At 45.2% G+C, this 72,089-nt stretch overlaps 1 protein-coding gene across 1 annotated transcript; it reads right to left on the minus strand.

The window, feature by feature from the left end:
• Window positions 1–31,588: 31,588 nt before the first annotated feature.
• On the minus strand, window positions 31,589–42,901 carry LOC144160952 (uncharacterized). The gene is made up of 2 exons (XM_077692025.1): window positions 42,203–42,901; window positions 31,589–40,893 (listed from the first exon to the last, which is right to left on the minus strand). Exons 1-2 carry the CDS (start codon window positions 42,548–42,550, stop codon window positions 40,594–40,596), a joined length of 648 nt encoding a protein of 215 aa, XP_077548151.1. The 5' UTR covers window positions 42,551–42,901; the 3' UTR covers window positions 31,589–40,593.
• Window positions 42,902–72,089: the final 29,188 nt, after the last annotated feature.

Below are 72,089 nucleotides of genomic sequence, written 5' to 3' on the forward strand. Positions count from 1 at the left end.
CTACCCATGCGAGCCTTCCCGGTATATTTAAAGACTATGGAACATATCGCAAATACGTACTGAGTGTTCACATGTTTCTTTATGGCAGAAATGCTTCTACAATGGGCGCTGAAAACGAAGAGGTTTTTGTTTTGCGTTGGTTAACGAGCTTCGAACTGCTCGGGTACAAGGTCTCAACACATGGCGCATGACTATAGAGCAGTGGAGAAGAGTTTCATATGTGTGTCAGTTCTGAACGCTTATTTGAATATTTGGTGATCTTGAACTGCCTGCAAATTTGTCCTTGCTGGCAATTGCTCCTTTTCTTTCTTCGCTTGAAAACCCGAGCTTCGTAACTATTTTGATAAATTATTTTCTTCAAAAAAGGCGAGCCGCATAAAATCCACACACAATTTTCCCCGGATCGTGAAGGTATTCTTTGCATGTTAAAATGCTCAACGGATGCCAGCATCTGCAGTGGTATTGAAAACATGCAAAGAAAAAAGAAAGTTTAAAAACACGTTCTGGAAGCTTCAGCTGTCGTTGCACGCAGAGACGCTAAGGCATGGTTTCATTAAAGTAGTATGTTTGCTTCAGTTGAGGCGCTTTGTAACCTCCGTCGGTGAAATAAAGTGGTCTTGCGCGATGACATTGCTCCTCGTCTCGTGTCACCTAGTTTTATTATTGGAACAGCTTTTGTTTATATGTTGCACAGCCCACGTACCTTGTGTATGCAAACTGCTCCTTGGAGAGTCTGCAAAGGCTGAACGTATGGAAAAACAGCAGAAATAAGCGCCGCCTTGATTGCAATGAAGTCTTTGTGTATATCCTCCCATCGGAGTTCATTTCTCTCAAACTGGCCCGCTAAATTATTCAAGGCTTCCGGAAAAGAGGAAACGACGTCCAACTACAAGGGTTTAAAGTCTCCTAACCATGTGTTATTTTATGTTTCGCTTTTTCACATCTTGTTGCGGTTATTGCTAAAAGGACAACTTTGCTCAGAGGCACCTAATCTTTCGCGAGTCTTCTGAATCTGCACGAAGGGGAACTCGTTTTTCGCCCCTAACTGCTGAAGGGGGCGGCCTGTGTGACACTACGTACAACGGGGGGAACGTCTTTCTAAGTCTGAAAACGAATCTTGCCAGACTGCTTGGGCAAACGCCCAACGCAGGAATGTTCAGACGGTGCAGGTCAAAGCGATCCAGACATCGCGACTCGAAATAACGCTGATGCATTGATTACTAATGTAAACATTCATTGAATTTGGTTTGTCGAAAGCTCTTTTGTGCACCGAATTGATATTTAAGCCCCTTAATTTAAACTGTGACTCTTTAGCCGAAACGTAAGACCTTACTTCGTCATCAGTGAACGAAATGCGCTGCTTGCGGCCGTAGCAGCAACTACTGAGCTTACATCACTCTGGTTTTCAACGTCTTCTCAGTGCCGAAGCTTCCAAATATCGTTTTTTAGCTTCCAAATATGGTTAGTTTCGATGTGGCCTGAATTCACACCGACGTTTTACGAAGTACACACGCTAATAATACAATACAGGTTTAGAAGTTGGGGAATATTTTGCCTATATAAACGTCAAGTTCAAGAATTACTTTATTTCTTAGCCGGGCGGCTGAATCCAGGGACAAACAGGAAGAAAGACTGCCCAAAATGTTCGCGTTTAAGCAGTCCAAGTAAGACTCTCGTCTTTGCAACCCACTTCCCAGGTCACGCGATTTATGCTGGAAATGTAATTTAAAATTCCGTGAGAACCGGCGGCGGCTTAACCCTTGCGAGCTTCTCAGAATAGACGCTTTTTGACCTCTGTACTTCGATACATTGTGAATTACCTAAAAAGAACAGTTTCTTGTATGTCTCGCCTCAACATCACCGTTAAGCCAGCCCATGCCATTGCGCTATATCCGCACGTTGGCAGCGGCTGAACAAGACACACTAATCCGTCCTACATGGCATGTGAAGGAGACAGCACGTCATTAGAACAAAGGGCACCGCAACAGAGCGGATGTCTTATTCAGGGGAATGGTAGCGTTATGTCACAAGTGTGCTTGTACCTCTAATCCAGTCCAAAAGACAAATGACAGCAAAGAGACGCAGACACAGCGTAGCAGCAAAGAAGCCTTTAGAAAAGTAACTCGCACTCGAAGACGATGAAATGAAGGGGTAAAATGAAGCAAACACGATGTAACAACAATAAATGAGTTATTGTGCGTCGCCCAGTTTTTTCCTCAAAACCACGTAAGCACACATAAATGACCCGGATAATTTAACAAGAAACCCGCCAACACTACCTGTTTTATGTGCACGCCCTACCACACTGGTCAACTCCTTTCTTGCAGCTCTGAAGGCACTCGCAGTCACAAAACTGGAGACGCCCATGGCGAGGGCTCATTTACAGCAAAGGTGTCCATAGCTAGGTTCCAGCAGATCGTCTCCGGCAACATTGTGATGTAGACAAGAATCGCAAGCAAGCGTAGCGCCACGTTGCGGTGCGCACTCAAATCCTCGGGATTGTAACACTGAGCCACATTTTCAACGTGTGTAAAAACTCAGAAAATGAAAACATGTCCTAGGGTATGTTCATTTTAATATAGGACGTCGTATATTTCCCCTGGATAAATTTTCTTCCAGCAATGCGTTTGTGCTTAGAGGTGAAGCCGACTTTTACGAGATCGTTGCAAGCTTAGTCTTTGTGAGGTGGCTTTCCTACATTGAGTATTGCACAGCGGAACACGTCCATCTACGCAGGGAGTATGATTATAGAAAGTGGCTGTAATAATTGTTTTATTTGAACTATTCCTAAACAAGTCACATAACAATCAGACGACTCCTTCAAGCTACGACGTCTCTACAATTACGTCGAGTTTGATTTACTTTTCCAAGTTACATAGTTCACAATGAAGCTGTAAATTTTGGGGAATTCTTGTCTGCTGCCAACACAGGGGCTTCTACGGGAGGGAAACGGAGAGCCACAATTTTGTCCACCAGAATAAAACTCTAGTTCTTCAAAGTTTTGCTCAGGTAATTAACCAAGAAGTGCGCTCAATCGCAAATCACAAAAAAGCGTGTATTGTTTCGTGCGCTCTTTAACTACGACCCGGTCAAGGCATAGTGTCGCTCACTTTGAGGCCCAGCACCACAGCTTTGCTGGTCGTCCATCTTCACTGAGCGGAAATGCACTGCCCTTTTTGGCACAGTTAATCGTTCGACCCTAAATGACAAGTAGCCAACACGCGACCCCACTCCGTGCCAATCGGAAGTGCTCCCTGGCTTGACCCGAAGCAAAAACTGGGGCAGAAAGTCTTCTTCCTGCTTTTCTTGTTTCTTTCTTTCATTGCCCCAGTAAACGCGGCCTCTTCGGCTTTTTCGCTTGAGTACATATTTGCTGAAGTTTCTTCATGGGGCCCCTCGTCTACCCCTCCGGGACCGGATTACCCACCGCGAGCACCAGTGCAGCATCGGACCACCGCTAGGAACATATAAATATTTCGGCATTTCTAACTCTTTGCAGGGCACGAAGTTTACATATTGTTTACTGCCGCCTTTCCTCAACTGTTACCGCAAGCATATGTTCTCGCCCATTTCAATGCAGTACCTCGACATCATGGTATTTTATTAGAATATACTTTACGATAACAAACCCCAACCCCTATCCGTAATGATATAACCTGCCTCATCAGTACTGGTGACGCATCATATAACTGAAAGTGCTGACACTTCGAACATACATAGGTATCATTTGTTCAGAATACGCGCAAGGTAGTCAATTAGCACCTGGTGTTAGCGGTCTATGGGTTTTCTGTGTGTGTTCCGCTTTTAGTTCGTCCTGCAGCGGATACGCCATCTCCTTCCAAGGGGGAATCAATGGCCGGGATATGTTAGGGCGTGGCCATCGTCATTCTCATCAGCCTCCCATGCGTTTTCATTGCAGGACAAAGGCTTTACCCCTACTTTTCAAACCATCATTGTCGCTGGTTTGCAGTGTAAATTGCTTTCTCAAACCTTTTCGCCTTTACTAGGTTGGATTCGCTTCAGCATTTTCCAATTTCATTTGCCGTCCCTTAACAACCATTTGGGTGAAAGAATTGTGCACCGGATGGCTACCATATGCAATACACAGCCTCCCCGCTCCTCTTTGTACGCCAAGACTGAGCTAGAACCATTCGACGTGAGTTTTGTTTTCCTTCCTAGGTTTTTGGGAGGGGGGTTAACCGTTACCCCTAACGTTCTCTATTCTATAGCTCGTTGCACCAACGTAAGCTCTTTTCGAAGTTACTACCCAGTCAGACAACCCGGTTCTGCCCACGAAATGATAGCCGGAAGTACGCATTGTTTGTGTACCATTTTATTTTTGAACCATATGTACCTTACTGCTTCCTATTTCAGAATACCTCACGACTGCCGTGAACCCTATGAAATATTGAGTAAGTCTCGTGCCCCGCGCGGGGCACGAGATCTAGCCTCCTCGCGATGGCTCCTGCCCCGCAGAAGTGACGTCAAACTAAACTAGTCACGTGACTTCCTGTGACGTCACTAATTTTTTTTTTCGCACAATCGAGGACGTTGATTGACGGCGTGTGTATGTGTGCGCCATGTGGGATTCTGGCCGTGGCTCCAACCGCAAGCCTGCGCAACGTTACCTCCTTATCGCCTTGCACAGCGGCTGCCTCGGGGCGCTTTTTTATTGTTCGGAGGATTGTTTGCAATTATTTATTGACTATTTTTCGTGAACTTGTTGCTGCTAATTTTGCTAAGCCTAACGCATCCTATTTTGGCAAGCTGCTTCGCCCCGCTTTTTTCCGTGGAAATTGTTGCCGTTAAATATGTTGCTAGCTTCATATTGTCATGCAGTTCGCGTGCCATCGGCGTTATACTCCTGCATTCGTTGTCTACTTGTTCTGATGGCTACTTGCATTCCAAGCCTTGTATTTTGATTCTGGCGTAAAACGTGCTGATCTATTTTTCAGCGCTTCGCTCCATGGCTTACGAGGTAGCTGACTTTGATGACGCGATAACGCGAGCAACGCAGTGTCAGCGGCGTCAGTGTGGGCACGAATCAAGTATCGTCAGGTAGCGCAGGGCACCGTCGAACGCAATGCTTCCTCGCATGTAGCCTGTTCTGCAATTTTTCTCTCGGGGCATTGCAAGAAATCTGCAGGGAGCGCAGCTCCACTTTCGTGGGTGGTCTGGTGAATGGGAGAGCCCAGAAGCTGCGCGTCCATGGGCAGCATAGGTACTCAAGCTATCCCTGAAACCAGCCACTCACTGGCTGGCTTCCTGTGCAAGGAGGCTCAAGGTCCACATGTGCAAGTTCGGGAGAAGTCAAGCCGATAAGATCGCCGTTTGTGCCAAGCTTGACACTTGTGTTAAATAGTCCTTTTAAGTTTGGTGTGCTCAAGGTAAACAAGTGACACTTGTTGTTCATCTATGTTTTTCGAATTTGTTGCTTCGAATATTGTTGCTTAATGATAGGCAAGACCTCAAATGAGCTGCGAATTCTAAGCAATCTGTAGGCAGCACAGAAAGCAACGTTTTGTCTACCGTGGAATTTTCTACATAGGGTACGTGGAACTGCCAGCTAGCAAGTTTAATGAAAGCTTGTTATCTACTCAATTGTAGTAAAGAAGTTTAAAGAGATAGAAATGATAGCCCTACCTCCTCACCAGCTGATCGCCTGGCAGCGTCTGATAACTTCGTTCACAATTACCGCATGGATTTTATTTCCCTAACCTTTGCACCACTGCCTTCTGCCTTCTTGAACCCGGTTAGCCAACAAAACGTCATCCTGCATCTGTTCTGATTATGTATTTTGGTAGGCTAGTTTTTTGTTTACTCTTGTGTTTGGCTTGGAAGTCAACATAACCAACCACAATACTTTGATGCCCACTCAGCTTGATGTCCAGTAATGGTGAGAGCTTCTCAAGAAGGCTTACAGTGGAATCACTAATTCTGATTGACTGTGACATCAATGTACCCATCTGCAGCACCCTGCGGAATTCAACTTAACGTTAATTTTTGTGTTCACAGCCGGTAATTGTCTGCTCTGTGCTTGGGGGAGGGGGGGGACAGTAAACGTTTCTGATTGCAAGGAGATTATTTCATGTTCTATTGCTCTTTAACTCTATGCTGTGTAAAAAACTGTTTCGGCTAATTGCTTAAGTGAATATGCAGTGTCCCATATTTTGTTTGCAACGATGCAGACCGAGAATGCACATTCTCGGGTGGTGGTCATTAGCTTGAAAAAAAAAGGGGGGGGGGGCTCTGAAACTATTTTTTAAGCTAACAAGCCTAAAAAACAGTTTATGGAGCACATCTACGAGGAAATGGTTCTGGTACAGCTTGACATTGCCCTCTCCAGAGGGTACCTAATACCTTGTGCAGGAACTGGAACCAAGGACACCTATGTGGACGTCGATGTCTTTGTTGGTGTTTGTAAACATTGCGGTACAGCTGAAAGCTGTATGTATCGTGGAAGGCTTCAACAATAAAATGAATCCAATGAACGTACTTCTGCTTTGGTGTCAATGGGCAGCATGTGAGCATTGATTATAGCTTCGCTGTTGACATTTATGTTACACAAAAACAAGCTTGATCAGGCACTGTAGGAAGTATTTATGAAAAAACACGGGAAAGAAACTGGACAAAAAAGTGTGAACACATGGACCCTGTTAATCCCAGCACCTTTCCTTGTACTTCAGTACTGTTATTGTCGCAGTATGTTTCCCTAAAATATAAACCAACTCTCCCACCATCACACCTTCCGATAGAATGCAAACATGCTGTCTTCAATGGCAAGTGATTATACCAAACTTCCCTGGCTGTGAAAAAAGTCAGTGAGTAGCTTTACTTTCTCTGCACAGTATGTGGTGTGAAGTTCCTTTTCCACACAAAAGACCAGGGTTTCTGGCGCAATATATAGAAAAAATGCCAAATAAGCAAGTGATGCCTTCTAGCACTAAACTACAGTCCTGCAGGAAAGCCAAACCACTAAGTGATCTTTTTGCCTGAGTGCAAAGCTCTGCAGAGAAGCCAAGAAAGATTCCTTTTTTGTTGACACCAGAGCTGTGCTGGAAAGCCAAAATGTGTGGCTGCTGTCACTGCTGATTAGCTGTAAGACAGGCATGTGAATGTATTGCAGTCAGGCATTTGTTGTGTAGATGTCCTTCATACCTAGATAAATATGAACCAGTCTGGCTGTGTAACAAAAACGTCAAGTGAGGTTAGAACAAAATGTTTCATGTAAAATGCAAGAATACTGTTTGTTATAAATAGCAAGTAATGTTTTAATATGGTTTTGACAGTAGTTAAGTGGCCTGTGGGAAGTCACTGGCTAAAACTAAAGAAAAGCTATGTTTCATACAGCTGCAATCGTGTGAAAAACCAAAAAAATATTTTGCGCCCTAAATTCAGCAGGCATGTTACAGCTGGGAATGAGTTTGTAGAGCACAACAATAATAAAGGCATGGGAAAAAAAGGTGAGCCTAGTTGAGTTAACCCTAAAGTATTGGTAGACATTTAGAATGCTTACAAAAATTTATATTCACTTGCCCTGGTTTTACGTTTATTACTACCGAGCTTAATGTAACCCACACAACATCATTGAAGAATGTTACGCCTGCATGAACACAGCAGCGTTTAAGGTATAACAAAGTTTTATTTGAACAGAGGTAAATAAGAGAATATTGCATAATCAATCCATTTATACGTAAATTAGAAAAAGCAAGGTTTTTAAAGTGAAGCTCGCAAGCATGCCAAATGAAAGGGATGAATGGCGTGTTGATGTTGTTATTAATCACGAATTTCAACCACCTTGCCGGAAACAAACCCCTTTCATAGAGAGAGTGTGTGTAATCACAAGATTTTTTAGAGAAAAGTTTGGGAATGCACTGTACACGTATGCCATAAGGTATTTTGACAAGCCAGCCGAGGACTTTGAGTCGTCAGCGCTCTTTTCTGGTGTTTTGATGATCAAGGGCTGTTTGTTCAGGAACCACCCTCTCTTCTCCCTTTGGCCACCATCTTTCTCAGTCACTGCATTCATATGCTTGCTGAGGGAGCTAGCAAACATGAGGACCACCTATACGTAGGCTTCTCTCAGGCTCGCACGATTGCTGGAGAAGCTAAACAATGTTTTCAAGATCCCCAACTGTAGGCTTGTACTTTTTTTGCGAAAAAAAACAAAGACATCCAGATAGGCCTTTGAGAGCTGTCTGAGATCACATAAGTGAGTATTTTGTGCCCAAACTGGCCAGCTAGACTTCAATAGTCAATCCACACGTTGAATGCCTCGCATTGCACTTTTTTGCGAAAAAAACAGACATCTAGATAGGCCTTTGAGAGCTGTCTGAAATCACAAAAGTGAGTATTTTGTGCCCAAACTGGCCAGCTAGACCTCACTAGTCAATCCACACGTTGAATTCCTCGCATAAAAATCAATGAAAACCTACGCTCTTAATACTGCAGACTCATTGCATTGGCTTATTGCATCGCATTGTGTGGGTGGGCTTCCGGTTTCCACCTATAAAGCCTGTTAATTGTGTTACAGTGTCCAGTCCTGCTGTCATACTTCTTGTGAGACTTGCACTGCCCTGGTGTGTACCACCGGGGATTCCTTGGAATTTATGTTGGCCATGAGAAATCCTAGTAAATCGTTACAAGCCCCTAGGCTGGCTTGCAAGTTGGCATTTGTTTAGCGACCACTGTTTAGGGGCACACTATGCAGGCTGTTACAGAGGCTACGACGAAAAAATACAAGGTTTGTTTATTAAAGAGACTTCTTTGCCCGAAAAACAAATGACATCAATTTTATTGTAAACTTCAAACAAATCAGGTAGTACAGAAAATGTGTACAGCATTGGAAGTTTCATACACACTTTCCAGACATCACAGGATCTTGTTTGTGCAATTGACAGCCACCGACCTAACCCACCGCAAAAAAAGCATAACTGGGCAGTTCCAGTGGGGCCTCCATTCCGTTTGATCGTATCACTTCAGTGCTAACGTACAGTTAACACACAGACAACTGCATTTACAGTGCACGTCCATATGACGTCACCAGTGCCCATATTACATCAATGCAGTTTGAAAGTGGGATGTTTTTCACCATTTCTTTTGGTTAAACTAGCACCATTACAGCCTTGACCTTTGCATATCAATTGCTTTTGCAGTGTGCTCGCTGCTTATTCCCATGGACACAAACAATACGCTGAGGCTTTCACATTCCAGGCACATCATATGATTCTCTTTGACGTTGACTATTGAGCCTGCGTAGAACCCATGGGTTTTCATATGCCGGAGTGCATGTATGTGTATTAGACACGATTGTCGGCCTAGTGTATACCCTTCCTGTTACCGTCTGTACAGCTTCTTCTCTGACCCTGTCGGCTGGGTGTCCTGAATTGAGTCCCTTTGCATGAGGGGACTCAGTAAAATCTGGCCAACATAGCATATACCGCCGTATATACAGAGAGACGTGAAGCTTATGCCAATGCAGCAGCTATGGCATGAACCGCCTAGCCAGTGTACCTTTTGGAGGACCCAGGTCCTAATTTGTCGTAGCATCATGTGTGTGTGCCAATGTGAGGAGCTGAATGCATGACGGAAACTACCGAGCCACAATCTGGGCCACGGGATACGAGACTGCCAATGTTCTCACTCTTTCACATCCTTTGTATAGCAGATGTATTTCTGCCACATTTATCTGTAGTGAAATGGCTCACCACTACAGCTGCAATAATTTCTTCTGAAAAATCTTTCCAAGCGCTGAATACCAAGCATTTATGATGCAAGAAGCGCATGCTCACCAGACTTTTCCGCGCAGAAAACGTATTTCGGGTAAACAATTCTAAGCCACAATTCATTCCACTCGAAAATATATACAAAAAACGCGACAAACTGCCGATTTTTTGGTCTTATTTGCTAATCTCCTTAAAGGGGAAACTACTCTGCTGGGTTGTACGCGGTACATGTGTGGGGACACCAATGATTACCTTTTCTAGCTATCCGTGGTTGGCACTTGTAATGCGCAAGTGCGACCAGTCAAATATCAGTGGCCGCGTCTAGCCTACGTCCTGAGTACTGTACGTTCCGCGCTGCTGTCATTTTGAAAACACACCGCGATTTCAGGCCACCCATTTAAGCATTCTGAACTTGCCGTGGTGCAAAATGTTGATAGCAGATGCCGCCGCGCGGACATGCCGCAGCAGGCTCACATAATCATGCTCGGACGGTGTCTTTTCTTGCGTGGGGCGTGGGTTGTTCGAACGGGGCCACTGGCTGCGCGATGTCGTTTAACCTAGGTAGCATCGGCATACATCAGGTGGTCACAGGTCAGCATTATACGAGAGCGGATTTCGCTACCGTGTGGAAAGGCTTGCTTGGTACCCGCATACGGCAACGTTCTCGTTGCCGTTGCCGTGCAGTGCAACTCTGGCAACTCTGCTTCATGTACGTTGTCCGCCCAAGAAATTCAGGGCTTTCGGATACGCCATACCGGCAGCAGCGGCAGCACCAGCGGCTTTCGCAAGAACGGACACAAAAATTCTTTTATAAAACTTCTAGCAACTGAGTGGCTTTCCAATTTTTATTAAAATTAAAAAAATGTGCTTTTTGTATTGTACTGCGCAATATAATAACAATTGCTGTTAATATGACGCCACTATGACGTATTTATGACGTCACGCGGGCAGGAGCTGTTGCTAGGGGGCTCAATCTCGTGCCCCGCGCGGGGTTCCAGACGCTGCCTAAAATATTATCTGCGTTTAATTCCCTCAGCATAATTTTGTTCAACGCTATTTTTTTCAAATTATTTCGAATTACCAATTTCTCCTCTTACAAGGCAGGGGAGTAGGCACTGGCGCATTTCTCCAAAGTAACGGGGCCTGGATACAACAGTGAGGGGGCACCAGCGGTTCTGCTTTAGTTGCTGCCGCGCAACCAAAGCGCCTTGGCTAGTACCCTCTGAAACATGACCTCCAACGACGTAGATGAAAAACGGTATCACCAGCGAAGTATAGCGTGAAAAAGAAGGACCGCCTGAACCCTGTTCCATCTGAAGTCAGGGTTCCATCTTTACGTCATTTATTCAGTTTGACGAACACATCTTTTTGAACTCAAATGCCATATTTCCTACCCTAAAGAGGTTTTTCAGGTGTTTCAAAACATTTTATTTATTAAAAAACGTTTTTTAACCAAATTATTGCGAACTTCTATGCATGTATAAATATCTCTACACTGGTGTAAACATAATCCGCAATCCACAAATAATGGCACAAAGACTGGAAAAAGCGACTGTGTTAGTGCAAAACAATGAAAAACACTATGGACACAGCCTCGACCGCTGTGCCACTTAATCGTTGCTCTGCCGGTACCACCGAACAACAGGGACAAAGCGTTATGGAAAACAACATAAGAAGTGTCCCTCCATGCCAGCATGGTCCAGGATGACCTTGAATAAACTTGAAAGTATAAAGAATGGCACGCGCCGTTGGCTTGGCAATGTTAGGTCACAAGGTCGTGGGAGGGTGGTGGTCTTCTCTTGCACCAGCAACCCCCTGAGGTATACCGCAGCCTTCGGCTACATGGCCGAAGGCAGCGGTGGTGGTGGTGGTGGTGAAACATTTATTCAACTGAAAGAGGTTCGCGCTTGAAAGCGGGAGAAGCCCTCATTCCAGAGCCCCTGCGGCGGCTTCGGTCCTGCGTGCCCGGTCCACCAACTGTCGCTGGCCCTCAGAGTCCGAACTGCACAGCGCGGCCTCCCAGTGCTCGAGCGTGGGGGTGAGAATAATGGGGGCTGCTGACATGTTTGGCAGGCCCACGTGGTGTGGTACATTGTTGGAGGTTCGCTGTAGTGTGGGCATGTAAACCTTGGCACTTTGGCCCTTCGACACCCACTGTTGGTTCGCCATACCCACTGTACTGATGTCGCGGCTGGGCTATTTGAAATGACGACACGTGACATTTAAGCGGTACACATATCCTGGTAACGGATTACCATAGTCGTTACCTTCAACAGCTACATCCCTTCCATCAAGTAAGTCTCTTCGGCCGTGAAGTATGCGCCCCAACCCTTACGCCCGTAAAAAAAAGTTGATGAGACAATCCGCTCTGCAAAAGATGATGAGCAGCCAAGCGGGATTCTGGACAGCACACGAATATTGTTGCATTTAAGGAGACAGAAGAGAATAGCAATTCAAAGGAAGAGCGTCAACCTGTGTTGACTACGAGATGCCGATCGAGAGGGCGAAGTAAACTAAACCCACAAGCGTTGGAAATGCTCACAAAGAAAAAGTGGTCGAACGTAGATACCGTCGATGCTGGTCCCACAGCGGCAAATCATTGAAAACCTTGATTTTCTGCCTCCCAGGGTAGTCATCTTGAAAATGGCGGCTATTGAGATCTAATGTACTGAAAATGCATATACAAGCGATTTGACGTAACAGCTTGAGTTAAAAATTTCGTTTTGAATCCTGTGTGTCTTTGACCGCGATCGCGTTCGAATCGCACACACATACGGACGCTCGTTTTGCCCACGGAAAGAGCTCTTTGTCTCAAATGAGGCACGCGAAACGTATGTACCTTTGTTATAGGCACGCAGAACAGAAATGCACGCAACCCTAGCCTGAAGAACTGAGCTCTAAAACTTCCAACAACGTATTTGAGGTGACGATGAGGTGAATGGTTTTGTTGACAAGGGGCAGGCCGTGTTTGCGACGCATGCGCGAGCAACGGCCTACAGGCGCCGAAAAGACACGCGCGAAGACGAGACGGCAACGGCAGCGCTGGACTTTAAACTAATTTTATTGATGACGCATTGGGATTTTAACCATTGCAGTTCACTGTGCTTTCAATACGCAAATGCAGGTCAGAACTTCTCGTTGGATGGCGTATTTATGGTTATCGTGTTATCCAATAAATTTCCTGAAATTTTCTTTGTGTGGCTGGATAGTGCGACTACACCCGCAAGAAAATACAATTACACGGTGTTATATCAACTGCGCAAAAAGGTGTGCAATGCGGTATATTGGCTAATTTGCGATTTACAGACCCGCCGCAAAGCGCTAGCTAAGCAGTTGCTGTATCGGTTGAAACCTTCCTCAATCTGTTTGTATGCTTCCCTCCGGCCTCTGTGGTGAGTTAAAGTAGTTATTCTGAAAACATATTTAATCTCTTTCAGCGTCGCAGTACAAACAACCACAAATATCTTTTTAAAGTACCAATTTTGCTCGTATATGTTATGGGGATAATATTTTGTCTTTGTGAGCACTGTGGCTCTGCCACGGAGTATTCGTGTCATTGAAGCTCAGTTTGCCCAGCGTGTTTTTAAGACAATAATTTTGCTTGGGCTAAGTTCTCAAATATTGAAAGCTTCGTCTGTTGATCACTCGGGGCCCAAATTTAAATAACTACTTGAAGAAGAAGTGCATATAGGGAAAATCATTTCAAAGTTCTCAAAGTGGTGGCATGCATCTCACATATAAACATTTTTAAGCAAAACAAAGTACTACGCATATTCCAAGCAATTGCCTTCAAATTGAAGGCGTAGCAAGTTTTGAAATAACATTCGGTAAAAATGTCGTCCGCGGGAAAGGAGATAGAAGTACTATACACCAAAAAACATTTTTCGGCGAGCCGCTTCATTGGAACATTGTAGAAAGGTCCTAACAGATGGCGCGGGAGCAGTTCAACCGGGTTTAAATGGAATCCATTTGGCAAAACTGCAGGAGAGCTGCCTGAAGGGTTCGCTGAATTGAGGCAAGGGTGTTACGAGGCACATTTCGCAGAAAACGTTTGTATTTTGGCAATATTGTCTGCGAAAGAAGCGAACACACGACCTTTTCGTACGAATGTGATAACTTGAATTCCATTTATTAGTATTGCTTGAAGCGAGGTAAAGTACCCATGTAATCGGTATATTCTCGTTTAAGCCGTGAGTGTGCCGTTTCTTCCTATTAACCACTTGCTTAATGGACTATGTTCAATTGTAGTGTGCCGTTTTTCCTATTAAGAAGAACGTGATAAATGGTTGATGTGTGATTGCGGCGTGAGAAATTGTAACAGCTTCTGACCCCTTCCATAATTACTAAAATTTTCAGTATATAGAAAACGTCAATGGAGGCGGCACCACCACCAACAAATGTTTTGAAAATAACGGTCGTGAAAACTACAAAATAGCTTGCTGAATAGGAATCATGATTAATAGCAAAATGCATCCATCGAGAAAGTTCGTAGTGATCAATATTTATCTTACTGCTCCACGCACAAATCGCTAATTCGGAGGTTCGCAGTCTGGCTTGCTTCCTACGGCGTGTTTCCTTGCAATGTGTTGGGCAATACGGACGTGTGTGCGACGGGGTGTTTTTTTCACATTTCAGTGATGTTCACCCGTTTACTAGCATTTGCATGCGTCGAGCGAAATTTGTAGTCGCTGACTAGCTAGGCCCTACACGGTTAGGATCGGGGTGTGAACACATAAGAGCACGTAAAGTAGCAAATACATGCCGTGTAGTTGACAGACAATTGGGGTGTTTTAATTCGTGTTAACCTAAACTTACTGACTGTTAACGTGTACGGCGTGTTCGACAGCACGAAAAAAAATTGGCTCCAATCCACGCTTTGAAGGTGTTTACACAGCAAAGCTTTAGACGACACCCACAACAATTGCACATGCGACGTCACTTGAATTCCCACACGTGGCTCTACAAAGAGGGAAAGAAGAGATGCTGTCAGCCGCTACTTGGAATTCGCGGGGCGGCGTCCCAAACGCAGAAGCGTCGGCCACGGCCGGGCTAGAGCGGTGGACGCCGCCGCCGTAGCCCGGCCGTGCGTAGGCACAAAGAAAACGTAGTGGAGCGTCTTTGGAAGGGTGAGACAGCGGAAATTTTTTACTGTGCAAGATTCGCTTGACTAGTTTCGAATGGCAAAAAAGTTGTATGTCCCATTTTTATAACCATACTCGGGTATCTAAAACAAGAATTTGTTCAATCTACATGTTACAAGATATTCTCGCATGGTAGCCGTCTGAATAGTAACTCTTCAACGTGGTGGCAATATACAGCCGCGTTACGCAGCATACGATACTCCGTGGCTGCCTTAGTTTGTTTTCGATCTTGGAAATAACCTGTAACAGCCCGAAACTTTGTAAAGGGCTCCTCAAATATCGTTTTCCCTTGAAGCGTGAGCTGCACTCGCCGAGGTTGAACAGTTTCGCGTGGCTACTACAGAGCGAGCCGTGCGGCGCGCGAGGAGCATTGACGTCACACGGCGCACAGAGCGTTTCTCGCTGCCCGGCGTCTCTCACACACCCCACGCGCCCAGCGCCTTCGCCGACCTCCGTTCCGCCCGTGGCGACCCGGTCCACTTGATGATCTTGCGAGGGTTGGCCCGGTGTGGAACCGATGGCTCGTGCGTCGCAGCAACACCGGCGTGTGCCTGTGGAACCAGCTTAGCTCTGGGCGATTGCTGACGCTGCGCCGGAAATGCTTGATAAATAGACATGCGTTACCTAATGCGTATACCGTGTGTGTGTGTGTGTGTGTGTGTGTCATTGAAGCAGCAGTAAGCACTATAATCAGGCTAATCCTAGACAACCAGGAAAGCTAAGAATAACTAGCAGAACCTTAGTTCACGCCACGTATATGATGGCATTGCCGAGCTAAGCCACTGCCATTTTTTTTTTCAAACACTGGCCGTAGATGCGAAATGTATGTGGCAGGGTGCTATTGAAAAACTCGTGGAAGAGGGAACCCTGAAACCGGCCGGTGTTATATTATGCGCAGCACTTAAGCGTTCGTTACTGTGGTTTGACGGCGTCACCGGTCTAAAGTAAGGCGAAATTGTCAGGGGTGGTTTGGAGGAGGGCAGTATGTTGAGGCCGCGCCACAAAAGGCCAGCACACGCCGCGTTCAGCTCGTACATCGGTTCTTTGGTGTCCTCCTCATTACGTGGCTCATCCGAACCACGTGACATTTGCGCGGGACGATCAAACACACACAACAACCTGCTCGCCGGCGGCGACGCGCTGCGAGATGACGGCAGCGTAGCGCGCATCGCGGTGCCGTCGCTTATCACACGACCACTTCCTGGTACGAAGCAGCTATGCGCAGTGACAGAGAAGACTGCAGCTCGCACTGTGTACGAATTTCGCTTTATGGAGTATAGTAATCGTTAGCCATTTTCTAAATGTAAGAGCTGGCCGAAAGAACAACGCCAAGGAGGTTGGTGTGCTCGTTGTTTTGGCGGGAACGTCAGCATTGAATCAGAAAACTAACTTTCTGTTTTATTGTTTTGTAGAAACAAAACCATTAAAACATGCACGCAGCAAGTTTGGGCTATTGATATTAGCTGTATTCTGTAGGAACACGTTTGTGTGACTATGAGTAGAAAGAAGGGATACCTGCGGACCCTTTCCGATTGCTGGTATATGAATTCTTCAATGGTGTTTATTACTTTCAGTGCGAAGAATTCGCAAGTGTTTTTCAATATCGGCAGGAATCACGGCCCCATAGTGCTGCAGAAAACAGACTGTTGCATCTCCGTAGACGTTTCAGTGCGGCTTAAGCGTCTTCCACTTTGTCGTAAGCGCGCTAATTATGGTACGGAAAATTAGAGTAATTTCTTCAATAGCCATATTTAAACTTTACACGCGGTTACACCTAACTCTGCCGTAATTTGCCCTCCGTATAACAGCCATAACTACCCTACATATTCCATCCGGAAAACGTGCAGAAGGCAGTACATTTAATATCCTATCTAACGAAGCCACCGACAACCACGATTAATTCCGTCAAATCGAGAACTTTGTTAAATCTGGCTGTCATTTCACAAGCAGATCATTTCATAAATTCGATGTTTAAGGGTTGCTCGTCCCAGCACCTACCATGCCATGGTAATTGCGGCGGCCGTGGGACTCGCCGGCCGATAAAGTAACAATGCTCTAAAAGTCCGAGACGAAAATAATAGCAATACTGAAACGTTCGGGGTTCAGGGCGAAAGGAATCTATTTCCTGGCAAGAAAGCCTTCTACTTATCGCTTGCGTGCGCTTCGTTATCATTGGGTCGACAGACTTTTCTGAGCACGCAAGTGCGTTCAACGAGTCCTCCGCTCCGTCGTGAGCCCCACCAAAGCGTCTCAGCAAGTTACTGTAATGCCGGCGTTGAACGAACACAGGAGCTGCAGGAGTTTCGAAGTAATAAGAGCCCTGTGACACCTCTTGTGCACTGGAAACTAAGTGTACGATTTCGTCATCGTTCAAAACCTCCGTCGTGTTTGCGTCTGCATTGGCGCTCAGATTTGCGTGGAAGCTGCCACCTCGTTAACGGACGATGCTGCTCCACGAACTGGGCATGATTTCTTCTTGCTTGTTTTGAAGGTTTCCGGAACTCGCAATGCTTCGTTAATTCGGGAAAGGCGCTGTATCTATTTCCTTAGTTTAGTTAATAAAATCGTTAGCCGTATGGACACCTGCGGGAGAATACGAATTTTTTTGTTACACCGGAAGATTCACAAGATCGAGTTTCGTTAAATCGAGTTTTGACCGTATTTCTATTGCACGTAGCTGCAGCTAACAATGCTGCATACAACACAATAACAAATTTTTCATACACAACAGAACGGCTTGTGCACTCCTTTAGCCTAAATTCGCACCATCCAACACCGAAACCCACTGCACGGATCAAACAGAAAAGAAAACCTTAACATGTGTGTTAATGTCCACAGACCAGCACGCCGGAGGACAACCTTACTGCTGCCCAGAAGGCGCTCTTACTGACGTAACTCTCTGCCATTGCCATGCTTTTGTTTACCGGAATAGATCCCACCAGCCAAGCTCCAACATATCAAACATGTGGCTCCCCTCAGAGCCAGTCCAGAGTGCTGCCTATCTTGGCACAGCGCCAAAACTCCACCCAGAATGACTTCTTCCGGCTTGCCCTATTTTGTGTTCTTTTTTCACGCCACCAATGGCTTTCCTTCTGACCTTTTTTTTTTACTATCTACTTTCGCGGATGTCTTTCATTGCGTCGTCTTCGCTGTTGCCTCTGTGACTGCGCCGGTGACTGGAAGAACCGGATAAGCCACTCACCACCATCAGGAAAATATATGGGAGCATTTCCACCTCTTTTCCGGACGCGAAGCTCACTTATTTCGATAGAGACAGTTGTTTATTGCCCCGTTCTGCGGTCTTTTCTGCGACGCAATTCCAATGTTACCAATTACCAAGCCTTTGTATTTTGGTAAGGTTGAAGTTTGTGCTTGATTGTTTAAAGCGATCTACACAACAGCAGAGTAAAAAAACACACAAGAACAAGTGCTCAGTATGTCCCTAGGTCGCCTTTTTCCTCCAGTGTGTTTCGGTGCTGTAGTCAGGATAATGGACTTGCCAATATAAGACTATCCTACACAATACCAGACAGCAACCACGACCACGTAGGTATTTTTTTAAATGCCCCGTATGATCTGAAACAAGGACGTGTCATACAACTGAAACAGTCTGACATGAAAGACTGTTTCAGTTGTATGAGACGTCCTTCTCTCAGATCCTACGGGTGCACTTCAGGCACTTTGTCCTGTACGCTTCGCAAGCAGGGCGTTACTAACCACCTAAAGACACCACGAAATTTATTAACTCCGAGCGTTTGGAAACTATGAGTATTTCCTATGCATGTCACTCTGCGTTTTACAGACCGCATGGAGAGAACGTAGGGGACAACGAATGGGAATAAGTTATGACATGTCTACAATGATCGTCATAAACAGCTCCTTCTTGTCCTCTCCAGGGCGAAGGCCTCTCCTGATTATATACAACACCAGACACGGACAATCGGGGCCTACTATTTCTCCGAAATGCTTTGTATTTCCTTGCGTTATCGTCTCTGGTTCTTGCCTTGTTCTTGGAAGCTTCCCTTGGCTTCCCTTGACTTGACAAAATGTCTTCCAACGGAAGCCATTTTGTCAAACGGATGGTACACAGGCATTTGTATTGGGCTACAGGACCGGCCCCACCCCACTTTTAGGAATATTTTGAGTTACCCTTTCAGAGGCTCCTCGCTATTTCCCCATGCAATTTTTTTGTGGTTTCTACCCTGTGTATCTCACCAAATAAGATGAATTGTCAGGTTACTGACCCAAACGCAATCGCAGTTTTTTTTAAGTCATACAGATAATTGTGTACATAGAGTCAGCAGCGTGAAGTAGCGCTGAATATTTCCTAATACGTATATGTTTGTGTGATATGCATTGTTTATATATTTTTTAGGGCCGCCATTGTTTTGAGAGAACAGGGGAAAGAGTTTGAAAAGCTCAGACGCTGGAGCCGTCGCGTACGTCGCCATTTTTGTGTGTTCACGGTTGTAGTAATATTACTAGCCGCGAGATGGCCCTAAAATCTTCATTTTTAGAGGATACATAATTATGCTGGTGTCACAAACTCGAGCGTACGACGTCTAAAAGTATCATATAAATTTTTCATTTTATTGTACAGCGCCTAATTCTTCTTGCAGTCGTTCGATTCATTCAGTTCGGTTCTATTCGCCCCGAGACAAGGCTGGAACTTTCTCGAACGAAGAGACGGTAACACGATCACTCCCCGGCTCGCCGGCGAGAAAACAACAGAAATAAAACCTCCGCCGCTCCGGTTTCGTCGAAGCTTCCAGTACTTTCGAGCAGGTGCGCGTAGCCCTGCCAGTGTAAAAGAGCGTCGATGATTCTAGAAGGGAGAAGAGGGAAGTTATTCGCTGACGGCGGCGGGCGCGTTGTGTGTTGTGCTCTCCCTCTCCGCGCCGGCACGGTTATAAAAAGAGAAGCCGCGCCTAAGCAAACCAGCTACGTTTGGATACAGTGCCTAGAATATACTGTATATTCTAGGCACTGTAGTTTGGACGTCGTGATTGACAACGGCACCTGCCAGTTTGTACATCACACCATCGGCGACCCGCGCCCTGGAGGACTCCAACGTGCTCCCGGTCCTCGAATCACCGTGATCGTCTCGGACGGCCTGGCCTACAGCGAAGCCCCGCTCCCCAGGTAGCCGAATCGCCTCCGACAGCGGTGCATCGTCCGGCCCGGTCGGTGAATATGCTGGGACTCTGTCTCTCATAAGCATCGAACTGTTCATTTTCCTTTAGTTAACTGCCCCGATTCGTAATATTCATTTGTTAACGCTCCTGTTTGTATCTTTTTGTCTAATTGGACTGTTTCTTGTATTTGAATTCCATCTAAGTTGACTGTCATTATCGATCCGTTACCTCGTGCTTGTGTTTGTAACTTGCCTGTCCAAATATAAGTCTTTGTGCTGTTTTTCGTTCAAGGCTCTTGCTCATTCTTGCCGCTCTGGTCGGCGAAAGCCGCACATCAGACGGCGATCCCCTTTGTCACCTGTGCCCTGTGGATTCCGTGGTGTTTGTTGGCTCTCATGAGTCGACTCCCCATATCTTCTGGCAGTGCACCCTAATTTAGGGAACGGGTGACAGCTGGGTTAGCGAAAACTTTCAGTTTTGGTACTTTTTTGTAAAAAAACGCAGGATTGAAATGTACGCAGATGTGTACATAGCGTCTGAAAAGGTTAAGGTGGGTTCTACCTGAATTTGTCCTATAAATCATAACGCAGTTTTCCTATTCACCCTGATCATTAATCTTTTGAGTGGTTCATTCGACCCACGTTAGCTTTTCTTCTAGGTCGACCTTGGTCAACCTACCTTCTAGGTAGGCATTGTCAACTTGTCACCCTGGTCAACCCCTCACACTGGCAGAACGAAAAACGAATTTACCTGAAGCTTGCTCAGTAAAGGTCGTACGTGGCGGCACGTTAAATGGGCCATGCAGACAAAATAAAGGTTTGTTTTATTCGAAAGATTTTGTGTCTTATGGTGCTTCCAGCGCTTGCCCGGCAGCAAATGATGCCGTATTCCCTGACAAATCTAGCAAATTAGGTTAAAATTCTGATTCTCCCTCCAAATAGTGTGTTTTCGTGACGTCTGCAATCAGATAATAAAAGCGAGTATTAAAATGAATTCAACTGCGTCGTTCGGTTCTACAGCCTTGCTTGCCATAAAACCTCCCAGATAGCGCTAGCATACTCAGTCACGGAGCCTTGTCTGCCGTTGCTTTGTTTTTGACTGTATTTACATCTTGTTTGTTTTTGTTACGGTAGAAAGTAGTTGTTTCGTTAAACATGGGGTATGCCTGATAAACAGGGTCACGCTAGGCAGCGTCGCTTACGCCAATCGGCCAGTGTCGTGTAAGGCAACTCCAAAGCGGAGGACTGCTGCGCAGCGAAAACAAGCATGGTGTGCCCAGTAGCAACAGTAGCGCCAATCGGTACTTCTATGTTTACGTGTATTTCTGTAACTTTCATTGTTTACGGCACCATATTTATTGCTGAAAAATGAATGTGCAGTACATTTAGCCAAATAGCTCATTCGGCAAGCTTATGAGCACTGCCTTATTTTCGTTCGCTTTTGCCGACTTCAGCCAGTTGCACAGGTGGGCATATAACATCATAGGTTCTGTAGCGGGAAATTAGCTAGTGCTTCGCATTGCCATTATTTTTTTTCCTAATGATACAGCTAATTTGAGCGACGTGTGCGTTAAAAGTGGTGTCAGTATGATTCTAACGAGGCTATCTTTAGAATGAACCAAACTTGTGTTTTAGATGCGAAGCATGTTATGGTCGAGGCTATGTCCTTCCCTCCGCCGTGCGGCGTCCTCACCCCCACTGCACATGCTCGGCTTGCCGAACGCCCGGTGGTGTCTTACCCTTTAAGGGCTCCTGGAGCGGCAGTGTTTCCGGTGTCTTCCTGTACCGGCACGAGACGAGCAGGCTTCACGCGCCTTCGATGTTTCATCGTCGTCGGCGACGGCGTGCGTCGGCGAGTCTCGGCGGCCTGTGATTACAAGCAGCCCGCAACCATCCGGGGAAGGTGTATTGACCCCATCTTCAGCAACATTAGTGTTCATCCACTACAACAGCCGTTGACTTCACATTTCAATGACGATAAGGCGGTCAAAGCGGAACGTCAACCACAGCTCGACGTTACCTACGTTGAACATGATGATGGTAATGCCTAAATAAATACCAACTCATAGCGCGTTGTAGTGTCTCTCTCTCTCCCTTTGTTGCCTCTCACTGAACACCCCCACCCCCCTCCAATAAAATTACACCATCTTCCCGTAGGGGAACCCTGAGTAGTATGCGAAGCAGCCATGGGGTCAACACAATTTCACATTTTGTAGTTTCGGCAAGTGAAAAGTTTGGTAGTTACCATGGAAACCAAACGGTAAATGTAACGGTAGCTACGTACCTCAACCTAACGGAAACGACGAACTGAAAACTAACGGGCACTTGAATCGACCCCACGGTTGCTTCTCATACTATTCAGGGTACCCTTACGGAAAGATGGTGTAATTTTTTTTCCTGCATGGCCCCTTTAAGGAATAGGTGTACCTGGAGGAGAGCTATCTCTCATTGCAGGGGGGGGGGGTGAGAATCCGAAAGACTAACCGTCAGTCTGCCGTTTGAGTAATTTACTTCGGGACACCTAGAAGCCAAAGCAAAGAAAGAGACGCCAATGTGATGTAGCAGTGAAGTAGCCTTGGATAATCACTGGCTTTCCCTTTAACAGCACGTCATGAGACCCAAGTTCGAAGAGAATATATATTGCTACATGCGCACTGGTGCCACGTGACTGTTTTTTATTGGGGTGAATGCCTCTTTTTGTATTCTGGCACACAACAACACGAGGTTTATTATGCGGCATATCGCTGAAAGAAAGCTTGGGATGGGCCCGCTAGCCGTCGGCAGGGTGCGGGTACAATAGCCGGAGTCACGCCGATTTTTTGTGCTATCGATAGGCCACTCGCAACGGCGTAGAACTAATGGCGGTGAAAAGCCAGCCCACCGTGACCCAACCGACATGCTATTGTCGGCGGGTGCGGAAGTTGCCGACTACAAAATACGCGAACAAATTCAGGGGAGCCGATAGGTATGTGCAAGAGAGAAAGACAGGCGACCTCCCGGAATGGCATTTCTAACTTCAATAGATGTGACAGCAGCTCCCGCTACAGGCTCTTCTATCATCCATGATGTACCATTTATTCTCTTCGCTTGACAGGTAATTAAAACAAAGCAAAGAACAAGGATAAAAGAAATATAACAATACCGTGGCAACAAATGGCCCTGTATCTCAGCATTTCCCAAAAAATTATCGCTGCAAATGTTTCCCTTCTCTCGGCCTTGCACCTCTCATTATTACCCTCCGTTCTAGCAACTCTTGCAATAAACACCGTGGAAGTTTGCTTACGTCAATTCAGTTTTACCCCGTTCTACTGCTCACGCGCCATCCACCGGATCATGTCGTTAGTGCTGTACTTGGAATGCCTTCGCGAGGTGGTGGTGGTGGTTGTAAAAACTTAATTTATCCTGAGCTTTTAAAAAAGAGGCGCGGGCTAGGAGCACCGGCATACTACAGTCCCCTAATCGACGGCCAGGAGCCAGTGAGCCGTAGCGGCGAGTTCCGCCAGCTGGATTACACATTCTAGCACTTGTGGGTCGGAGATGAGCAGCGTAGCCTCCCATTGCTCTAGCGTGGTAAGGGGTATTGACAGAGTAGGATGGAGGAGGGGGGGGGCGGGTTGGAGGGGCACGCGCCCACCATGTGGTGAAGGAAGCGAAAGCCGCGCCGCACCATCTGCACGCGTGGCAGTATCGTGTGGGGAAGTAGAGGAGGCACAATGCAGGATGCGGTAAATTGTCCGTCTGGAGTCTGCGCCACTGAACGGGCTGTCTGCGCTTTAAGGTGAGAGTGGGGCCGGGGAAGTGCATTCGACTGAGGCGGTAGTGCTGTGTTATGTCTCGATACCTAACCAGGCGATCCCTCCCTCGCACCCGAGGTGGAGAGGCTGCATGCGAGGCATCCGGGCAGCAGAAATCTCGGGCTACCTCGTTAGCCCGCTCGTTACCCGGAAGGGACGAATGGGTTTAGGCTAGGGTGCGAGCTCTTGCGTTTCCGGGTGAACAATTTGATTCGAACGCGTAATTTTCTGTTCCCTATCGCAAAAATAACCCGAATTAATTGTTTCAACTAAAAGAAGACTGTCTACTGCCAGTTACATACAGCTAAGCCTGGATGTAACGAAACTTAATGTAACAAATTCCTGAATTTAACAAAGTTTTTCAATTCCCGTTTGCAGCCCCATTGGAACTCATGTATTTGCGAAATTTTTCTAACGAAGGCGCTGCGATGGCTACCCTTGATGTAACGAATTTGGTACCTGATCAGAAAGTGTTTTTTGACCTTTTTCTGAAAAATCGCCTGGAGAAATTCACTAACTCAGCGACCTCCCCCGCACCGCAAAGTACCGTGTGTTTCCACCACTTGTGAGTGCGGTGTCGGGTATGTTGCTAAGCCTGCCTGTCGTCGTGTAATCGCGCGTCGCCACTGCAATCTGACGCGGCGTTTCGTCGGCGATAATTTCTGCTACCAGAACACAAAAATTTGTCTTTTCAAGACAAGCTCGCAATTTCCAATGTCGTCTCCGCCGGCGAGAACAAAGAACGTCGGCGCACGGTACACTATCCCAACTAGCACCCTCTCAACGATGTTGAGCACCGGGGTAAAAAGCATCAAGTTCGCAAAAAGGCGCCTTTTCTGCGTAGGCGCCTTTTCTTTCCTTGAACGGGTTAAATTAGGGCACTGAAAAGTTCCGAAAGGCAAAAGTGAAACTTGAGCAACCTTTGGGCATGCGGGGCTAAGTGACGTTGCTTCTTTGGAGTGGCGAGTAGCAACAAAGTTCCTGGGAGACCAGCAGACGCAAATCACGGCGTTTTTCAATGTGAAATAAATAATTTAAATCTGTGTTCAGCATCACTTATGTACAGCATCTTGGTTTTGTTTATGCATCATTCACGAGAGCCTTAACTCGAAACCTGGGTGTAACGAAAACCTCGATGTAACGAAAAATTGAGAATTTTAATCAACTTCGCTATACACATTTTTACCTGTGGTAATGATTTGCCTCAAACATCCCTAATGCTTTATTTTTGCTCGACAGTGTTGGTAAGTACGCAGTATGGTGCCACGTTTGATGAGTTAAAAAGGTTTTGCTCTAAAAACTTCTTTCAGAATTCCTTTACGTTTTGTCTGTCTGGCTGAATCGAGCGACAGGCAGTAAGACAAACATTTTGAGGCGAAGAAATGCAAACTAAATGTTGCTGAGCCGGCGCCACCAAGTATAGCAGGCTTTATTGAACGCAGTAAAATAAAGAATACAGCAATTGCTTTTGTAGAAAAAAAAGGAAAAAGAAAGAAATCTATTAAAAAAAGGAAAAAAGACGAATGAAACTGAAAAAAAAAATGTGGTTGTTGCCTCTTTCATAGCAACCAGTAATACACCAAAGTGAGATGTGCCTTCGCAGGATCAATTGAATGTTTATTCTGCATCGATATGAACTTGCCCATCGCTATTTATATTTCGTCGGTATGTCACAGTGAGACTTATCAACATTAGACACTGGATTGCACGCCCCGGAGCACTGCGTAAACCCTACTGAAGCCACACGCGCGCGCAAACCATCCGAACAAAACCGAACGGGTTGCCAGCGAATCGTTTGATGAACTCGCGGTGTGCTGCAGCGAAAGAGCATGATTTGCGGGCCTTTCTGTGGGCGTGCTTGGCGAGCGACGACCTGCTGCGCGTCGCTTTCGCAAATGTGCTATCACTGCGTCCCTGCTCCGTGGACTGTACGGCAGACGGTTGCGTTACGCCGAGCTCAACTGGCGCCACCTGTCGGCGCTCATAAGCATCGTGATGCATTAGTTCGCTTCACCTCTCTTAGACAGCAGCACCATCGAAATAGAGGAGGTTATAGGAAAGGTATAGGTGGTATTCAATAAAAAGTTTAGCTGTCAATTTCTTCCCTCGACAACACTGGAAACGGCAACAGACATGGCCGCTGCGCCATGAACATGGCGCTGCTTCTACCACTGCGGCGGCACGCCCAATAAAAAAAAAACACCGGCATGCATCGTCTGCTCCGTTTCAACCCGATTATCAACGATGGCGGGAGCAGAGATGTTAATATTCGCACTCACCTTAGACTCAAGGCATTACTTTGCGTTCGGTGAGCTAGAGTATGGAACGTACAACTCAAATCATGTGCTTAGCAAATAATAACTCCATGGCTAAGCACGGACAAGTACCGCCATCACGCGGAGCCCGGCGCAACCAGTGACGGCGCACTCACATGGTTGCCTGCATGCGTGCCTCGCGAATGAATACTGGCTATATGGCGCGTTCATACGGCTAACTGCGCTTCAGCTCGTAGTGGCGTCGGTAAAGAGCTTGTCACCTCCCGTTGTGGCGACGGAGCCCCCGGCTCGAGTCCGCGCGCACCCGCGGTTTTCTGGGGATGTCATTTCCGTGGCGGATAGGACGTCAGTCAGATCTTGGTGGATCCCGACACAAAACCCTTCCGTGTTAAAAAGAGAGGGGAGTGTTACTCTCTGCAAAACAAACGAAGTGACGAGAGCCCAATAAGCGGCTTAGGTTGTGAAACATTGGTTATTGTATTCTCTAGAGGTTAGTTCTTCACTTCTTGTCTTTGTTAACTAACTCTGATTTTAAATTTATGTTAAACGACAGACACACAGACAGACAAAAATTTTTGGTTTTCAGCAGACCGAGAAGACTACCATCATTAAAAACAGAACATGACGCTTTTTTGTTGTTGTTCCTTTTCTGGCGTTGTTGATCTTTCGCGCTGCGTAATTATTTCACAAGCATGCTTAACCAACTGGCCGAAGTTCTCTTCGCTTCTACGTTTTCAAACACAATAGTATTTCTTGGGCTACGCGAGCGTGAAAGCTCCGTTCTGCCTGCCTATCTGTTCCACGATTCAGCCTTTCGGACAAAACTTTCGGTCAATGCCCGCGAGGGCGATGTAGGTGCCTGCATAAATGAAAAATAAATAAATGAAACCAGGAAAGCTAAGAATATTCAGCTGAACCTTAGCTCACGCTGCATGTATCACGGCATAGCCCAGCTATGCGTCTGCTAATTTTTATTAACTCGACTAGTGTCACCACTCTTGGTGAAAAGAAACGATGATTGATCAATATCTGCTTTGATTATAAACACGTGAATAAACTGAACAGCAACGGCATTTACGCGCTTACTTCTTCATGCGACTCCATGGAGTGTTTCCACAGTGCAGCATATTTTCGGTGAGGTGATCTATGTTCGGGTATTTCCAAATTGCTGTTTATGTCTTCGACAAAGGAAAAAATTGGCGCAGCTGGAACTAGAGCTGCACGTCTGGCAAAACCATCAGAGCTGGTAAACATATCTGCGGTGACCGTAGACGCACCCCGTTGTGCAAGTTGTTTTTGATTTCGTCATCACATGCTTAGCGAAGAGGTGGACGTAGAAAAATATGCCAAGTGATTCTAAGTGACTCCATGTGATGCGAGGCAAAGCGAAGTCCCACCAGAATAATCGCATGGTCGTAGCGGGGTCACAACCAAGCTTGTCCTACGTCTAGAAATACTAGCAGTGATCCTCTACTCTCTCGACGTTGTTGTAGTCCTAGTTGTACGCGCCGCGGGGGCCAGTGAAGTCTTCCGCCAGCCCTTCTTGACCGTATATAGTATATCGCTAGAACCGCCGGCCAAGTACAAAGCGAGCGCTACCAATAACCAAAAGGGAATGCGGTTCGCCCAGAATTAATACCTCTCTACTGGCTGACGAAAGTTTTTGCAAAAGGGTTCCTGTTTGCTTACACCATATTCTAGCATCTCCCGAACTATCTCTGCAACAGAAATGGGATCTCTTTAAACAGGAAATTAGGAATTATGCAATTGAAGAGTCAGCTGGGCTTTCGTTTTTAAAACGCGTTCATGTACGTGAACTTTCCCGTACATTGGTGCCACTTCAGGAACTGGAAGCAGTCAATGCGGGACCAACTTAGGAAGAAGTTGGGATTGTTAAAAGACAATCCCAAGAATATGTCACTCCAAATTATCATGGTGCCTTAATTCGGTCCAGAACTAAAAGGTTCTTTGATAGTTATCCTTTGCGCCGGTGTCTTAGGGATGAGCGCCTATCCGCATCTTGCATAGGAGATAATTGAAATTTATTATAACGGTGTTAGGTAAACTGAAGCAAATGAAATTGTCAGTGCTTTCTACACACATTACAGCACATTATTTTGGGGGTCCAGTATTACTACTCGGCATTTACCTTTCAATTCTCTCATTGGCTTACTTCCCAGGCTTACAGGTGACGAGTGCATGAAGGTGTCAGGGCCTATTAGACTGGAGGAAGTAATTAAGGATGCCATCTCTGCGCTTAAGGCTAACAAGACCCCGGGGCCAGATGGCCTTGGTGGGGAGTTCTATCAGACGTTTTTTGGTATCCTTGCTCCAGTTCCGTTGGATGTATTTACTGCCCCCACGATCATAATATCTTGCCGCCAACCTTTTATTCTGGACACACGGTGCTAATCCCCAAAACTGCGGATGCAGAGAAACTAAGGTATGTAGAGGGTTACCGACCAATCTCCCTATGCAACGTTGACTAAAAAATATTTGCAAAATTTTCATCTAGGCGCCTTTAATTTGTAATCACTAGTTTAGTGGGGTCCCACCAAACTTGCGGTATTCGGGCCAGGAGTATTCACACAAATATTCATATCGCTCGTTCTGTCTTGGAGTGCGTGTCCGCTTCGGTAGATCAGGTGGCCCTAATACAAACTGAACTTGCAAAAGCGTTTGATCGGGTTTCTCATGATTTCTTATTCGCACTTCTGGCCGCAGTCAACTTAGGTGATGTGTTATATAAGGGCACCAAGCTGTGCTATGATCGGTGCAGTACACAGCTTATCGTCAATCGTATTCTGCCTATGCCCATTGCGATCAAGTCGTGTGTCAGACAAGGCTGCCCCCTGTCACCGTTGCTGTTCCCATTGTACCTCGCGCCTCTTTGTCTCAGCCTTCAGCAGAGTCAAGGAGGGAAAGGTTTTTGCTTACAATCGTGCGAAGTTAAGGTGCTTGCTTATACAGATGATATAGCGTATGTTTGCGCCGACAAAATGAGTGTTCGGGAAGCCCTTACAGTGACTAAGCAGTTGTACGATGTGTCTGGAGTGGATGTTAATATGGAAAAAACTAAGGGATTTTGGATCGGGAATTGTGGAACGAAACCATCCAGATTCGCTGGTATTATTTGGGATAGCGCCCCAATTCAGTACCTCGGCATGCCGTTACATCAAATACAGAACACAGGGCATCATTGGTCATCAGCGCTCACGCAAGTTAAGCGCGCATCGCAGGCATGGAATGGGCGAGACCTCTCTGTGTTTGCACGTGTAAGAGTGTGTAATGTCTTCCTTGTCACAAAGCTTCTTTATATGCTTGAAATGCTTCACTGTGCGCGAACAAAAGTTCAGGCCCTACATAGAGCTTTTGCAACATTTGTGGGGGCAGTGACAACTTCTTTCTTCCTTTAAAGGCAGGGGGTGTTGGGCTGATGGATTTATTTGTGCACCAAATTGTGGCTCGTTTTTTCTTTTACAAATTGATTGATCACCCACTTTTACAACTGTACTTCAGCAGCGCATAAATTTGCAATTGCCTTTTTTGCTTGTATGTACAGGCGAAGTTAATACGAAGCCTTCATGGGGATTTCTCAAGGAGGTCGTGGAGTCTGTTACCTTTCTTTCCGCGCGGTTTTCCTTGGAATACCTGTTCAGCATGTCAAGAAAAACTATGACGAGCACTCCTATTGAAAGTCTATTCCCGGTGCATTTTTGTTGCCAGTCTTACTTAGGCAACCAGAAAAGCAATATGTTACAACGCGTATAGAGTATGTGTATTACCCCAAATGCAAAGACATTTTTCTTCAAGCTTCATTCTTCCACACTCCCAGTTAAGACACGGCTGCGCGAAAAGTGAATGTCTATTCCTTCGTCGGTCAAGTATCGCCTGTGTGATCGACCAGAGACAACTGATCATTGTTTTGTGTTGTGCCTGGACGCTGTGTTCTTCTGCGACGTTTCGCAGCGAATACTAAAATAGGACATTGACACCACCCCGTACACCATTCGCTTCCTGCCGTTTGAAGATGTTAATCTGGTGCCATATGACGTTTTTTTTTTCTCCTGGGATTGTTTAGCTTGTGGAAGTGCCGCATCACTGATCGGCATGCGGAACCCCCTACGCCGACCAAGTGCATTTTTGGGGAACAGCCGGCGTTGGTGCGGAGCGTTTATGCTGAGCAGAGTGATCCACCGGAGTGGCTGCCTGTTTTCGATGCGTGCGTTTGCTTGCCTCAGTTTTGATCTTTGTTTGTTAGTGTTTTAATGTTTTAATTACGTGTGTAAGTTTGTTGTCTTCTAAACTTTTCTAACATTTCAATGCAATAAAAAAAGCGTTGATAGCTCAGCCGGATAGACGCCGATTTTATAACGCGAGGGACCCAGGTTCAATGCCCACCGGGATATGCGTTTTTTTTGTCTTTCCAATTGGAGGTTTTCTGTAATTGTTGGGCAGATTACGGCCTGGTTAAAGAGCTACGCTGTTAAAAAGCCACATTTTGTTATATTATATGGATGGTACGAATTTAATTTTTTTCTGTTCGTCCTTTGTAACATTTCGCGTACTTTTGAAAAAATTGAAGGACTTCGCGCGCCAAAACACCTCGGACAGTCCTCTTCTCCCTGGCTAAGGCTGCATGACGGCTTGGTTCTTGCTCAGAGCTATCACGCGAACTGTAAAGGAGGGGTTCTCAATGGGTGATAATGTCCTGATTGCTGTTCTATCGCTGGTGTCTTTAGGGAAGGACAAGAATCGTGCCAAAATTTCTCGATTAGAGAACACAGACTTTTGCCTTTCACTGAATACGTGCTTTAAATGTAAACCTTCATGGCTACCTCTTCTGATAGTTTTCAGACTGCTTTATCACTACTTTTTGTGTATGCCAAGCAGGTTTCATGAAGATTTGACTTTACAAATTTGCAGGTTCTGAGTACAAAGTCCCAAATTGGCTGCAGTCTCAAAAGCAGTAAAGAAAAGCACGAAAAAAAAAACAGTGAGACGCAAACATAATGCAGCAACAGGGCTTTTTTATCAGTATCGGCAGGCGAAGCGTTCGTCCTTGTTCAAAGCAGGCATGCCCACATAGGTGCCTCCAGAAATGTTTTGCTGGTTTGGCCATTCATTATAACATCAACTTATTAAACTACATAATCATTTCGTCTGTTGGTTACTCACTGGCCAATTACATCTAAGCTTTTTTTTGATTTCATTAAAATGACTTCAAGGCACAAAAAACCGCAAATTCACAAAGCCCCAAAGTTCGGGTCCTTGACAAAGGCAACCGCCGGTCATGCTTTATCTGGACAATGATTGACGACTCATGACCATAAAGAACATGTCTTCTGCCAACATCACTGAGACGCTAGAATTTTCATATCAAGGAAACCATACTTACCACTGCTTGTATTTCCAATATGTCAACTATAGGGAGAGCGTAGTTATCTCGTTTATTTAAAATTAAGGAGTAAGACTGCAAACTCGGCGTCTAAAAAATAAGGTCGAGGACACATGGGTATGTAAATTTATTCACTGGTATTTACAAGTTTTTTTTCCTCGAAAAAACACTGTTCACCACTATTGAGGCACAATAGGACAATATTGTGTTTCACAATCATATTTCACGCACGCATTCAACACTCATCACAGAAAGATACTAGATTGGCACCAAGAGGTTTACGCTCGAATGAACACGTACAGATTATGGTGCTTAACAGCAGCTATTTGCAGGCTCAATCGTTTTCATGCACCACTTGCCGTTGTCACAATATTGCCGGACTCAGATGGTGTGCCTGCGGCAATGCTAGAGTCGGTATTAAATATGGACGTTTTCATGTCGTAGCAATATCGTCAATGGCATTTCCCTGAATTTAGTTTTCACAGTGCGCCACAGTTGACTAATAGCCGCACGCAAGCCTCGATCGTTTTTTGTCAGCTTTATAGTTTGGTTTAAGAACCTCGAACTCCTTTCCTGTTCATACAACAAAACGAGATTAAGCACTGGCGAGTATAATGGGAAGGGTGACTGGTGTTTGGTTTTTCACCTTCACACCACTCCGTCTTAGTACTTTCTTACATCTGTTGGGCAAAATGTATCGGGTCACAAGGACGACCACCTCATCCTCCTTCAAGTGGCACACCATACCGTCAGGCGTTTTTGAATGCAGTGCTTTCTATTTGTTTAAAGTATCCACTCCCGGTAACGTAAAAATTATTCTGAAACAGTAATGAAGCTTTAGTGTTTAGACAAGCGTTCCCAAATTACAGGGGCGGTTCGTTCTCCAACACGAATGAAATAATGGCAGGACAAGGGATAAATTAATTTTTTAACTTGCGCCCTTTTTTGTCTTGCTTTTTCTTTGAAAAAAAAGCCACAACACATTCAAATATGCAACACAAATAGGGCAATTACTACCAATACGAAAATATTTTGTTACCTTCAGGCGCGGACTTAGTTGGCAGTACAAATTCAGCACAGAACTCCATTTTTCAAGGACCATTCATTTTTCCCTGTTCTTTTCCCGTCTCTAACTCTAAAATATAACATGGAACAATTCTAAACAAACAATAAGCAATGTAACAATAAAACAAGCAAAGAATAAACAATCTTTAAAAACTAGAATAAAAATTTGAGAAAATAAAAAAACTATTTGTAAACAGTCGCTTTGTAAAACGTTTCACATGTTTCATTGAGAGAAATGTCGTGTCAACACAATAATGCGTTTTCTATTTTAGTCAGTCAACGGTGCCTCTTTGCTCACCAGGAGAAAACAATTCGTCAACTGCGTGTTTGCAGCGTGCAGCGAGCGGATGGAAGACGAAATCGTGGGGTGTCAACTGCCGATGAATGTCACTTTCATATTTGCCAACAAATTACTCAATCGCAAGACGCAAAATAATTAAAATGAGTTAGTGAAAAATTAGCACTTCAACCTTTAGCAACCGGTGATGCGACTGCTTGTTAAGATCGCTACGAATACGCCAACCTTCACAAGAACGCCCATAAAAACTGTATTTCGGGCATCCGCACGTTTAGTTTGGTATTGTGGTGGAAATCGTGCCAACCACGGGCAACAGACTAGTACCTCATTGTTGATTACAGGGACAAATTTTCCGTCTCAAGGCTAAATTAAGTCACACCTATGAACGTATACATCACTTCAAAATCGCTAAAAGGCTTCCACTGAAAGAGAGCATTAGCTGGACCAGATAAAAGGAGAAATTCCTTGAAGATGCCCTCAAGACATGTTGTTTGCTACACGCTCCACAGAACTATAATGACATCAAAATGTGCTAGCAGGTCAGCCTAATTCATAGAGACATGATTCGCCACAAATATAAAGTATTTGTCTTAAAATCGTGAATTCTGTTTGAAGAGGACTAAGTGAAAAAAATGGGCTGAGCTCTTCTGTGCTCTAAGCGACGACTGCTGCGAAAAAGAGGATCTCATTTTGGAAACTCATTTCTGGCACCATTCGAAGGCAGCATCACTTGAAATCAACGTAAAAATTGCGGCTATGAGCTAGCCTACTAAAACATAGCCGTCCCTGAAGTGTATCCAAGGGCCTTAGAGGAAACGCTAGTCTGCGAAGAGTTTCCCCAAATCAAGAAAGTCACACCACCATTTCCCCTTTCCTTGGTATTCCACCTCTCCAGCGCTGTCGATTTAAGAAATCGGCTAAATACAATTGGTTTATGTACTTAGTGCCCAAGAAACGTTATACACTCAGGGGGCTTTGGTGAAAATTTTAGGCACGCAGTATAAAACCTAGACCATTCCTGTGTACATTCGGTGCATCGATGTTAAAGTATTGAAGCGTAAATTCTGGAGAATATTTCTGCAGGGAATTGAAAAGTAATCAATCAGCCCTGAATGATGCGGATTAAAAGTCTTCACTTTCTTAATGTCAATCCGTATTTTGCCTCATAGCGAGCTCCGTTTTTAGGAACACGGGCACATCTTACAACACTTACGAAAGAATTTGCATGACAACTTGCCATTGGAGAAAAAGTGCTGGTAAGAATATATGCCCGGAATTATTGTTGATGCGATACAAGGCGCGAAACCTTAAGGCTGGTATTTAGAAATACATTAATGGTGTTAACAAAAAAATTTTTATTAGGCATCTGGAAATCGCAAAGAAAACCCCTTTTTTATACCCACGAAAAAGATGCGTGCAAGAGTAGCACAGCGTGTTCAGGAGTTATTATTTACGCAGCACTTTGACTACAATTAAGCTCCCTCCTGCAGGAAGCTTTGCAAGCAACACTAAAAATAAGAGAGCTCCAGCAATTTGCATACGCATCTCGTCAAACCGGAAGAACAACCCACACACATTTACAACCACCACATTTGCCCTTAAATATAGAAACCGGTGCCACAACATCAACAACAGCATATTAACAGCACTGCAGACCAAATAAGTACGCAATGCGTCGAAGACTGGCCCACAAGCCAGCGGGCGCATGGTAATGGAGGGAAGCACAGACACGGACATTTAAACGTCAACGCAACAAAAGGCAACAGTAGAAACAACAATAGATGCGCATTGCGAGCATGAGAAGCGTATTCTTGCCGATGCGGTTGCGCCGGAAACAGGCAAACATACTTCGGCAAATTCACAGTTACTAGCCGCCACCGTCCAGACAGCAACGAGCAAAATGGTCCAGCTGGCGTTATTTTCTTTTGAGTTTTTAGGGGCGGCTGTTATCTCCACGAGCATATTCACGACGCACACGTTTACCGGCAGTAAATCTTTTTATGTACATTCAACCCTTTTTGTAATAATTTACGCGGTGCAGTTGGGTATGCCAAATTTCCCCTCTGATGCACATGGCGGCTGGCACCGGAGGCCAGTAAATGGTTCCCCAAGAGTAGGTGCGCTGGCCGTAGAAAAACCCATTCTAGTATGTATCGTTCGAAAAGCCCTTGAGTAGGAAGTACAAGTTGTATAATGTTTTTTAAGCTTCACCTGAAGTAAATAATTACACTTTAGACTTTGCATTCCGCTAATTCTGCCCTGCGCTGGAAAAACTGCCATCTGGTTTGTTACCAGTCTATGAACTACAGTAAACAATTGAGCACCGTTGAATAAGAATAGATGACAATCATGCGCTTGTACATTTGGCAGTCTAGCCGACGCCTAAGAGCATGTAAATTGACTGAACCAACCCGTCCCTTAAGCAACAAAAATTTATCGATGATGACTCCTACCAAATACGTCTGGCCCTGAGACTAGTGGGTGGAATGGTGCGCCCGCCAATATTAATCAAACCTGAACACCGCTCAAAGCAGAACACATACGTCCGCAATGAACTACCCTGATTAACTCACCTCAGAAAATTCTCTTTACTAATCTTATACTTTTGGTGGCCTCGTTCCCTGGAAAAATTGCATGTAAATGATTAAACAAGAAATTGGCGTCCACAAACCAGCTCCAGGAAAATCTGGTTCAAGAAGAAGACGTCATCTGTAGCAGTTCTCAGGTCTCAGATTCTTGCAGAAATGTTAACCATGCGTTTTTATGCCTCGCAGGCCTGTATGATTCCAAAATTATTAAGGTGTATTTCTCGAAGTATAAAATGACGCCAAAAATGTAGGGCACAACCGTGATAGTTGTCTTCACACTACAACTGCACACACAGTTTTGAACGGAAACCGGCCTCCGTGAACATCAAGAAATGATGACCAAGCAAGCACACATTAGCACTTCGCTCAATATGTTACATAAGAAAAACATGTAATGCAATCTTGACTTATTTTTATATTTTAGGCTTCATATTTCTGCTTTAGAGTGGCTTAGAGTGGTGCTTTAGAGTGGTTAAGCATTAGAGTGGCTTCTGCTTTAGAGTGGTTAAGCATGGACCATCTGCAGGGTAATCTGTTCAAATATGTCAGTAAGAAGCAAACTGCACACAACACCGCAACCAGACTACGCAAAATCACCAAGTACAATTGCATTCAGCGGTTATAAGTATTTTTGATGCATATAGCAAGCTGTGATTTCTGTCTACTGTGTGCACAAAAGTTTCGGTTTCTGTCAGTAAGCAATGTCAGAACAACTCCAGCTTAAAATTACAGAGGCCCTTAGTTTCTCACTGAAAAAAACCACTTCACCCGCTGCGGTGGCTCAGTGGCTAAGGCGTTGCGCTGCTGAGTACGAGGTCGCGGGTTCGATTCCCGGCCGCGGCGACCGCTTTTCTGATGGATGCGAAAGGCAAAAATACCTGTGTATACAAGATTTCGGCGCACGTTAAAGATACCCACGTGGTCAAAATTAATCCGGAGCCCTCCAGTACGGCGCGCCTCATCGCCTGCGTTGCGTCGACGCGTTAAACCCTAAATTAATCAATCAACAAAAAATAACTTCCCATTCACAGAAATTAATCAATAGACGCAACATAAGAACAACTCTAGCACCCAAAATCGCGGTCTTTAGTTACGTAAAAAGCCACTTGCCCTGCACAGCAAGTAGGTTAACGTAGCCTTTCCTGGAGAGAGGCAACATAAGAGAAATATTTTCTTATTCCATTCCTTCGAATCTTTTGTTCAGTAGCAGCATATTTTATGTGAGGGGCAGTGATAACGTAAGGTTTATACTGATGGACGACAATAATACGGAGTCGTAAGCATTAATGTATCAGTATTTTCTTTTTCCAGACGGAACAACCTTTCAGCCCTACTATATTGACGCATTTCGCTCGCGTCCTCAAAACAGAGCCTCTCGCAACAATACCCTTACCATATCAATAAAAATTCACAACCAAGCTCACTGAAGTTGAAAGTGTGGCCATTTTCAGTCTAGTGGAGCATGTATTTTCCAGTTTGTACGATCGGTCAGTGATCTTCCTTGAATTCGGATTTTAAAGATACAGACACCTTGAAGTACTCAAAGGCAAAGTGGGATCGTCGTCCACTTAATTAGCAGCAACAACTATTAAAAAACACTTTACCGCATCAAGCAGAAAATTTTATGTTGTATGTTGTGCTGACATTCGGAGTTTGCGCCATTTATAACAGCTCCACATATTCTAAAAACTGTGAATTTACCGCACTATCCTGATTTAACAAGAACTTGGGTGCGTGCTATCCAAAAATGATGTAAATAGGTGCTCAGTGCATCCAAGTTCGCTGCGCATGCGCGTCTATACCAACTACGGCCGCGAAAACCGTCTGTGGCTTGTCTCGCGGTTGAAACGCGCGCGCTTTTTCTTCTCGTCCTCGGCGCGAAAACAGAGTGTTGGTTCGACAAACTTCATTTGATCCCTTTCAAAGGTGCTATTTTTGCAGTCCGCTGTGTATCATGTTATAACCGCGGAACGAACATATAATTTATTATTTCCAGTGTCGTTTGTCGCAGGTTTTCAACAACAACATGCCAAAACGGGCACGAGGTTTCAGGCCGCTGCTTTTTTGTTATTGTCATGAAATGTTCTCCCAGTCAGAATGCCTTTTCAACTTTTTATTAATAACGTAGAGGTCTAACGTGAAGGTTATTAACGTTAAGGTCATACGTAAGGTCAGGCAGGTCATTAGTACATCTTACTTACGTATTTTATTTCATACCTTTCTTAATAATTAAACCGCACTTCTTAATAGTAGCCTTATCTTATTTTTTCTTGCATTATAAAAACTAAAGCAAACTGGTGCTGTTCTATTATAAATTGGCCTATATGTGCGAAGCAGTTGTAAAAGGGTACTATTTCGTGGTCGCATCTCCGAACCTAACCGGTATAAAGAACTCATGATTCCGTTTTTAAAGTGAAGCTTTCATTGCCTTTTTTCGGGATTTCCAGAGGTCGGCTGCTGCTTCTGTTGCTGCTGGAAACACTGCCCGGCGCGTGGTATAGTTCTATCCAAACACCAGACAATGGTGATCTCCGCTTAACGCATCCGTAGACCGTGAAAGCGATTCCCCAGGGACCGCTCGGGGCAGTTACACGAAATAGCGCCAGCACCACGGTACCAGGTCAGAGGGCCGGTCGACGAAGCGACTAGCTGGACAGCAACCGGGGTAGCCCCAGTTCCGGCTTGTACCACGTCCTCACCGTATGGAGCTGCTGCTGGGTTCTCAAACAATATTACGACTTTGAACGTTTCTCGTCACGTCTCGTATTTCGCCACTCTCTCGTCACTGCTCACTGTGCTAGAAAATGGGCAAGTTCGCTGAGCCCAACAAATGTAAAAACTCCAACAAGCCAGTGCATTTCAACACAGGCATGCCATGATGAAAGCAACGCGTCACGTCAGTTTCCGTCTGTGTGGAATCCCACATATATATATTTTGGATATGACAATAAATATGTTTCCGCCACTGTTCATTGGGACGCGATGGTGCAGTCTGCATTCTTTGCACCACTGCTTTATTATCTACCCATATCTGGAACACTAAGACCCTTTTTTTAAGTCGTTCCAACCTTTAAGAACACCCGGCTTTGGCGTCTCTAACTTGTGTCTACTAGCGAATAAACAAACAAAAACTCATTTGTACTTCAGGTGAGGTTTTTGCGCCCTTCGTTTGAACTTCAAATCATTCGCTCGCTTCGCTTGCAGCAACGCGGCACTTTTCGAAGTTCTTTATAATGCACCTTTGATTTTAATCTATGCCCCACAGTTGGAGTAGATGCCGACTCTGGAAACAGCGCGTGACTGATAATTACGCTTTAAACTAATTGGACCCAAGAATAATGGCGCCCACCTTCTGCACGAATAGACGGCCCAGATGGTTACGAAAGCTCTATTGACAGTACATAATCTACACGCTCGTTTGAACAATTTTAAGCAGCCTTCGGTGGCCGATAGTAAGGCACACCTAAAATATGTAATGAAAAAATAGTTACTCGATCTCAGCGCTGCCAAGAACTGCAGTTTGTAACACGGAGAGTTCCCGGTACACCGCAAGGTAAAAGGGTATTAGACACCGCACTTACATAGACAATGTATTACGAAAAATAATTCGACAGTTCAGACGCTGGAGAGAATAACAAATATATTCAACCTGCAGATTATTCCCCACTCTTTTGACGGCGCGTCGTGAAGAAGCCAACAAATAAGGCATGCGTTGTTATATTTTGTATTATCAAAGCAGATCTCTAAAAGAACGTAACAGAAATCACTAGCTTTGTATCCTGGCCTGTATCATCAGCGATTTCATTCTCTACATAATGATTTTTGAATTAAAGCTATGATGCCAAGTTTATCCTTCAGATATTGAACTTCCTTGAATTAAAAATATAGAAATTACGCGAAAAAGTACCTAATAAACCACTGCAAGGTTTCGCGGTGCCCTAGTCGTTATGAAGCCAACTTTTGCTTGAAAGATGTAGCTTCGTTATGGGATAAATCCCTACTCCTAAACGCGATCATACCAAGCCGGTGGTAGTTAGTGTCCTGAGTCATCCAATGACTGATGTAACTTCAGGACTATAGGCAACAGTGTCGGTTAGTGTAAAGTACTTTGGCGGGAAATGTTTATTTTATACTTAGAAGTATAGAAGTTTCGCCCCAGGAAGTACCTTAAGGATTTTCTTTGGAAGTATTGTTTATCGCAGCTCCGTATGAGGAGCAGCATACACAGGGACTGCTTTATTTTGGTGTCATTCTTTTTGGGTAGCTGTATTTATGTTAGGCACGCTGAATTCAAAGAAAACACCATGCCTGGGGATATAAGAGGAGCAGTTTTGACACGAATTATCTGGATACTCAAGAAGACCCGATGCCCCAAACCTTGCACTTGCAATAATCTGAACCCAGGCCATAGACCTTGCTAAAGAAGATTTCCTGCACCACGTGCAAGCTTCGGCGGCGCTGTTATGTCGCCTCTAGAGACGTCGGGCGATACGTTGCGCGCTTCCCTCCAGGTTAGGGTGTGTATCTAGGCATTCCGGACGGCCATATATTCCAAATATGATGCTAAATGAATGGAGGCAGAATTTTCAACTCTTTCGTCTCCACAGCCTTCAAACACCGTGCGCAAGATCTATTCCCCACAGTGCCTATCTATATTTGAAGAAAGGCTTCGTATCTTGAGCACATGCCCGTTTCGCAAGTCGCAACTGTCGTTTCTACAATAAATCGTAGCGGAGCTTAGCTCCGCTGAGCACGCCCAATCACATCACACACAGGGACATGCAAATCGGTGCTGTACACATATATACAAACAAGTCATATGCAGAGACACATCTGCTGAATTACAGCATTGCTTTGTCGTTCTCCACCAACCTTTCGCCAACTCGTTTTGAAGCAGCAGTAACCAGACGAAACTTGGTGAAGCAGGACCCGTAACGGCAATATTTTGCAGCTCAACCTAATGTTGCGGTATTCCGAACGTCACCTGTTTGTCCGGTCAGTCACCGCAACTCCGAAGTTGCATTTTAGGTGCGTCGACTGTGTCATCGTGATGAGACGCTTCGCCAGGTACGTGGCTGCGGAGAAGAGGTGGGTGCAACAAAGACATGGTGAGCCTCGCTGTCTGTCTCCGGCCGTCCTGTTGCTCCCTAACCCATGTGGCCGCCAAGCGTCTCTCAGAAACGGCCGTCGGCCAGGGGTGCCACGTGGTCCGATATGAGGCCTTGCGTTTCGGGGACGTTGAGGCTATGGTTGCTGCCGCCGTCACTGTTTGGCTGCGTGTGGCTCTGGGTAGGCGGTTGAGAGGGGTCAGCTATGGCACCATCCGTCGTTCGCTCCTGGACTTCACGCCGGACCTGATCTAGGGTTTCCTCTGGCACGGTCTTCACTGCTGGCGCCGCGTACAAGGACTCACGCGATGACACCAGCCGCGCCCGCCGAACAATGGTGTGGTTGTGTTCAGGCGTGATGAAGACCTGTACGAAAACCGCGAAAGGGTTGTGCTGAGCGAAGGCATGAACCTGTCTGACTAGTGTTGCTATTGACGAAGCCCGCTCCCAAAAAGTGCACAGGCAAAGACAGCATGGGGACACGTTCAGTTTTGTACATTAAAAGACACACCTCGTCAAGGAGTTGACTTTGTTAAAGTCGCGTGGGGCCATCTTCCAACAAAAATGTAAATTATTTTTTACTTTGCTGGAAACGCCACTACGTAAAAACGTGTCGAGTTCACACATTTCCTATAGTAATCAACCGTGCGTATTAACACTCAAAAAGGAGCAAACAAATTCGCCGATTAGACACAAGCAGGTCATTTCACTGCAACTGCTGCACAATAATTACCTCTCACCAGCCCAAAAGCTGTCATGAGCCAACTGCAAGAGGGGGCACACGCGGAAAAACTGCGACGCTGTGGCTCACTGTCTGCCATTATAGGGAGTCCTTTTAGAGGAGAACAATTTCGACAACAGGGGTAGCGTTGATTACGCTTAACCTGTGGCAAACACTGGCGATGTACGCCTTGCCTTTGCCAGCACCTACGACTGAAACTGAGATTTTAAAAACCATCATGAACCTTTCTTTCCAGTGGATTTGCCTCAGGAAGGTACAGTAATCCCTGAGCTGAATCTTGATCTAACATAGGCAAGCGAGGCGCTCATCCGCTCCTGTAAGCCTCCTCGTCCCCTTAACGCTAAACGACCTTCTTTAATGAATTAAACAACAAACAAGCGGCTCAAAGCTGCCGTCTAAGACTGTCAGACGTATTTGGGACAGGATCAACAGATGACAATATCCCTCTTGGATCTATTAGTGTTACTTCATAGAGGTCCCGCAAGGATCGATATATATATATATATATATATATATATATATATATATATATATATATATATATATATATATATATATGAGGGGGCATGTATAGAAACTCTAGGACCACCGAAATCTCCGCTACTGTCCGAAATGAATGGAAATAATTTAAACTTTAATGAAACAGTGATTTCTAAGGTGCTTCGATGCTATTTAGTCCATAGTTAAAACCATGCTCTTAAGGCTTTCTCAACATCATTTGTTTTCATACATCATTTGACTTGACATTCATCTGTAACTACAAATTCTTCTTATAAAAATGATGGTAGCTACCTTTTACATTGCCGCAACTATTGGAGAGCCGTAACATTGTCTCCAAGATGGCCTATCGCTTGCGCTGCAGAGCAAAGCAAATGTAAAGGCGCGTCCTTCTCTGCAGCCCCACAGCATCCATTGCACCGACGTAGGAGGTACCTTGATAAGGCAGAGCACGGCGCCGAAGGCGATGAACAGCAGGCCAATGGCGCGCGTGTGAGTCACACCTGCCCCGACCCCGAGGAAGAGCAGGACGAGCCCGGTAACCAGCAGCACGGTGGCCAGGTAGATTAAGAGACGGGCACGCTGTTCCTGAGCGGTGCCACCCCGGTGGCGCCACCGTCGCGCCGCCCCTTTGCCAACGGTGGGCAGCGAGTTGAGGGTGCTGATGCTGTCGGGCCGGTGCGGCAGTGAGGTGACGCTGCCCTGCCGCGAGCTGAGACCCCGTCCCGTTTTGCTGCGCCGGCGCTCCCGGCGCACGGCCACAGCAGGCATCGCCGAGATCATGGCGACGCCGCCCGCGCCTTGGGCACCAGGTGTTGCCCTGTCAGGAAAACGTGTGAAAGCCGAGTTATGAACATTACAGGTGACATAAATATTCCATTCTTTGAACGGGCACTTTCTTAACTAAAGAAGCTAAAGGTGTAAAATAATTGGCCACGTGTCTTCTCGCGTCGCTGCAAATGTCGTTGAAAGACGCATGTCTTCTGCCGCTCCTGCCGCGTAAATATCTCTTTCCTCTTTGCCACCCACCTATTAAGATGTTTCCTTCTTCTCTCGCTCCTCCCACAATAAACACGGTGTAGGTGTTCTCAAGCCAATTCAGTTTTCCTGTTCGCACTCCTCACCTGTAGTCCATTGCAGCCTTCAGTTACGGCTGGACTCCTTAGAATGGTGCCACGAGGAGGCGCCGTGAGCCATTTTGTAATTTAGGATCAAAACATCTCTTCAATGTGTATTTTAAAGACGTTAGTATTTCTCGGCCTACTCGAACGAGGAAATCTGCCTGTCTGTCTGTCCCTTAATTCAGCCGCCAGGCCAGAGTTATTGCACATGTTGAATGGTACATTTACGTAGCCACAGTCATTTATAAACATCCCAATCCCGTGGCAATGTTCATACTTGTCAACATTATTGAGCCAAAAGAAAACATTACGCATATCTCTGGTCAAACGTCAATACGTAAGTAGTATTTGCAGTGTTCCTTTATTACAAATATATAGCTACTGGATATGCAGAGAAAAATACAAAAAGCGGCCACCCGTGGAACCCCTGGCGGCACTTCAAGAAGTCAAACTGTAACAGTAACAAAAGGTTCCAATACGTGGCGCGTGGAACGCGAGTGGAGTATACGGTACTTGAATTCACGCACGTCTCCGCCGTATGGCGGCGCTGGTATAGAGGCTCTCAGCGCGGAGCAGTGAAGCGAGGTAAATTTAAAGTGACCTGAGCAAACCTCTACCGTATTTATCTTGAAAGGAGTGAGATTGGAGAGGAACAGCATTAGAGGTGAGCGGAAAGCAGAAGGGAAGCACTTACTTATCAGGGGCGAAACACGACTATCGTCTATCAACAAAATTCACAGCGAAGAGAGCGGATACGTGGCCAATTTATTTATTCCTATTGCAGTAAGCAAGCAGCCATGTATTGTTACCTAAAATAACAATGGAATCATCTCTTATGTATTGATGTCTTGCGCAAAATGTGCCTACTTTTTCTATTTGCTGAATTGTGTTGACAGGTATGAACATTGCCACCAGATTTCCTTGTTTGGAAACGTTTTGCCTATATATACGTCTGGTTCGACAATTCCATAACTTTAGCCGCACGGCTGAATTGAGCCCGAAGGCGATTCTAAGGCCGAAGGGCCAGACACACAGACGAACGTTTTCGCGTGCAAGTAGCAAAAGAAAAACTGTCGTCTTTAAAAGTTATTCGTTTTCTCTGTTCGCTTTCCCTGGGCCGTTTGTTTGAAAGCTTGGCCTTTCTCTGCACAGTTTATGATTTGTTGTCTTCGTCCGGCGAGGAAGCAGCAGGCGGCTACCTCAGCTGACACTAACCAGGAAGCGTTATGGGCTCATAGAACAGAGCATTTCTGCACTTCACTGCGTTTATGCGTTTCGCATTCAAAACTTGCACAATTCAAAGTTGCTCAAGCCAAAAAGCAAAAATTGAGACAATAAAACTTGCACCCTGCCTTCAACGCAGTGTTCTGGTGTATACCCACAGTTTTCGGTTGCCAAATATTAACTGGAAGCTTTCTATGTCTTACTAATGTTGTGTGTCGCGTCAAAAACGCGGTGTTGGAAATCCAACTTTCTCGGGCGATGATGATGATGATCATAGGGGAAGTGAAAGGAAAAAAGGCTTGACGTGGTCAGAATCGAGCCTGAGTCACTCGCGTTATAAATCCGAATTCTGTCTGTTTTTTTTTTAATGCGTAGAAATTTTAGAAACACCCAGACATGACATTAACACCCACACAATCGAAGCAGTTTAAATTTAGAGGGGGTTCACGGACGTGCAAAATTAGACGGAATAGCTAACGACCACGGCTAACGACCAAAATCGTTGAACGAGATTCTTTGATCGTGCGAAATTCATTGGCCAAGGGTTAACGTCAAAGCCGCTGCGATCAAAAATAATTAATGCCGGAGAGACAAAGTTAAATTTGAAAGGGGTAAATTCCAAACCGTTTGTGAGTCCAGGTCCAAACTCAGAGGACAACCACGGAATCTCTCACGAGAAAGCTTTACGTTCAACCGTTGTCACCGTGAGACAGAGAGGTGCATGATTTCCAAGCGACTGTAGTTTTTATAACAGCGCAAATGTACATTACGGAGATCTCTTTTCTGTGCATCAAAACACGCGGTGATCAAATGCGTGAGCAAAAGGTTCTCCTACGAGAGTATTCCTGCTGGCGAATCATCCCGTTTCTCTATTTTGCCGCAGCTAGCAATAAAGCGCTTCCGAAGATTCACGCAACTTCACTTTACTCAGCACACTTCAGTCTCGAAACGGCAAAGCGGAGCAGTACAACGTTAGCTGAACGTGTTACCGCTAAATGTTAGGTACAGCGAGGGAGAGGGCTACACGAGAATGCTTTCCACCATTTTAGAAATATGTCTGTGGTCCGCCACGTATAAATTAAAAACGCCCTCAAATGTCAATGGGGCACCAAAATGTGACATCTTCACACGAATTTCAGTAGAAATTCACAATTGCGTTTTCTTCTAGCTATGAACCCATAGGGAAACAACTATGATGCAATAAATACCGAAAAACAAATAAATCATTTTGCGACGGTCTGGCTGTAGAGCAAGCCTCAGCGTAGCACTCTGGCAAGACTTTTATTTTGGCTTAAAGGACAGCACAACGATCGTTAAAATAATTATAAAATTCTACAGCTACTACCGCCCTTTCTAGCTGATGCTTTAAGGGGATTGTTGGACCTCATTTTCGATTCGAGCAGAGTTTCTGATGGGCGTAACTTTGTTCATCTAGAGCAGGACCAATAATTTCTGGCCGCACCAAGGTAGATTCAAAGCGCCTTTTTTCGGCTTATTTGTTAGTAGTAAAACTTTCGACTGAAGCTTTACCACATTGTGGCATGCAGACAGCATGCTCACTAAAAATTTAGGCATCATGTAGGTACCATTTACGTAGGTACCATTTAGGTACCATTTACTTATCACTAGCATGACGGATTCCTTTAATTTCACGTCAGAACTTTTGAGATGAGGTTCTCAGTGTGGGTGGAATGATTTCCCTCCCCATAAATGTCGGGATTCATGAAATTTTTATCCTAAGTCAGAGGAGCCGCCCACTCTTCAAAATATGTACGCGCACGGCGTCGCTACGCCTACTGCTCGCCCTACACCGGTTGCTAAAATGCTGTTTCAAAAGCGATTAATGTTATCAGTGTGTTATCTTGTCGTTTATTTATTTATTTACTCATTTCTTCTTGTTTATCTCTGGTGTTGTGCAGAGCGGTTGTAAAATTTTGCTGCTCCTCGGCTTGATTTTGTACGAGGTGCTGTATGGTTCGCTGTAAGTACCCAAGTGAACTACTTTTATTGGAATGTTCATCTATGCTATGTCATTTATATATTGTATCGCTCACTCCTGCCAAGGACCTTGTTTCAAAGGTCGGCGGTATTAGACAAATAAATAAATATCATAAATGCGATGCGTGATAATATTTTCTTGGTGTCGTACAATTCCCACATTCTTCCATGGTCCTACTACAGTCATCTTAGTAGCCGTGTAGTCTGCTCATTGTGCGCACTACGCTGTGCTTGGAATTAAACACGCCTGGGGATACCGCCTGCATGACATAGTTTCTCTGAGAATACGGAGAAGCGGGAGAACACATTTTGAAACTACAAGGGCTTCTTCGAGAAGAGTGGGTGCTCAATGAGTAGTTCCGTCGTTTAACGAAGACCTTTGACTACATCCCCGTGCCCTCAGTTTCTAATCTCCATGCACCGCTATTTTTTCTAAAAAGGGCTTGAATAAATCAATCTAGGAGGCAATCCACAAGTAACTACTCGTAGAGAAGGCGAGTACTTATTGTGTACACGTAGTGGCAAGTACAGAACATGAATATTTCTATCCGAAGACTTGCTTGATGAGCACCTTTATGTTCACTGCCATTTTTTATGCAAGGCGTGTCAATGGTCCGGTGCGTGGAAATTTCATTCTGGTTGAGTGCATCATCAAAACCCTTTCACCTCTGAGCATAGCCATGGGTCCCCTGTCTACGATGGAGCAACGAGTGACTGATACGGAGCAGGCACTTCACAAGACCAAATAGACGCGTGCAATCTGCGATTGTTTTTGTGGGGTTGGCGCAAGAGAGAAGACTACGATTGACAGAGCGACACAGCTCTTCTACAGTGCGCAGCCCAACTTGTCAGTCAACAAATTTCAACGGAATACTTACTTAAGGCACGCACAGGTATAAAAGCTGTACGAATTGCCTTACATGATTTTATAAATGAGTGGGTAATACATCTGAAACTTTTTAGCGCGCAGGTTGACTTCAGGCTTGTCACAATAATTATACTGCATTTACATGTATGCGAAGGTGGGATGATGAGAATTTTCTCTTCCTTCTGCAGCAGCACAATATATTCAAACAACAGTGCCATACACAAAATCAAGTAAGCCCTCCTTAAACGGGCATTCATGAGTTAAGAGACGGGCAAAGGTCGGCAAAGCGAACTTAAGCCTGATGTTGGAATACTTTGGGTGTAAATTAAAGTTATACGAACATGTGTGAGCAATTTTGTTTGAGAAGGTAGTAGACAATTGCACCAAAGCCACGAACGTCGCGGCAAATCTAGAAGCGGGCAGTAAGCACCTCTCGGTGGCGCCAGTCGATCGCGCCGTTTTGAGCATGTAGTTTCAGACAAACCTTATTTTAATTAAAGCCGCGGATATTGTCATTGTCGTTGAGGCAGTAAAAATGTAATTGGTGGTCCCTCACTGTGAAGGGCACTTAACACAGGCATCCTAATGCACCTTTTTCAAAACTACAACAATAAATGATGAGGCCAGATTATTCATCAGGCGTGCTTACGGCGTTCCATCCTTACTGCGTTGGCCGTGGCACACTTCCCATTGTGGAGACAGGGGCGGAAACCAAAGCTTTTTGTAAATCACCACACAGCCAAGGTGCACACAGGAATCGGAGAAACTTATCCATAATGATAATTTCCTATACAGGTTGCATTACCTAAAGTAACATAAATTATAAGTGCCATGAGGAATACGAACATTCCTGACTAATAAGAACGTAAACTAGACATCTTTAGTCGATGGTCAACCCTTTATTAATGCTTCATGCGGAAATACGCCTCGGTCATTATGCTAAAGCGGCGACTAAGTGCGTTCTGCGCGTTCATCGAAGCAGAAGCCGTAGTTAGTTCGAGCTCGCAGTGGCTTTCACCGCCACCTGTGCTGCCTTCAGAACAACGCCGAAAACGGGGATGCAGTTGGCGCTGGATCGCTACAGAGCATTGAACACTAGTGTTGCGGCCGTATTTTATGTGCGAGCGGATGGTCACTTAGTGGGTCCATTAGAACGGAGAGGCGACGTCTGCTCTTGTAATGGGTGCTCCGTTCCCGCAATCCGGCCTCGGTGGTGCCATCGATCGGCCGCCCCTCCTCTAGTCGCGCTTTGGTGTGGAGAACGCGTGACCCCTCTTGTCTTTCTAGCGCTACTGCCCTTTGCGAAGCCGAGAATTCCATGTATCGGCGTAGTGACGGAAAAGCAAGGACGGAGTTATCACTCAGGTAGTGCAGCCTTTACCATGTCGTTATTTGAACAAGCCATACTCAAGTATTGTGGGAAGCACATACTGCGCGCACGCACAGGCTGGGTGATATATGCATTGCTACCCCGTATAAAATATCAATGATTAAGTGCGTTGTTGCGCTCCAGAAGCAAAGGAAGTTCTGAATCGCCGTGCCTGCCACATGTGCCTAAGGCAGGTGATATTGTGTCCGTGCATAATATTTCACATCTCACGTGTCTGAAAACTGTGGTGAACTTGTATAGCTTCCCAGATTTACAGTGTGTGTAGGAAGTCTCTGGGTGCGGAAGTTTCGGTGAGGGAATCTGTCGTGCTGTTAGTGGAGGTTTCTGGATGCCGTCACGCTGGTCGGGTGTTCGTCTCTACGGCGACGTGGAGCCGCGTATTCAGTTCTGGCCGCAGTGTGCCGCAGGAAGAAAAATAAACAAGCACGTCAGGTTCAGTCTGTCGTGCGGAAGGGGGGGAGGGAAGAGAGAACTAAACTTACCTTGCTGCGTCACAGTGCGTTAACCTGTCTCCCGAATTAGGTCTTTATGGGCAGCAGTTCCAGTTTTAGTTTATTGTATGTGCGATGGTAGATACCGTCACGAAGGCTCAGCCTATTCTATTTAGGTCTCAACTGTAGAAAGATTGCATATATTTGCCTATCTAGAAACAAAGCGAAGCGCAGTGTACGCCCATTGTGCCGGGGGAGCACTACGGACAAAAGGTTTCTTTCCGTCCGTCCACTCTTGCTGTCCTTCCGCTTTGTGATAATGTCCTCACAAAATACTTGAAAAGTTGCACTTGGGTTCAAATCAAATACGGACATATCGCTACCTTCCTTTGTTTATTTTCTACTTCGTGAGTAGCTTTTGTACACAAAATACCCAAGCTACATTTGTGTAACAGCTTCACGTAGGCAGTACAAATTTACTTCCCTTGCATTGACTGCATCACAAATTGGCTTTGCGCCTACGGGTATGTTTTTCCTACTGTAAACGATGGGGAAATAGAAACCTAAATTCAATTGATTCCGTTCCTCCATGTCAGTTTGTATACGCACTTCCAGCCAAATGCTTTACCGGGAAGCGGTATTAAATTTCCTCTGCGGTTTTCAAGCGCTCCCCGAATGTCAGTAAACAAAGCCCCGCCTGTCGGAACAAGGACAGCGAAATCCTTATTTTCGCGACTCCGACAGTGGACGAGACAGTTGAACGCAAGTGTGAGAAAGACAGCCCATGAGCTTCTTTCTGATAGAGTGTGCGCACCAGTCGGGCGACGTACGAAATTGCAATTTCAAATGCCTTTTTGATTTGACGTCATGTGTAGAGCTCTGCTGCAAAGCTTATCCTTCTTGCTTGTGGACAAAACGTGACGCAAACGTAGCGCTATAACGCTGGCTGTAAAGTGAATCAAGGCGGAACGTTCTTTTTTCGTTACAGAAGAACGCCTGCCCTAAGAGAGCATCACCTGGAGAGGACGCTGCAACATTTTATTGTTTCAGCAACGAGTTTCCACCTAATTTTGTAAATGTGTTGAACACGGACACCTTACCAACATCATTGATTCGTTATTCCGCAAAGTATACCGTAGTATCGATGCCGCCGAAACCTGCCGCTGCTAACACTGGGAAAAGAAATTTGTCCTTGGTTTAGAATGCGCAGGCCGTTAGGCACAGCACACATGCATAGCTATAGCATACAGTATGATCTCCTTAACACGAACTACGTGTAGACGAACAACGCTTTTTCTCCCTAGTAAAGGGCACAATGAAAAGAAGAATTCCTGGTAATACGAAGAAATTTTGTCCCTTTGAATTCGTTTTAGGGGGACGTTATTGTACTTAAAACAAAACACCGTATTGAAATGATTCGCAAGAAATGACAGGAATGGGAAGACACAGGCATTACCATTTGCCGAAATCCCTACGAGCCCATTATAATGAATTGCTTGGTCCTGGTAAATTTTTTTCAACGAAGTCACTCTCGTTCATGCCAAGTGCCCCTGATTTTGGAAGTGCAGCATTTCGAAAAATTCTATGAGAACTGCAATCGCTAGATATTATCAAACACGCCCACAACAGAAATATGTCGAGTGTTTGAATTTACGATCACCTCACCGCCATTAGTGCAGTATTTAAACTAAGCGCTTGTATCTGGCAATGCAGAGGTACAAACCTGCTACCACTTCTGCGCTGGCCGACACGCTAAACTTACTGTCTATATTGTGAGCTGTTTCTCAGCGGCTGTAAATCAAAGAATAGAGCAGTTTCACTCAACGTTAGAGCTGTCACATGTGGAGGAGTGATTCACCAAAGGGGCTGTGCGCCCTTTCTTGACTATTTTTAGTTCTAGCCTGGTGTTGATACCGAAATTGGTAAAAACAGCCCGTCGCAGCCCCTGCAAGGGCTTACAAAAAGACTCCAGATTAAGTTTTCGAAGTAACGAAAATTCGTTACTTCACGATGTTTTGCCTATTTTATGTCATTGTGCACTTTTTTTTGCAGACGGGCAACTGCAGCGTCTGTGGCAACGGCTCTGTGCAAAGACCACCCACAACAATTTTAATGAGAGTAACTTGTACTTCTGCGGCGCAAAAAAATTTTTAGCGGCTCCGTAACACCAGAGACGTAGCTGCTATCCCGCCCAGAGAAAGCGGTGATCCTTTCGAAGCCTCTGTTTGTTGCTCGACGCCGTGTGACTGCGGTGGCTGGATACAATAACCCCGGAAGAGGTACGACGGCAAACCGAGCCTTTTAAGTGCTCTCCACTTAAGACGTAAAAATAACCGCACATTTTTTTTTTCAGGCCAGCAGCACAGCATTTGCTCTTATCGTCAGTCGCAATTTGTATCGGCTCTGCTGCCGCCATTTACGACGAAGTTGAACATCCTATTCATCATACTATTTTATTCAAATATTAGCATTCACCAGGAATAATACTTTTGTGTCAAAACGAAACACCATTAAAATAAACGTGCGCACTGCAAGTAACAAGGTGGCGTTATTTGTGCTACACTAGGTTCACCAAGTTTAGTTAAATTCGACAGAGCCCTATGCCTACCTCTCCCAATTCCGAAGAAATATCATGAAGCCGATTTTGAGAAGCATTGTTCATCAAGCTTACTCCCTGAAACCTCATGTGTTTTTTCGTACATAACTGGCTTCCGCTAAGGTTCATGCACGGGTGATGCGAGGCCAAAGCGGTTATGGCACGGCCCGACATTAGACCCAGCGTGATGGCTCAGGTGCAACATCGTCAACCCGTACCCTTCGCTCGGCACACATGGAGTGCCATATTGTTTCTTAGCGTTGGACTCAACGATAAGGTTAGTTTACGTAGAGTATGAGCTTTGCCCGTTCAACTCAATGTCACGCTTTGATGTCTAACGTCGCCAACAGGTATGTACCCATTGTCCAAGTACTGATTGCAATAAGTGTACGTAACTATGCGGGTGCCGGTTTACGTTGTACGATCTCACGACGTGAAATTAGGCCTAAGCTCAGAACGTCCGTCGCATATCCGACAGTTACCCTGTTTTCGCCGACCAATGCTCGAAATTGTGATTTGCAGAAATCTTTTTAATCATGTATACTGTTCCTCTAAATAGTGTGTCGTGCTCGTGGGGGTAGGAAAGTGCTGCATACTCATACCGTGACAGATACTCCCAGCTGTGTATTGGGCAACAGAACGTCGACAGAACTTTTTTCTGCTTTCTAACAAATTAATAATAGTTCACGCATCCAAAGCATCCCTCAATTTTTGTTATCCGCACTGTTGATAACAAAACAGCACCGCATGGTCAGGAATTCTGGGTGCCGTCTTCAAATTATCCATATACTGCAATCCGCAAAGACCCCGTGTCGGGTTTCTTTTTTTGCGGTCTGGGAATAAGGATTCACGGGGAAAACATTTGCAAGCAAACACTCATTCGGAAGTAGTTCCTGTAAATTAGATGGAGTCTTATTGCTGGGGTGGGTATTGTTACAAAATGACTGTGTTGCGTGTGTGTTGGTGCGGCGCGCAGGCTTCAGCAGCGCGCTTCTTCTCATTCCGACGCGCCCTAATTTAACCTAAACTCTACTATGCCAGTAAAACTTGGAATCGCTTAAGTCCTTCGTCGTCCCTTCGGTTGCGAAACTTTCAGGAGCACTTCGCATGTTGTTGTAACTCATTATTGAGGCATAATGCGCACAGCGGGCTTTTCAACTTCTGAATCTGGATCAGCTCTCTACTTGGCGTGACCTGGTTTTTGGTTTTAGCTGTATGTATTTAAAATACAACTACCCTTGTCTTGTGAACTCGGCTCATGAGCGAGTGCCAAGCAGATCACTAAGCTCGCATGGCTGTTTTTATGTAGACATTACAATGGGCCTGGCTCCCGCTCTCCGAAACCAACATGTGTTCAACAGGCTGTATTTACATTCTATTAATATGTTTGTGATGGCATGCATTTATTTGGCGCATCTTGGGACAAATCGTATTTCAACACGCATTTTCTAGCGGGGTCGCACCTGAACCCTTTCTCTCAGTTCTTGTGTGTCGTACACAAAGAGGACCACCTCGCTTGTGATCGTCCACGGTAACGGATGCATACTTTATAGACGACATCCGAGTTCTTGTAGTTCTGAAAACGTTTTTCACTTATTTGATCACACTCCACTTTTGTATGCCACGCATATATTTGTATCGTTTTTGATTTACAATTCTTTCCTGTATGTTGTCTGTATGCCTTATATTCATCATGTGCCCTATGCATCACCCGAGAAGGTCCAGCGCTGTTTGTGAGCACTTACAGTGAATAAATAAGTATCACCTTGCCCACATGGTTGGGATCGTTAGGGGCGTATTACAATCGCACCGCCCAAATAAATCACTATGCAGCGTTCCTACAAGTGCATACGTCGTTTTCTAATCACCCCCAAATGAGAAATAAAGCATCGCCGCCTGTAAAACAGTGTCAGATGTATTCTTTATATAAACAAACACCACTGTCCCTCCGGTTGTAAAGTATGTGACATAAGCGCGAAATACGGCATATCGCAATGAACAAGCTCTGCAGGGCGTTATGCGGTAAATCGCCCTGGCGAGCGATCAGAAGAATCAGAACACTTCACTTGGAAGACCGTACCATGCAAGTATACGACACAGCCTTGAAGTCACTGCTACGGTCACATAAATCTGCTACTATTGCCCATCGACATATTCGTCGACTAGCCGTAGCAACGGGCGACGCCCGAATTGGCCACTATATTAATTATGCGTAATGGTATAACACTTGTTAAGTTTTCTCGTACTGTCATAATTACGACATTTCTCCATAGCGTTGTACTTACTAATGGGAAGTATTATGTGGTAGCTGTAAACAATACTTATCAGCCATGGTTTATTTACAGTGGCTCGAATAGCCACTGTAGTTTATGATAAATAACATGGGCTCCTACGGGAAGCGTATGGCTGCAGAAAGGCCCGACAGGTGGTGACCGCTTTGCTGCGCAGGAAAATGGAACTGAATTCCACTTGAAGAGGGGTGTAATTTTAGAAATCCCGCTCGCCTGCTGATATACTTCACGGGAAAAGACCCCCAAATTGGCTTTTGGACAACTTAATGGGCAACGTGTATAAGCAAAAACGAATTGAATATATTAACGGGATGAATAGTTTTCGAGCAACCCGTAAAAATAGCTAATGTGCCGAAACTCCTGTTTCTCCCTTATTCATGGCTGTTATAAAAAATCTTCTAAAACAGTTTTTGCACATTTATATTGGTTATCTATATAAACAAAATTCTTTCGATATCTCAACAGGCCTGAAATAAAAACCAAGAAACGTGGAACAAACTTTTGGCGCTTCTTACTCTCTCCGATGTATATTTAAAAAAAACAGCATTATTGAGCTTCTCCAACATAGTAAGAATGCGCTTCTTATATTTGAAGATTCTACAACCAGCAGTTTGGCTTGTCGTTCACATCAAATATTAAAGGGACAGACAACCGATTTTTGACGAGTATATATTCTCGATCCCAAATGAAAGGGCACCACTTAAAGCACCTTGACGAGAAACGGTTTTGCTGATAACGCCCTGGAATTTTTATAATCGAAATTTTTAGATCTACGAGCCGTATGTGTCCCTCCCAAAAATAATGCTGGCCACCATGACATAGAGAAGCTCGGCAACATATTTTTGTCTGTATGCGAAATGAAAAATGATATTCGAAAACATGTATCCAGGTAAAAAAAGCTTGAATCGCAGGCTTTTCTGTTCCTTTATGTGTTTTTTTTAATGCAACGGTCTATTTTGCATGAATGCGCCATCTGTTGGGATAGACGATAGCTAGAATCTGGCTTCACGTTGTGGAGGTGGGAAGTTCGGTTCTCCACGAGCGCGAAGTTTTTTTTTTACGCTGCTGTTGGCGTATTTGGAAACTGAAATCAAATATTCTGGCAGAACAAACGCCCCTGATTCAGGCAGAATCGTCAGAGCTCCTTCACTGGGTCTGTTTACTGAGCGCTGCCGTTGATTGTGGGCATGGAGGCTCAGCTAGCCACAGTGAGAGCAACCCAGCGGTGGAGGGTGGCGTGTCTTAAAAATTTTCAAAATAATGTTTAGAAATAAATATTCAATTTAACCTTGTACAAATACTTGTGTCAATAGGTTTTCGATGCGTAAATAAACGTTTCAGCAGTTACAGTAGCTGCTAGTTTTGCAGGTCACGTGACAGGGACACATATTATAGTGTCAGGTTTCGACACTCCGAACCGCCACCTTTCCGATTTCACGAAGTTTGCTGCCAAATTAAAAGTATTTCCGCCAATTCGTTTAGAAATTGCTTGTGATTACAGGGCTGTATAAAACGCTGGTCTTCATATGAGCTAGAGAACATATACGCGACAAAAATCGCTTGTCCGTCCCTTTAAGCCTTTTCGCCCAATCAGGTGCGCAAATTTAAAACCCTCTTTCGCCCTTTTCGCCGTGTCACAAGACAAGATCCTTAAAACTGGCTTCGTGCATTTGTATGAGTGACATTTATAAGCAAAACCAAGTGGATAAATCAATCAGAGAAACATTTATTGGAGAATCTTTAAGAACACCTATTTTGTTCCGGAATGCAGAATAGCCCCAGCACTGTTGGGGACGGTAAAACCATAAAACTTCTTTTTAGATATGCTGAAGGGCTACACATATTAGTAAAGAGGACTTCGATATGTGACGTGTAAGCGAGATAGTCACGAATGTACAAAAAAAAACAATTTCCCTCTTTTCCTCGGTTAGGAGTAAAATTTCGAAAAATCTCGCCTTAGTGAGCCCCTAGGGCATGCACAACGGTACTCCCGAAATTTCAAGGTCGCTCGGTCGGTTGCTCCGGCAGTCAGTCAGTCAGTCAGTCAGTCAGTCGGTCAGTCAGGTCCATCAGTCGGTCGGTCGGTCGGTCGGTCGGTCGGTCGGTCGGTCCGTCCGTCCGTCCGTCCGTCCGTCCGTCCGTCCGTCCGTCCGTCCGTCCGTCCGTCTGTCTGTCCGTCCAGTCCAGTCCAGTCCAGTCCAGTCCAGTCTGTTGGTAAGTCTCTCATGCCCTTCTCTTTATAGGTTAGATGTGCGGATCTGCCTCCTCAGTCGAGCCTTCGCTCCGCAAACCGACATCACAAACCTGCAGAGCCATAGGCGCATCTCAATTGCCTCAATTTGCAGAGTTTCAAGGAACGAAGGTTAGTAGAACTTGTTGCTTGCTTGAAGGCCCTTACAAAGCACACGCCCACGGAAACGAGCTATCTCGAGTGGTAAGCAGGCGAAATAGGGGCGCTTTTTTTCGAGCTAGGAGCAGCCGACGGACATAACGGGCTGCGTGCATTCCACAAGCTTAGCCTTGATCTGTGGTCCTACGCAATACCCTGCGAAGGCCTTAAGGAAAAGCCTTTTCCTCGTGATAGAGGTTTACTGGGAAGAAGTGTATGACTCTGCTGGGAGGAGGGTCATGGCAACTCCGGCATGCGTTTTCCGCATAGCGTTGGAACTGCGTCTGGAGACTTGTATCTTGTATGATAGAAGCCACCGTCCCACGCGCATCAATGTTTATGTCTACAGTTTTCGCAAAAGGCATTATCAACAGCGAGCATTCACCTGACACAGAAAGGTCGTGAGTGGTGAAAAAAATTGTGAATTTAGGGCAAAGCGGACCAAAGCAGTACACAAAACAATCGTGAACATGGACGCCCTCCCATTCAGCCGCTATTCCGTTTCTCGCTCTTAAATGTAATCATTGAAACATCCAAGTAATAAGTGCTAAAGATTGGCCTCTGCAGTTTGCTCATTATCAGTCGTCTAAGCACCACCAAAAACAAACAGTAAATGCGCTCATGGTTATGTCCAAATCAGGGCTCGGTTACGGACTTCTTTTAATTCTGAATAGAAGCAATGTGTAAAACTCTACCGTTACCAAAACTACTGGCTAATTTGCTTGCTTCGCTGCAAGACACGTTGAAAAACAACAGCCTTCCATCTGAGTGTTGGAAGGCTGTTGCCACCGTGGCCGCCCCCATCGCACTTCTATCTTATCCACTCCTATCGCTCTTCCCATGATGACATGAATAGCGTTCTGTTCAACTGAATTCAATTTACCCGAATTTGCTCTGCACGTGCAACATTTCTTCTGGCCTCCTTTTTACTGAACACTTGACGCAGCTTCATCTCCAGCACATTCGTTTCAGCATCTTGAAACGTTCTGAAGCTTGACTAAAACAGGTTTCCTACGCGTCCTCACTATTATTAAAGTGTTATTGAGTCAAAACTGTTCGTTACTTTTCTTGTTCAACGTATATTACCGAAGAAGACCGACCATTATAAAAGGAGACGCCCCTCATATAAACAATGCCTGAGAGCAATGATTAAAACACTCACAACTGTTTTGGTGACCCTACGGATGATAGTTGGAACCAATGGAGTTACATCCGGTGCCACAAACTCGAGCGCACGATGTCCAAAAGTACCGTATAGCTTTTTCATATTATTGTACAGCGCCTATACAGTTGTCCCATTCATTCAGTTCGGTTCTATTCGCGCCGAGAAAACACTGGAACTCTCTCGAACGAAACGGCGGAAACGCGACCACTCGCCGGCTCGCCAGCGAAAAAATACCAATATAAAAGCTTCGCCGCTTAGCTTTCCACGAAGCTTCGAGTTCTTTAAAGGGGGCGAGCGTAGCTTTGCCTGTGCTAAGGCGCGCCGATGATTCCAGAAGGGAGAAAGAGGGAAGTTTTGCTCTCGACGGCGGCTGGCGCGTTGTGTGTTGTGCCCCCTCTCTCCGCCCCGGTAGTTGTAAAAAGAGAATCGGCGCCGAAGCAAATTAGCTGCGTTCGGACGTCGTGATGTGATAACGGCTCCTGCCCGTTTGTGCACCACACCATGGGCGACCCGAGCCCTGGAGGACTCCAACGTACTCCCGGGTCTCGAATCACCGGGATCGTCTCCGACGGCCAGGCCTACGACGAAGCCACGCTTCACAGGTAGCCGAATCGCCTCCGACAACGGTGCATCGTCCGGCCCGGTCGGTGAATACTGTGGGACTCTGCCTCTCATATGCACCGAACTGTTCGTTTTCTTTTTAGTTAACTGCTCTACTTCATAATATCTATTTTTTAGCGCTCCTGATTCTATCATTTTGTATATTTTGAACTGTTTCTCGCATTTGTATTCATTCTAATTTACTTCTTATTTACGTTACATGTCCTCGTGATTGTACAGTGTTTTGCTTGTTCCAATATAAGTCTTTCTCTAGATTCGTTCAAGGCCCTGACTCATTCTTACTTCTATGGTCGGCGAGAGCCGCACATCAGACGGCCACCCCCTTCGTCACCTGTGCCCTGTAGACTCGGTGAGGTTGTTTGCTCGCTTGAGTCGACTACCCATATCTTCTCATAGCGCACCCAATTAAGGAAACGGTGACATCCGGACATGCTTTTGTACTATGATTATACCTCAAACCTGATGTTACGTGAAAAAAGAGCTTACCTTCAATGCCAACTGGATAAGAACATGCGACATTTCAGTTAATAAACTCTTTAAACAATGAGCCTAACTATCAGTCCGGTGACTTATTTGTTTGCTCTTGTGTATGGATGCGACAGCATAGCTGCACTGCCCTAATCGTAGCACCAGTCGATGTCGAGGAAGACAGGTGCAGAAGCAACTAGATAACACTTTTGAACGTAATGTATAGTGGTGACGCAATGCCAGCGCAAACTCTTGTTCGCGGTAAAAGCAAATGCAGCCTCAGGGGGGAAATCGCTGAAACTTAGAACAAGGGATCAAGGGCAGTCAGAAGTACAACACAGGGCAATAGCGCTATCGTCCAGTGCTCTACAACTGACTTTCCTCTTTTCCTTCCCACTTAAAAAAGCCAACTGCACTCAAAATTTCGACCGCGCGAAATCACTGTTCCTGTATGGTATGACTAAAAAGACCGCGATGTACGCAGTATGACGCCTAAAATGTGCGTAATTACGCCGCAAGCGACCAGCAAAAATCGACGATTTTGAAAACTAAACTGGGCAAAACGCGGCCATTACGCGCAGGCGGAAGTGACATCAGCCGTCGGCGCGACCGGCCAGACCAGGCCAGACGGCCTGGCCTGACGGCGCGAGCTGTGCGGACCGGCCGACGCGGCAGGCTCGGCCAGCCAGGAGAAGAGTGAGCGCGTGCGTGCGGGGGTGCGGGAGGCGCGCAGAGAAGCGAGCGCTTGTCCCGCAAGCACGACACTATTCGTGCGCTCCGACAGCAGCACACAGCGTAGGCATGATGTCGCGACGACACTCGAAAAGGAGAGAACCGCGCGGTTAACGAAGCCTCTTCGGAGCCATGAAAGCCAGTCGTAACGGCGCGAAATAGGGGTTTCCCCAATTCTCCCGCTGCGAGGCAGGCCGATCGGCCTGGACGGCTGGCATGTCACTTCCGCTAAATGGCTGGTTGGGCGACACGCCGGCAGGTGCTTCGTCGTCTGCAAGGGCGTTATTTTGAGTGCCTGAAACTGAATAACCACGCATTGCACAGAGCTACCGGTCGCGTCCCAGTAGTTCTCCTAGTACCTACTACACATTTCGAAGGCATTTAGCCAGGGTGAAATTTGGGTGCAGCACCAGTTAGCCTCACTGATGCCCTGTTAATGATTGTAAGCCTGCAGCACAGCCACTTCAGCAGCCAACGTGGTTCTTTTTTTCTCGAACTCCGGCGTCGTTTTTTTTTTTTTTTCCAACGTCCTACTAGCCTTTCGCATAAAAAGCAAGCATATCAACTTCTGGCACACGACTCGATGGTAGGGGTAGGGTGAGACACCCAAGAACGCTGGTATAGGCTGTCGCTTTCTTTATACATTTGGACGCGGCGGCGAGGAAAAATTAGCAGTGGCTTAGCTCAGCAGTCCAGGATATACGTAGCGTGAGCTAACGTTCAGCTGGTTATTCTTAGCTTACCTGGCTGTCTAGGATTTGCTTGATTATAATGCTTACTGCTGATTCAATGACACACACACACACACACACACGGTATACGCATTATGCGACACACGTATAATATCAAGCGGCCCCGGCACAGCGTCACCAATCGCCACAGAGCTAAGCTGGTTCCACAGGCCCACGCCGGTGTTCCTGCGACGCACGAGCCATTCGTTCCCCACCCGGCCACCCCTCGTATGATCCTCAAGAGGATCGGGGCGCCACGTTTGGAACGGAAGTCGGCGAAGACGCTGGGCGTGTGGGGTGCGTGAGAGACGTCCCGCAGCGAGCAAAGTTTTAGATGCGACTGCATCTCATTCACTCGCCTTGTCCCTCCATACGGCGCGTTGTCCATCCACACCCCTCCCCCTACACTATAAAAAAATAATAGTTAGCGGCGCCCAGTTTCGATCCCACGACCCTGTGGGCGGAACGCGAGGTACATGGTGCTCTTCCCACTGCGCCAAAAAACCGAGACAGAATCATATGCTACGAACGCGCCTTGTATCCTTGACTCATTCAAACTACGTCAAGAAGCTACTGATACAATGCATGATGGGGCAATGATTAACACTTGCAATAAAAGAAAAGAAGCTCCCACTTACAGCAACAATGATGGAGTAAATGTCGTTGCGACAGCGAAGCCCCAAGAATACCACTTAGAGAGATTGACCAAGATTGGCCAAAAAATCATAATAATAATCGTAAAACATAATAATCATAAGCGTTCCCGACACGTTTCACGCGATTTCAGAATCAATTTAACGGAAACACCAAGTGAACCCCATGATGCGTCGCATCTACACAGGGTTCCCCTCACGGGGAGGTGAGCGTAATTTTTGTGCTCCGTGTGACATCACTGCTCCTCGCGCATGCGAATCACGGCTCTCCACGAGCCACTCGAAACTGCTCAAACTCGGCCAACGTAGCTCACTTTACAATATTTCAGTTACTTTGACGATTGCACAGCTTACACATAAATTGTACCGAAGGGTACAAAAACGATGAACTGTGCACTTCGACACCGGCCAGGTCTGTACGTGCAACGCGCGGAGCTGGCCGGCTATAAATATCGTCGGACGGCGCAGGTGGCACGTAGCGCGCGGCGCTTGTCTGGCGGGCTAGCTCGCACGCCGGGACGGAAGAGGGTACAACATAAGCGTTGCTGTTTTTTGAACTTAGGATTTCAGTTAAAGGATCGCATATCCCTCGAGAACGCGAAAAATATACTAGTTTAAAGGTTCTTAGCTCACCTGTCGCGTGAGATCGCGTACTGCGTTTACCCGCACCCTGGTCGTAAGACACTTTCTCCCGGTCCGTTGAAAGTCGTATTGGGGGTCCCACTGTATGTTTGTATGTATATATATATACACATATATATATATATATATATATATATATATATATATATATATATATATATATACATATATATATATATATATATATATATATATATATATATATATATATATTTATATATATATATATATATATATATATATATATATATATATATATATATATATATATATATATATATATATATATATATATATATATATATATATATATATTAGGGGAGTGCGAATATTCGGAAATTTCGAATAATACTCCAATATTAAATATCTGCTATTCGTATTCGGTTCAAACCTTTCAAAGTTTTTCCGCCGAAACCCGCCACAAAGTGGCATAAAAAATGCTTTTGGCAGCCGCGGTGACAAAATGTCCGCGCAAAATGGCGAAAAAACAGCAATTTTCTCGGGGTTGTATCTCCGCACAAGTGCCACCGGGCGCGGTCATTTTGGAACCATTAAACCCCGAGCGACCCTCTTTCCGGTCCCGGTTATCTCTTTCATCTTCGTTCATTCACAAACGCGCAAACGGCAGATAAAAAAAGACGCACAAACGAAGCCAGAAATTGATGCTGAAGCGTGATTCGCCTCCCGCTCGGCGCGCACTGGAACGGCCCCTCTGATTGGGCGTGGCTGCGGCAATGCAAGATGGAGGCCGCCTGAACTGTGTAGTGCGCGTTTCTGAGTTCATTTTTGCGGCTTTGCTCGGTCAAGTTTCTGTTCAGACATTTTATCGTCTGTGGTATTCAACACGGACATTATCGCGATGGTGACGCCTGAGGCCACATGCCAGATAACGGGAAGTGGCGTGGCTCGAAAGGCAGAGGTCATCGAACGATTCGTGGTGCGCGTGACTTTACCCCTGTGGGTGAAACGCGGTGTGCGCGCTTGTGATAGCGGTTCGCGAAGTGAACTTTTCGTCTGATTTGCGATGCTTACACGCTTAGTTATTGCTATGTTTTAAAGTAGCCTTGCTAGCCTTAGGAAAGAAACAGCCGACGCGTCAAAAGCTGCGCGGGCACGGCGTAGCCCCTACGGGTTGGAGCATGGCCTGACTGCACCAGCGGTTACGAATGAATGCCGGTAGTTGTAATCAATGCCTGTGACGTCAGATTTAGTCTTAAGAGTGACATGACTGGCCATGTCAGGGATGATCGAAGTATGACATGTTGGAATATATGAGCGCCGCGATGCGGGTGAGCCATATCGCTTTTTTGCGCAATGTTTCGCACGCACTTCGACTAATCATGCAAACATGTCTGAGTTAGGAATATAAACGTGCTGACGGCGTGAAAAATGTACCTTACTGCCATGGCATTTAACAAATTGGATTTTTTTAGTGAAATTATTAATACAGATGCCTACATCTAAGTTTGGTGCATATTGGCTGTGCTGCGAGAAATATTAGATGCCCTGAATTTCAAGAGTACTTAAAAACGTGCATGTATTGGAGTTGAAGTTATGCAGATATTATACCAAGCATCAAAGTAGCCCATAGATATTTTTGTGGTATGTAAACGTTTGGCAATGAACACCTGCACGTACGAGTAGGAAGTTGGTGCTTCAGGCAAGGTTATGAAGCATAAAAGAAGTCAAAACGCAGTTCTCAAATTTAAGTAAAAAAAGAGTGCTTCACTTGTTACCATGGTCAAAACCCTGCAGAGGGAAGTTGTCGAGTGCAATAAAGGCTACCAGCTAACCTACTTTGCATTGAAAGCCACCTCTTCCCCGTTTGGTCCGAAAACTGGGCTGTGTACTCTTCACAGAGGAGCTGAAAATGATGTTTTATGGTTATACAAAAGCTCCAAAAGGCACTCCAATTTCAAGGCAACGCATTCCAGAAGCCCTGTGTTTAAAAAGGCATAAAAGGCTACAACCCTAGCGACTGTTGATGAATGAAATCTACGTTGCAACTTCGGAAGCCTTTTTTCAAAACAGTTTTTTTTTGCCACCTACGCCACTTGCTTAAGTGATTTCTTCGTTACCGCTGGATCTATTTTGATTCTATTCTTGCGTTACATTCCCTGATGAATCCTTCAGGTCGTGACACGCTTGGTTTTTCAAGTTTATGTTTTGTAAATTTTTTATTCAAATAGTCGTTAATGCTCCATATGCCTGTTGTACATTGACCCCTAAAAAAACTGAAAACTAAAGAAAGACATTGTGTTGTAATAAAAACATCTAACACTTCAACGACCTCGTCCATTCATTTCGTAATTAAAATCACTTGGAAGAAGTTTTCTATCACGTTTCACAGGCCGCCCAAACTCAGCACAAGGTGAACAGAAAGAAAATTTTAAATTTCATAAATAAAAACTTTTCAAAATATATATTACCTTGACATTTTTAGGGTGTATCACAGAAGCATTTCCAGTTGCTGTGCCATTTTCATCAAAATCCACGAAGAAATAAAAAAGTTGATTTCAAAAGCCAAGTCCTCAATTATTCGATATTCGAAGCTAGGTAGTCGTATTCGATTCGTACTAAAAAAATTGCTAGTCGCACACCCGCAATATATATATATATATATATATATATATATATATATATATATATATATATATATATATATATATATATATATATATATATATATATATAGGTTTGGAAATGAGGGGCTCGTTAGGCAATACAGAAAGTAGTGCCGGCAGTCTACAACGCCAAAAAAGGCAAGAAGGCATAGGGGAATGGTTAGACTATTTTTTACCGTTAGTGACGTTACATTATTTTTTTTATTAATTACGTGAGAAACAAAGAAAGAAAAACACGCGCCCAGAGTGGGGACCGAACCCACGCCTTTCGATTAGATCTCGAATGCCTTAGTGATCTAATCGAAAGGCGTGGGTTCGGTCCCCACTCTGGGCGCGTGTTTTGCTTTCGTTCTTTCGCACGTAATTAATAAAAAAATAATGTAACGTGACTAACGGTAAAAAATAGTATAACCATTCCCCTATGCCTTCTTTGGCGTTGTAGACTGCCGGCATTTCTTTCTGTATATATATATATATATATATATATATATATATATATATAATCCAGCGAGCAGTAGAACTTTTAGGATGGTAGCGAACACAAGAGAAGAAAAAAACTTCGAACAAGGTAAAAGCACGATTGTTGCCAACGTTTCAGCAAAGATTGCTGAAAAACGTTGGCAACAATCGTGCTTTTACCTTGTTCGAAGTTTTTTTTCTTCTCCTAAATATAATTATATATATATATATATATATATATATATATATATATATATATATATATATACATATATACGATTCAACATACACAACAACAAATATAACACAATTAATTCAATTTATTCTAGAGTTTCGGCCGGGGGACTTGCCTTACTCGAGGACACAGGTGGTGCATACGTTTGAGTACATTTGTGCCGTTGGCAGGGAAAGCAAAAAGGAAGCGTACAAAAAAAGTAGCCGACATTCTAGCCGCCACACAAAAGCATAAAAAAGCACGAAAACGCAGGGGCGTGGAAAGAGGAAATAGGGCGGGTAAGCTGAGGGGAAATGGCTCGAACACAAAAAAGGCACGGCTTGAGGAGAACCAAGTGTTGCGCGGTATGGGGACACCGCGTGAAAGCAGCAGCATGCTTGTCTCTGGAGCGGGTCTTGATTGATTGAGCGTGCGCGTGCAAATACCTGCTGTGGATGGCGGCCGCGAGCTTCGGTCATCTCCTGCTCTTTTTCGATAAACGTTGCGGTTTAATGTCAAACCACATGCAGGTTGAAGGTATGCGGAATTTTCGCAAGGATTCAATAAACCACAGACAAAATATAGCTTATGGTAAATACTGCCAGCGGGTGCGTCCAGGGTAAATCACGGCGGCCACGAGTAGCAGAAAAAAATAGAAAAGTGGGATGAGAGCTAGAAAGGCGACTGTTGGGGGAAGGCAGAGATGAAAGAGGTTCAAAGAGACACCCAAACGACAGTTGGTTTCGCATGAAGTGACATGGCGGAGACTTTTTCGTGTGTACAAGCAAGACCTATCCACGAGTAGGCAGCAGAATGGCACAAGCCCAAATCGGTGAAGCAGGTCGGAGCACAAAAATAAAGAGAAAGATCAAAATAAAAATGGAAATGAGGCTGAGACGCACAAAAAAGACAATAAGGTGAAGCATGTTGCTCTGAAAGAGCGTTGGTGGAAGTGAAAAATGCTGTTAAAGGGCGCTCACGTGATCCCATCTTTATGGGACGTACTAATTCATGACCCACGGGCTTAAAAAGCATCGTGTGCCAATACGAACATGTTTTCGTACACGAAAATATTCTAATACGAAAATGTATACGAAGATATTCTTAATTAGAAACATCTAACTTCTTTACTCAGATAAACAATAAACAGAAAACTCATTTTTGTTTGTCCATTTCTCAACAGATGGGGCTAGTTCCCTTGTAAGGAAGAGTTTTAGTTTTTTCAGTGCGGGAGTGCTATGCATCTAAAACAAATCAAACTAGGCCGTTGTTAACAGTGATATGCATTTGCGAAGCTTTGCGCATTCGTTCACGATGGTTCCGAAGCCCGCGATTCATCATGTAGTAAGTCGCATAGGAATGTGAACAGGTGAGTCCCCCTTAATTCCGCCTTGTTGGTACGTACTTAAAGTTCGATAACAGCGCTCAGACGGGACAAAGGAAGGCGATGCAAGGATGGGCGCTGGCTAACAAAAAGTTCATTTCAGCACAACCTAGCTGCGCATCAAAACCAGAACAACAAAAAGAGATAATAACTTTTGGCAGAAGATGAATTAAATAAACAAAATTAATACATACTCAAGGGTAACAGAAGACGGGTGGTTGCATATTGAGAATGAAAAGTGCGAATGTAGTTATGACTGTAGAAAAAAATTCAAGAAGACCTGTTTTAAATGCATGCAATAACGAAGAGATTTTAAACTTGGTTGGTAGGGTATCCCAAACAGGAGAGAGCCAAACTGGGCAATTTGTTTTCCATAATTAGAGTATGCGACGTGTGAGACCAAATTGTGATTAGAGACGCAAGTGCATCATTTTATGGCAATAACCCCTTATCTTCGCACTTATACGATTTTTGTATTTTATTGCTGTCCGTGTTTCCCAGGGTAAATATTCAGTTCCGGTGAAGTAAACTCTCCTTTGTTAATCAGTGCCCAGTCTCGTGTCACCTTTTCTTTGTCCCGTCTTAGCGCTGTTATCGCATTTTCAGTTTGTGGAAGATCATACGCGTTTGTAGCCTTCAAAATGAAACCAGAATGAAGAAGGTGGCAAGGAAAAAGTACAAAGGAGAAAAAGCAAAGGGATGGAACGTTAGGTTATAAAAATTGTTAGTCAAACGAAGTAAAAAACGGCGCAATAGTAGATTCAATGTTTATTCGCATCTATAGAGTGCGGCAACTACACAAAAATACGCTCTTCTACGGTACAAAGTTACAAAGTCTAACAAGAGGAAAACGGGTACACTAGTGAATACAATGTACATTCGTACCTGTGGCCAGTATTTATTCGCAAGGCACGCATGCAGGTAACCATGTGAGTGCGGTGTCACTGATTGCGCCGGGCTCCTCGTGATGGCGGTACTCGTCCGAGCTAAGCCATGCAGTTAATATTTGCTAAGCACATGATTTGTGTTGCACGTTCCAATCTTTACCTCACTGGACGCAAAGTAATGCCTTCAGTCTAATGTGAGTGCGATCAATAACATCTCTGTTCACACCACCGTAGATAATCGGTTTGAAACAGAGCAGACGATGCATGCCGGTGTTTTTTTTTTTTTTTCGTGGGGGGGGGGGGGGGGGCGTGCCGGCGCAGTGGTACAAGCCGCGCCATGTCCGTGGCGGTTTTCAGTGTTGCCAAGCGAAGAAATTGACTGCTAAACTTTCTAATGAACACCACCTATCATCATCATCACCACCACCACCAGCCTATCTACGCCCACTGCAGGGCAAAGGCTACTCTCAGTAATCTCCAATTGCTCCGGTCCTGTGCTAACTGCGACCAATTTTCCCCGCCAACTTGACCTCATCTGCCCATCTAACCTTCTGCCGCCTCCTTCTTTAGGGATCCACTGTGTTACCCTTAATAACCAACGGCTATCTTTCGTTCGCAATACATGCCAAGTACGGCAACTACAAACACATACAAAACCCACTTTTTTTCGAAACAAAGGCAGTCACTTGCTCACGGCATCAGCGTTACATGTACATGAGAAAGCAGGCAAGACAATCGGCCTGTGCTGTTAATTCTGCCGCTCTAGGCAGTGGTAAACCTATCGAATAGGGTACACTTCACGAGCTTCACAGTCGTAATATATGCTGAAATCAGGCTGTGAATGAGCTGAAACGTTTGCCGATATTATTTACACGTTTAGCGAAAAGAAGGTGCGGTAGGATATTTACGTGTTCTTTGTGATCAAACTTCTCTTCTTATGCGGATACTCAGTTTGACCTACGTACTGGACATTACGTGTGGTGGATCCACGAAGGTAAGCAAAGTCTGCGCTGTCACAGTCAAAGCCTCCTCTTATCTAGAAAAAGAACGAAGGCGCGGTGTTCCTGGCGACTGAGGCCCTAGTGGAAATCGGACCCACTTTGCACATAGGCTTGTTGCGGGGTCCGTGGCTTATGATGTTGGGGTTGTTCACCTTAGATGACGTCACAATATTTCCAATGTTCCCCTCTCGTCTGTACACGACACTGGAAGTCTCTGGGAAAGCACTTTGCAACCTGTCGCTTTGTAGAAGAATGCTGTGTTGCTTTCTGAGAATGCTGTTTACGTTACAAGCAGAAGCGCAGTAAATTCGTCTTGTTCTGTATGACCATTCTATCATATTTATGCGGTATTTCTAAGTGCTGCCAATGTAGTGCTCTGTAATGCGGCGCTGGGTTTTCCCATTAGGATTGTCTATTTCTTGTGCACTGTCTCTTACGCAACGCTTGCTTATACGGCTTGTAAGGTTTTTGAATAAATAATAAATCACCTTAAGACAACCACACGTATTTAGGACTTCATAATATAGTCGTCCTGACAATTACGAAAAGCGTTGCCCATTACGCCTGCATTGAAGTCCAGGTCGCCAACAAAAATGGATGAGCCCGCCCACATATACCATTCCCCGCGGAACAACTCAAATGCAGAAAGGCGCGTGCTTCGTCTGTTCCACCATTCTCGACGCTTTTCTTCGATTCCAGAAGATTGGAGGCGCTGTAAATGGGTGGGAGAGTGAAGTTATTATGGAAATTCTTAGCGGCACGGATGTTTCCGAATAGTATTCTTCCACAACCAACGCTCAAAATTGTTCATCTCGTCTGACTGAAAACATTTCGTGCTTTATTTGTGGATACCTTGAATCATTGCTAATCCGAGGTTGGTAATGTGCCACACCGGGCAATTGGGAAATTGGAGGCTTAATCACTACGCACTGGCCCTGTCTTCAGGCCGATCGCGTTTTTTTTTTTTTTCAACTTTGGGCGTTTTTGTTTCACAGCGGACACAGGTTTCGATGCTTTAAACAAACCGACAATGAAGGAAGTTTTAGATCTCGTTTTGCTTCTTTTTGTAAAGTGACTATGGCACTGAGAGGTACATTAAGGTGGCTGCGCCATCCGTCCTTATCGCCCTAGCAGGACTACGTTTTTGTCGCAGAAGGCAATGAGAGCTTAGACAAAGAGAGCTTAGAGCTTAGATAAATCTGCATTTTTCTTCCTTCGACCCCAAAACCAGCCCCGAATGGAACCACCTTTTCGCATCCATTGCCACCATCACAGATTCAGCTGCGACTCCTATTTTCCTTATCATACGCAGTTGTTGCTTTTTATTGCTGTCAAAATGCCACTCCTTTCTTTAACGGCTTACGGCCCTCAGTGTAAATAAATGAAATCAAACAAAATTAAATATATCACTATCACGCAGAGTAACACTTGCCTGGTGAATTAGGGCTTGGGACGGACTGCTGGAATTCCATGAATGCATTTTCAGCGAATGAAAAAAGACAGAGGCCAGACGGGTGTCAGCGCTTCGCCCCGTCTTGTGTGTTTAAGTTCGTTTTCGTGCGCTGGAAATATCTTCCTCTCCTCTATTGTCCTCACAAAATCGTTATCGTCTACGTTCCGTGAAACCTCCGTCTGCCGTGGTTGGAATGAAACCATTGGACCGAAACTTCTCCCAAACAGTACCTCCCAAAATTTCCAAGAATTTCGCTGTCTTACAGTAAAAACGTACCGAAGAGCCAATCGCATCGACGCCATTTACGATAAAAATACAACGCTATTTAGTCATTAAAAACGGCTTTATTTCCTATTTTTTCGGGAATTTTCGGCTCCGGCCATTTAGAAGCGGCTTAGGCCTTCGCGCGCCTTCCGGGGAACATTCTTGGCGTCGTCATAGAGCCGCTGGCCAGCGCGTAGCGTCACTGAGCAACGGGCAATTTTGCGAGAGCACCAAACCGTGCTAGCCAATGCCGGACTAGTTCCCTTTTGGTGTCCCTCGCCGTCGTTCCCCTTTGTACGCCCTCTCCAACATACCTTGAAGTCATTTTCCCTGGATATTAAAGACACTTGTTTGTAGCGCGCTAACCCTCACGGGATACCCAATGTGTGCGGGGCCCTGACCGGACCGTCAGCCCTCCAAGCAGCCCGAAGAATTCGACGTAGAAATAAGAGGCTTGTGCCAGACCCGCGGGAGAACACTGGAACTGCTATTACTGAAATAAGCTACCTCACAAGGAACAAGAGCTACGAAAAAGTTCAATTTCATCGTAGAAAAGCACGTTACATGAGGTTGCTGAGGGAGTGCGCATCTGTCCCGCATTCCGTATTCTGCTCGAAACTTGTCAAATTTCTTCTGGTACACGAACTTCCGCTTCCCTTGACTATGACGTCACTGTGACCATACAGCGTGTAGCGTCGCTTACTGGCGTTCAATAAATGCCTATTTGAGGCATGCGCTCACAGATATACGCTTAATAGGGCGGAAGCGACATTTATTAAACGCTTGAGCAAGGCTACATGAACTCAACGAGGAATTGGCTGGTACGTTTCTAACGCTTTCTGTGTAACACAGCACATGCGCTAATTAAAGTTTAGGAAGGCACTACTGCCTTCATGCTTAGGTGTCAGAATTCTTAATTACTGCCCCGAAAACTTCCTTGACAATATTGTATATGTGAACCTCACTTAAGCCTACTTTAATCGGAGTCTGTGTAGAGAGCTGCATAAAGATACATTGAGCTTTATGCAGGTACAAATAAAAAAACTTCATATATTTCATCCATTCATCCATTCATTTTCAGGTGCCTACCAACAGCACGTGGCCAGGCGATGGTGCACCAAAAAAGAGAAAATATAAAGGCAAGGCAAAATAAAAAAATGAAAATTGAGAAAGACAGGAAAGATAAATTGCAATACATGAAAACCCCTAAACACTGCAAGAATATGCTTAAATGCAGGCGGATTTTGTTCAAAAATCCGCTTATTAGGCCTCAGATTATAATACAATAATCCGCATTACATAAGTACGCATCATTATACAGATTATTCATTGCGTTTGGAGTAAACCTGCACAGCAAGTAAACATATATTATCTTGTATTTCTTTAAGAATTGTCTACGTGCCAAAGCAATCGTGAGCAGAAGAGAAGCCGCCTCTCAAGGGTCTCGGTATAGAACGTTTCCTAGGAATGAATCGGATGAATAAAACGTAGGGCATTCAGTAGAACACTCGACGGAATTCCCAATTGGTGTCATATTCCTTTTACGGTGCCTGGTAAATTCTATTGCACGAAACGCGTGTTTGCGCTGTAGTGAATCCAACATAAAAGAATTAGGTGCATAGAATAGACGCTTAATCACGAACTCGAAAATTCAATGTGTGAGTCTCAGGAGTAGGAGGAAGACGAAACTTTTTTTAAATCTTAATTCTGGAGTCTCGGCAATGGGCACCTTATCAGTCCAGAAGTCCCTGAGCTGTCGCTGCCGGGCGGGTCCTTTGAACCAGCCGAAGCAGATTGCCGTTGACTGGGCTGGCTAGCCTACCTTGCCACAGCTTGGTTGGGGGAAGGCATAGGGTGTGGGAGAACGCCCAGATGATGTGGTAGAGTGTGCAGGGCTGGGGACAGTACTTGAAGGTGGCGGAGTAGGAGGTGGGGTGGAGGGTGTGAGGGAGGGTGCTGTGCGGGTAGGTGTTGGTTTGAAGGTGGCGGTAGGTGGTGGCTTCTTCCTTAGTAAACTTGTCTTGGGCCGGGGGTAAGGTGCGGCGTTCGAGGCGGTAGTGTAGGAGAATATCTTTGAATGTGAACATCTTCGACAGAACTCTGTCTGGTTGGGTTAAACTTAAGAGGCAAATACACCAACCAAGGGCGTTTATTCAAAGCGGTCCCAACGTTTCGGAGCCAACTCGGCTCCTTCTTCAGGGGTGACAATGTACGACAAGAAGCAGCGGTTATATAGGTGTCGTCTTCTTTTTCTTTTTTCCTTACTGGATTGTTTTCCTTGCGCGTCGGAGGCCATGGGCGTAGATGGTGGGAAGGGCTCCGAGGGATCTGTTCAGGCCCTGCCGGTTCCCTTGTATGTGCCACGACTCAAGCAGTAATCTTTGTGAGTAATTCGTTTCGGTGCCAATCACCTGCGCGCCGTCAAAGTTAATCCGGTGGTCAGCTTTTTCGCAGTGCTCGGCCAATGCACTGCGCTGAGTGTCAGACTTGCGAACGTCGTTTTTGTGTTGGCGGAGGCGTTCCGGGAAGTTCATGGTCTCCCCAACATAACTAGCGGGGCATTGTGCGCAAGCAATTTTGTAGACGACCCCTTGTGACTTTTCTTTTGGCGGCCGCTCTTTAGGTCGAGGTATGAGCCGTCCAAGAGTTGACACTGGCTTGTGAGAGATGACAATGCCTTCCTTGCGAAGAATGCGGGATAATGTTTCACTCGTTC

This window comes from Haemaphysalis longicornis, unplaced genomic scaffold (assembly GCF_048455015.1).
Source record: "Haemaphysalis longicornis isolate Haplotype H1 unplaced genomic scaffold, Haemaphysalis longicornis Haplotype H1 scaffold_11, whole genome shotgun sequence".
NCBI classification, from domain to species: Eukaryota; Metazoa; Arthropoda; class Arachnida; order Ixodida; family Ixodidae; genus Haemaphysalis; species Haemaphysalis longicornis.

What these genes read in the sequence shown, in the direction of transcription:
- LOC144160952 (XM_077692025.1), bottom strand. Translation starts at nt 42,550, where the DNA reads ATGATCTCGGCGATGCCTGCTGTGGCCGTGCGCCGGGAGCGCCGGCGC. An exon ending in CCGTGCTCTGCCTTATCAAG is followed by an intron (nt 40,894 to 42,202) that starts GTACCTCCTACG and finishes GTTTTCGTACAG; the next exon opens with GTCTTCATCACGCCTGAACA.